General features: G+C 37.4%; 2 protein-coding genes across 4 annotated transcripts; both read left to right on the top strand.

Annotated features, from left to right (window-relative positions):
- Positions 1-3,036: 3,036 nt before the first annotated feature.
- LOC307001360 (E3 ubiquitin-protein ligase TRIM39-like) lies at positions 3,037-6,626 on the top strand. Its single transcript, XM_079617751.1, has 6 exons — positions 3,037-3,570; positions 3,709-3,804; positions 5,004-5,234; positions 5,360-5,382; positions 5,458-5,576; positions 5,749-6,626. The coding sequence occupies exons 1-6, from the start codon at positions 3,175-3,177 to the stop codon at positions 6,243-6,245; spliced, it is 1,362 nt and encodes a 453-aa protein (XP_079473877.1). The 5' UTR covers positions 3,037-3,174; the 3' UTR covers positions 6,246-6,626.
- An 18,408-nt stretch (positions 6,627-25,034) lies between these two features.
- On the top strand, positions 25,035-66,207 carry LOC307001186 (interferon-induced very large GTPase 1-like). Of its 3 annotated transcripts, XM_079617398.1 has the most exons (5): positions 25,035-25,150; positions 41,456-41,563; positions 41,689-42,311; positions 60,767-65,268; positions 65,477-66,207. In XM_079617398.1, exons 2-5 carry the CDS (start codon positions 41,560-41,562, stop codon positions 65,703-65,705), a joined length of 5,358 nt encoding a protein of 1,785 aa, XP_079473524.1. In that variant the 5' UTR covers positions 25,035-25,150; positions 41,456-41,559; the 3' UTR covers positions 65,706-66,207. The 3 variants fall into 3 exon arrangements, with proteins under 3 accessions (XP_079473524.1, XP_079473523.1, XP_079473522.1); XM_079617397.1 differs by lacking the exons at positions 41,689-42,311; positions 65,477-66,207 and having other exon boundaries at positions 60,767-65,425; XM_079617396.1 differs by lacking the exons at positions 41,456-41,563; positions 41,689-42,311; positions 65,477-66,207 and having other exon boundaries at positions 60,767-65,425.
- Positions 66,208-72,089: the final 5,882 nt, after the last annotated feature.

Raw genomic sequence — 72,089 nt, 5'->3', positions numbered from 1 at the left:
TGACTTTTTGCCCCTTTATTAAACATGTAAAATTTACACAAATTAATATGGAAAACATGTCGATTTTACTGGTTTTCTAAGGTCAAATTAGAATCTGGAATTGATATTTTCCCGCAGTGATGAATGAGAAGAGCCAATATTAAACTATTGTTTTCTAAGTCGGCTAAGATCTCCATCTTCGCGGTTAATGCGCTTTTAGAGAGAAATGCACCTTTCATACGGATTACTTAATCAGAACAAAATGTATTAGCTTTCGATTCGAATTTGTTCGTTTTAAAGTGGACATTTCAAGCTTTAGATAGGCTATATTTTGTTTCAGTTCTCGCGCTCCAGTTCACGGAGATCATGAAACTGATTGTTTTATTTTATTTTACAAAAGCACAACGTTTTCTTGTAGTTACAAATAATGTAGCCTATTATTATTTTCAGTATGACCAGAAATGATGCAGTATTTTAAATTGTTTCACTATTGATAGGAAAAAGTGTTCGCGCGCGCGCCTCCGTGCCATCCAGTGCGCGTTCCACACTCCGCTCCACAAACCCTTGGATATGCGTCAAAATCTTGTGTTTATTTGTGATAATCTTAGTCCTGTATTATTATTGTCTAACCCGTATTATGAATGTCATTTGACGAATTGCTTTGTTCCTTTTTTGGATAAAAGCGTCTTCTAAATATAGCCTAGTAATAATGATGATAATTATTATTATTTGCGGACACGGACCCCAAACACACCGCGTCTTCAGGTGACTGTAAATGCGCAAAAACTGTTTCCATTGCAGTTTTGCGAAATATTCCTTTTTCGAATTGCCTGAAAAACCACCTCATGCGAGCGTAAAAACTTTTTTTGCGATAAACGCGAGTTTTTGCGAAATTGACGTGTTTCCATTGGGCGTATTTTCAATTCGCAATTTCAATTTGCGCAATTTGAAGGGTAATGGAAACGCATTACTGAACCCAGTCCGTGCGCGCATGCCGGGCTTAACTCACAAAAATAAACACTGAAGTTTATAATTTCTATGTTGTTGTTTTTTTACAGGGTCATAATATATCATATCTTTAGTTTGTCAGTGCGTTTTGTGGTGTTAGGAATTGTTTTTCTGCGCATTTCAGCACTAACTCAAAACGTGCGTACATGTACACCACCTCCTGAGCTGGCGTAGGATTTGAGCGTGCCGTACGCCAACGTCCATATTGATAAATCGCAAAGTCACCGTGGTTTTGGGTGTACGCCAGGTGTACGCTGGAAATTTGGTGTACGCACTTTTGATAAATGAGGGCCATTGTATCCTTGAGTGGATAGGAGGTCCTCCTCCTGTCACGTACCAACACACTTTACCATTCCAATACAATTCCATATTAGAATAAGGTTTGTGTGTGCTCGTTTACTGTCATATGATGGTCACACACATCTTAAAGATACAATTTCTTCCACAATGTGTAAAAGGAACTTCTTACTAAGCAGGTAGTGTAAAAAATTGGCGAGTGTAACAGAAAATAGCTAGCAACTCTACATTCAAAAATGCATATTGTTTCTAAGCAGCTTAACAGAAAATGCACGTGTCTATATAGAGTGATCTGTCAAAAAACAGGACACAAGTTTAACTCGTTTGAACTGCTCGTACTAAATGTTATACTCTCAGATATAAGGGGGAAAAAAGCCCCACTATCTCTTGATTTGGCTACCATAGACCTCAATCTGTTGAGTTTTTAAGAGTTTGCTGATTTTCTCAGTCCTAAAAGGTCCTTCAACCCCTAACTGTCGAGGCTATGGAATATGACTTCGGGATTTTACGTTTTTTAATCATCTGTTTACCTAGGATGATGATGTTATCAATGTAAATTAGAAAGGTTTTCCATTTAAGTCCTCAAAGAACAACCTCTATTGCTCTTTGGAAATTACTATTTTCGCCACAACAAACAGATAAAGAAATACTATTTTTAAAAAGTCAAGAGTCCAACTAAAACAAACTCTGATCACCACAATGGTGACTTCAATCCAAACTATTATCTTCAATAAAACTTCAACATCTAAACCTCTGTTAATTCTCAAGACATTTTGTAGATGTTTGACAGAATCTGGTTAGTAATAAGTAAAGCTGGTAATGCTGTTTGCCGAGTTGTTTAAGCAGTCAGGAGAGTTTGTAGATTAACATGGGAGGATTTGAACTTGAGAAGCGGAGTGTACTGGCGTCTTTCCGCGGTTAAAACGACATTCCTTCTGATGTTCATGTTTATTTGATGCTATATATGAACTAGAAGGAAGAGATGATCGGTTCACGACCAGCTTTAACTGAGGCTCTACAGCGATCTGTCAGACACATTAAAGAGACACAAAACGGTATTTATTGTTTAAATTTCTTTTAAAAAATGACTAAATTTGAAAGGTGAGACTTTGTTTAATACGTTTAATATCAAAAGTAACCGAAAAGTAACCAGGTCTGTCCTGTTTGTCAGTGTGTTGTCAGTGTCCTCTCTGCTCCGCAATGTGTTTTTCACTGCGTGAGAACATGGTGTGGTGTGAGAGCGGTGTAGCTTGTCGGACATAGCGACGGTAACTAGGGGGGCGGATCTTTGCGAAAGGTCAGTTAATCACTTAATTATCTCCTTAACTCCAACACTGATTCAGTGTTACATTTAACACCCTGTAGTGTGCACACTGAGCAGTGTTCATATCATCTGGGCAAACCCATGTGGTGCCTACATGGAAACTGAGGACACAACTGGCTGGGCCCCAGTTAGATAGTTCAGGTCACATGGCTGTGCTGGCTGGGTTTCAGACCCTTGAGAAATTCTGTGAGCTTTAAATTCACTCACCAACAAATAAAGTGCAATACGTAAAACACTCACGATTAAAGTGTCTTGTGTCTTTTATTACTATTATTATTATCAGAACCTGAAGAAATCCTGATGTTACTGTCTGACCTGCTGAACAACATATCTAAAGATGATCAGAAACTGGTCCACCCTCTTAAAACATTTACCAGGAAGAGACTGACTCATTGTTTCACGCTGATGCCTTTTTCAATTCTAGACAATCAAAAAGAAAACAGCGATCAAAGAAGAACGAAGAGAAACACTTTCCAGTAGGATTTTTGAGAAGTTTGTTTCTGAACAGGCTGTTGTTATTCATTTTTGAAACCATCCTTCAGATTGCTGGAGCTCAAAGAGCAAAAATGGATTCAACAGCTGAATATGATTATTCTTGCCCTGTGTGTCGTGATATTTTCAGGGATCCTGTTTTTCTGTCATGTAGTCACAGTTTCTGTAAAGAGTGTCTTCAACAGTTCTGGAGAATCAAGAAAACTCAGGAGTGTCCTGTGTGTAGGAGAAGATCCTCAAGAGATGAGCCTCCATGTAATCTTGCATTAAATAACTTGTGTGAGTCGTTCCTGAAGGAGAAAAAAGAGAGGCGTTCATCAGGATCTGAGGAGATCTGCAGTTTACACAGTGAGAAACACAAACTCTTCTGTCTGGAGGACAAACAGCCTGTGTGTTTAGTGTGCAGAGATTCACAGACACACGTCAATCACACGTTCAGACCCATCGGTGAAGTTGTTTCATCAAATAAGGTAAGGGATATGCTTCTGAGGATTAAAGCTTATAAATATAGAAATGTATCTGTACCATTTTGCTCATACTATGCATTACACACATAAATATATTACAGAAATATCTGGTGTCTCATACATTTAAACTTTAAATTCTAGGAGGAGCTCAATACAGCACTGAAGTCCTTACAAGAGAAACTTCAACACAAAGAAAACATTGAAAGAGAGTTTGAGAAAACAGTTCGACACATCAAGGTGAGGGCTGATTCTACTGACATATTTTGAAATTTCATAAGAATTGTTGAATTGTTTTGTCTGACATAATTACATGCTCCTTTATTGACTGGAACACATGCTGGGTAGAAATCGTAAATGCATGTATATATTTAGATAGTATACAATAATTAGGCCTATGCAATAATTAGGACTGTGAACGAGCATTTCATTGGGTTGGACCTACTGAACGAAGTTGTTTTTGACTTTTGTAAGTTAAGGAGGGGGGGGGGGGGGGGGGGGGGGGGGGGGTTGATTATGATTAACTTTGGTTAGTGTGTAATGTTGCTGTTTGAGCATAAACAACATCTGCAAAGTTCAAAGCAAAGGGAGATATTTGCTTTTAAAGATTTTTTTTAAGGATTACAACAAACGGCTTGATAGGGACTACAAGACATTCCTCTCCTAAATGTCCTACAATTTACATAAACCCCGCCCCCTAAATGCCATTTATAGATTATCATGACAGAATATGCTAATCAATGACTAGAAGATATCTACACATTCATAAATTAATCAACTAACCATTCAGAAATGTTGTCTACATGTTGTCACTTCTTCTTGAGTCTCTCCATCTTTGTCTGACTCCGGTTTGAACATAAAAGGCTAAAAGTGTTTGAATTTTTTAGTGCATTGAAGCTCCGCCCTCTGTGCCGGGAGCAGCAGCTCATTTGCATTTAAAGGGACACACACAATTTTTTTTTGCTCACCCTCAAAAAAACATGCTATATAAAAATATCTGTGGGATTTTGAGCTAAAACTTAACATACACACTCTGGGGACATCAAACACTTATTTTACATCTTGTGAAAAGGCCATTATACCACCCCTTTAAGTAATGTTAATTTGGTGAGAGAATTTTACATTTAATTAATTCATATCTGTTATAAAACTGTCCTCATTATTATTAATCTTTTTTAATGACCAAATAATCAAATGACCAATAATCTCTCAAGAAAACCAGCAGCCCATAATTTTCTTAATATTCTATCAAAACTATATTTGATGACTGATGTTTTGTAAAAATATTTTTATTTGTATTATTATGAATTATAGAAATCAGTTACTACTTTGCTAACTATAATAAGCCCACATTTCCTCACTTCATGCTTCATCTTCATGCTGCTCTAGAACCAGTTGCGTCTTTGAGATGATTGAAGTGATTTGTGATGTGATTTCAGTCTCAAGCTGAGCGTACGGAGCGTCAGATTAAACAGCAGTTTGAGAAGCTTCATCAGTTCCTCAGAGATGAAGAAGAAACTGCAATCACTGAACTGAGGGAGGAAGAGGAGCAGAAGAAGCAGATGATGAAGGAGAAGCTGGAGGAGATGATCACACACATCTCAGATCTTTCACACACAATTCAAGTCATAGGGGAGATGATGACAGCCAATGACGTCTGCTTTCTGAAGGTCTGATTCCACAGCATTGATTGATTGATTGATTGATTGATTGATTGATTGATTGATTGATTGATTGATTGATTGATTGATTGATTGATTGAGTTGTTGATGATAATGGTGTGTTTGTTCTGCAGGAGTTTCCAGTCTCAATGGAAAGGTGAGTGATCTGCTGGTGTCTCTGGTCTCTCTGGTTCTGATCCACTGCAGTTCTGACTCCTGAATGTTCTTCCAGAGTCCAGATCTCACAGCCGGATCCACAGATGGCTTCTGGAGCTTTGATTCATGTGTCACGATACTTGGGCAACCTGACGTTCAGAGTCTGGAAGAAGATGCAGGACATCGTCCAAAACAGTGAGTCTGCAGAAGATCTGCTGTTACACACACACACACACTAGAAATTATGCATGGGGGAGATTGACAGATTTAAAGATCTCTGATGTGTTAATAATAATCTGTGCTCGGTTCACTCTTGATCATTATATGAAGATCAGAATAAAAGCATCTGTTGATTGTGTCTCATCAGCTCCTGTGATTCTGGATCCAAACACGGCTCATCCACGTTTCGTCCTGTCTGATGATCTGACCAGTGTGAGATGGAGCGAGATCTTTCAACCTCTTCCTGATAATCCAGAGAGATTTGGCTGTCATTACTGTGTTCTGGGTTCAGAGGGTTTTAACTCAGGAACACACTGCTGGCATGTGGAGGTTAAAAAGAGTCTATGCTGGAGTCTTGGAGTAACTACAGCATCAAACCAGAGGAATGGAGGTCTTTTCTATGGCACTGATGTCTGGAGTGTGCAGTATGATCGGTATGGACTGTATGAACGGCCTGGTTTTCATGTCAAACAGTATCTTGAGAGGGTTAGAGTTGATCTGGACTATGACAGAGGAACAGTGTCATTCTCTGATCCTGTAACTAACACACATCTACACACATTCACAACCACCTGCACTGACACGGTCTTTCCATTCTTTGATAGTTTTTCCCCTCTGAGGATCTTACAGTTCAATAGTCAGTAAACGCTGTAGGTCTGGATCGACCTGCTGTCATCTCTTATAGCAGTGTTCCCAACCTTTATTTATTATTTTATTTTTTAACATAAATAGTTTTTAATGATTTAACCCCCCCCCCCCCCCCCCCCCCCCAATCACATAAAACACACTAGCTGACACATTTCATTTAAACTCATTCAGTTAAGTTTTTAATATGCAACACAACAAATGAAGACAATTATGCAACTATACATAATTATGATTTTTTTTTTCCAACAACAGGTTCCAATTTTTTCTAAAACTGATGAACAAATAACAGGAGAAAATTATAATCTGTCAATGTAAACTATCAATTAATCAGAGAAATAACCTCATGTTATTAAACAAGTGTATCCATTTTATACCTTTAAAATGTGTTATTTTTCTTTGCAACAGCAGGCTCTACTTTTACTCTAAATTGATGAAAATACAACTGGAGCAAATTAAAATCTATTAATGTGAATGTCAAAAAATCGGATAATTAATGTATTAATGTCGTCAGGCCTAGCCCAACCAATCAGAAGCAAAATATATAACAAAAATATTAAAAATGCAAAACACAAATAAACACAACAATATCAAACAAACAACCCTTACAATTGCCTTTATGATATTAAAACTATATCAATAGACATGTGAGACTAAAACATTAAAGAACACGCCCATGTTACTGTAAAAATACAATGGAAGGTAACCGTATCATTTGGGAAACCGATTGCTTCAAACAGTTCAAGTTTAAAAACGAGTATTTATACTGATAGTACTGTGAACTTACTTTGAGTCCACTGAAAATGAATATCTCTTAATATAATACTGCAAACATCTAATGTGTAATCGTGAATGAATTAAAAACATGACATTAACTAGAATCTTTGCAATTCGCATTTAGCGAACAGTAGCACACATGTATGTGCTAAACTTTAGAGTTAAACCTCTGTTAATTCTCAACAAAAACTTTTGTAGACATCTGACAGAAGTAAAGTCAGTCTGGTTAGTAATAAGTGATGCTGGTAATGCTGTTTGTGGAGTTGTTTATTCCTCCTCTGCTGAGATCTTCACAGATTTAATGTCTTCTTTTCTCTTCAGTTGATTTAATCTAAGGCTGTGACTGAAATTACTCCATATTTAATATACACATATTTTTTGGCTACGATAAGGTCCAGTTCTGGTTTATTTATTTGCTCTTGGCAGACATGTGGCATTGCTATGCAGAGGTGTAAAGTCCAGGTTCAGAAAGTAAAAGTCCTCCTCAGTATTTTGTTCCAATCACCTGGATTTGCTAATTCAGACAGGAGAGAGAACTAATTAGTGAAATCAGCTGACTGAGTTTATGGGTGGAATAAACACATGGCAGGGTTTTTACTCTTTGGCCCCTGGATTACCCACCTCTGCTTATCGTAGCCAAAAAATATGTGTATATTAAATATGGAGTAATTTCAGTCACAGCCTTAGATGAAATCAACTGAAGAGAAAAGAAGACATTAAATCTGTGAAGATCTCAGCAGAGGAGAAATAAACATCTCCACAAACAGCATTACCAGCTTCACTTATTACTAACCAGACTGACTTTATTTCTGTCAGATGTCTACAAAAGTTTTTTTGAGAATTAACAGAGGTTTAACTCTAATGTGTTTAATTTAAAGTCACCATAGCAGGGATTAATGTTTCCATTTTTTGGGCTCTTAACTCTTATTAAATATTTTGTCACTTATGGCTGTTGCGACAGTGTGTATGTTAAACACATTTGCAGCAGCAAAGAAAGCTAAAGTGAAATGAGATCAGGTGATGTTGGTTAACTTATTATGGTTTTATAATCATAATGAAAGAGACTGAATCACTGGTGTATTTTAATCTAACAATTATGTTGTCAAATAAATATTATTTTTCACTCTGTATAATCATAATGAAAGAGACTGAATCACTGGTGTACTTTAATCTAACAATTATGTTGTCAAATAAATATTATTTTACACTCTGTATTACTGCAGCATAAGATGCAACAATATTGTAACAATAAATTAGAAGACTAACAAACATGAGCACGAAAAATCAGTTTTTGATGAAACACACAGACATCAACAATCAGCGTATGAATCTAAACAATGGTGACAATAAAAGTACTTTGCTGCAATGCATGCTGGGTACCAGCATAGTGCAAAACTCCCAGCATGCATTGCAACATGAATAAATATGCAGCTGAATTGTCCTATTATTTAGTTTAATTCTAAATATTTTATTTTATTTTTTGCTGTTGTTTTTGTTGTGAATTAGTAGCTTTTCAGTGATGTACTGAATCTGTTTATCTAAATTTTTGTGGTTGTCACCCTTGTTGAGATTCATACGCTGATTGTTTATATCTGTATGTGTTAGTGTAGGCTAACTTTTTTAATAAATGTTTGTCAAAAGATTTAAACCAATTGTCATATTGCTGGTTCTCATGCTACATTAATACAGGGTTTATGATGTGACTATATTAGTGGACCAACTTAATTGTTAAATTAAAAACCTCAGTAAATCAGGATGTTTCAAGTTGATTATAAAACCATCAACAGGTAATCGTCATCACCTGATCTCATTTCACTTTAGCTTTCTTTGTTGCTGCAAATGTGTTTGACAAACACACTGCCACAGCAAATAAAAAACACAAAATATATAATAACAGTTAAGACCCCAAATAATGGAAACACTAATCACTGTTAGGGTGACTTAAAATTAAACCCATTAATTCTCAAAATAACTTTTGTAGACGTGTGATTTTTGTAAAGTCAGTCTGGTTAGTAATACGTGAAGCTGGTAATGCTGTTTGTGGAGTTGTTTATTTCTCCTCTGCTGAGATCTTCACAGATTTAATGTCTTCTTTTCTCTTCAGTTGATTTAATCTAAGGCTGTGGCTGAAATTACTCCATATTTAATATACACATATTTTTTGGCTACGATAAGGTCCAGTTCTCGTTTATTTCTTTGCTCTTGGCAGACACGTGGCATTGCTATGCAGAGGTGTAAAGTCCAGGTTCAGAAAGTTAAAATCCTCCTCAGTATTTTGTTTCAAATTACCTGGATTTGCTAATTCAGACAGGAGAGAGAACTAATTAGTGATATCAGCTGACTGAGTTTATGGGTGGAATAAACATATGGCAGGGTTTTTACTCTTTGGCCCCTGGATTACCCACCTCTGACGATAAGGTCCAGTTCTGGTTTATTTCTTTGCTCTTGGCAGACATGTGGCATTGCTATGCAGAGGTGTAAAGTCCAGGTTCAGAAAGTAAAAGTCCTCCTCAGTATTTTGTTCCAATCACCTGGATTTGCTAATTCAGACAGGAGAGAGAACTAATTAGTGAAATCAGCTGACTGAGTTTATGGGTGGAATAAACACATGGCAGGGTTTTTACTCTTTGGCCCCTGGATTACCCACCTCTGCATATAACAGTAATGTCTTGAATCCTTAAATCACATGAGTGATGTAAGCCATTATAACTGCATGTGTTGTTCTGCTACAGTATATGGTAAACTGTGTAAGTCTGTCTTAAATACTTTTACTTAATTTATGCAAATCTACATGTCAGCCAATCAGAGGTGATCTGAAGGCTACTGCCTTCCAGCAAATCACATGATATTAAGGAAAGTTCATGTTATGAAACCTTGGCTGTGTTCCAGTCCACTTTTAGACACGCACTTGCAAACTTCCCTTCCCTACCGCTATTTTGAAGTGTGTAACCCATGTTAAAATATGACACAAATAAGAATAAATAGTTTAAAAGCTGCATAAACAATTTTGAGAGTTGAGTGATTAATTTAATTTAAGTTAATTCATTGGAGTTAATTAATAGTCCATAATTCATAAATGTTAATACAACAATTTAATGCAGGGGTGGGGAACGTCGGTCCTGGAGAGCATTCTGGATTACTGTGTAAAATGTGGTGTAGACAAGGGCACTCTTCTTCAGTGTATGTGGCAGTGTCCGGAACTGGAAGGACACAGAAAGACCAAAGATAAACCAATAGATTAAACTAATGTCTAGCAACCTGGCACTGGAGAAACTGACCTATGTTATATGTACACTCACAAAAATCACCATTCAGCCCCTGAAACACAATGTTTTTATGCTTTTTCCCAGCAAACACATGACGTCAATGTGACGTCAGAAAGACGTTGGACTCCAACTAATCCAACGTCAGTCAGACGTCATATTTTGGTTGAAAATGAAAATCAGGTTGACGTCTAAACCCAACGTTTGTTTGACGTCAAGCTCCAACGTCAGACAGATGTTGAATTGTGGTTGGAATAAGCACCGCAAAAAAATGTGACATGCATGGCAGCACATTAAATCTCTGAAGATCTCAGCAGAGGAGTCAACAACTCAAACAGCATTACCAGCTTCACTTATTACTAACCAGATTTACTTTATTTAATTCCCCTTTCAAAGAAATCAATAGTTGTATTTTAAAGTCACCATGATGGTGGTTAGCATTTGCTTTAGTTGGACTCTTGATCATTGACTTTTAAATATTTAATTTTCTCGGGCTGCCAAAACTGTGTTTAAACAGTACAGTTGTTGTGGCAAAAAAGCTTAGAGGATATAAAATCAGGTGATGTTTATTGGTAATAATGAAATCATCAACATGTAATTGCCTGAATCACTAAAATTGTGTCTAATTTTATAGGACTTGTGCTTTTAGTGTTTTTTTTCCATACAATAGAAGCCATTTAATTTTACAGCATGAGTGCAATATTGTTGAGCAAATAATATAAATTAACTTCTTTAAAACATTTAGTGCATTAATATTTTTACTCTACATTGTTACTTAGCTATCAAAAATATGTGTATGACTCTCAACAATGGTGACAATCAATTAAATGCTTCATGCTGCAGTGCATGCTGTGTACCACCAATCAAAACTCACCCATATCTCCCAGCATGCATTGCGGCATTAATAAATTATGCTGCTGGATTTTTTTGTAGCCATTGTTGAGATTCATATACTGTTTCTTGATGTCTGTGTGCATCTAAGTAATGCCATAGATTAAAAGTTTTTGTGCACTAAATAGTTTAAAAAAAGCAAGTACATTATTTGATAAACCACACTGCTAGATATGGTGTAGAATCAAATAAATTATATTATGAATAAAACAAAATTAAACCACAAGTCCTATATAATCTAAGTATTAGACACTTAAAGGAACACTCCGACTTTTTGGGACTTTAGCCTATTCCCCTTATCCCCCAGAGTTAGATAAGTCCATACATACTTTTTTTCATCTCCGTGCGTGTTATAAGTCTGTTTGACGCACCTCCCGCTAGCCTAGCTTAGCACAAAGACTGGATGTGAATGGTTGCAGCTAGCATACTAATCCAAATAAAGTGACAAAATAACGCAAACATTTTCCTATTTACATGTTGTGATTTGTATAGTCACAGAGTGTACAAAAAACAAAGTCACATGAGACACAGACATATTTTAACCGTATAAATACTGGGAACTATATTCTCTGAAGGCGAAGCACTGCTACTTGGGCGGAGTGATAACCGCAGCACCTGAGACGCGCCGAGGTGAGGAGCAGAGAGTTCGTTCAGAGTTTGGGTTACAGAGTCAGCAATTTATAAATAGTAAAAGCGTAGTTTACAATCATGGATTTTCGCTGTATTGTAAAGAGCTGTGACAATAAACAGGGAGACCAGGTAATACCATGATGTTTCATAGAATTCCAACTAAAAACGCTGACCGGATGAAGAAATGGCTACTTGCTCTGGATATTGATCAAAACACACCTAATGAGATTATCAAGGGACATTATGTTTGCTCGGTACATTTCACTGAGGACGACTATTTTCAAAAAAGGGAATTTGCCACAAGGAACGTGTGCTGAAGGATACGGCCATCCCATCGATATCACATACAGGACAAAGTGAGCGGCTGCGGTAAGTGTTCCGTTATATTTTTAAATGTTTAGCCTAACGTTACTGTAACAGTGCCATTAGCTAACTTAGATCTAATGTAACGTTAGTGAATAGGGTGGTAACTACTATTGCAGTTGTTTACGGGCTCCATGTATCCCCTGTAATGTTAGTATTGTTGCCTCGAACGCGCTCTGTCGTCTCAGTAACACTTGAGCGGAGCTAGAGCTCACGTATAGTCACGTTGGTTTTGTTGACAGAAGAAAAAACGGCGCGTCTCATGTGCTGCGGTTATCACTCCGCCCAAGTAGCAGTGCTTCGCCTTCAGAGAATATAGTTCCCAGTATTTATACGGTTAAAATATGTCTGTCTCATGTGACTTTGTTTTTTGTACACTCTGTGACTATACAAATCACAACATGTAAATAGGAAAATATTTGCGTTATTTTGTCACTTATTTGGATTAGTATGCTAGCTGCAACCATTCACATCCAGTCTTTGTGCTAAGCTAGGCTAGCGGGGGGTGCGTCAAACAGACTTATAGCACGCACGGAGATGAAAAAGGTATGTATGGACTTATCTAACTCTGGGGGATAAGTTGAATAGGATAAAGTCCCAAAAAGTCGGAGTGTTCCTTTAAAAAGACCAGGGATTTAGGCAATTACATGATGATATCGATGTCGTCATCATCACCTGATCTCATGGATTTTTTTATCTACAACAATTATGCTTTATAAACACACAGTTATAGCAGCCAGACAAAAAGTTATATCATAGAATCAAGGGTCAAGAGCACAACTAAAGCAAACGCTAACCACCATCATGGTGACTTTAAAATACAACATAATGATTTCATTAAAACGGAAATTAAATAAAGTAAATCTGGTTAGTTTTAAGTGAAGCTGGTAATAAGTGTACGGCCATGCTTTTCACCTTTTGGTTTGGTTTATTCCAAACAAAATTCAACAACTGTCTAACGTTGGAGCTTGACGTCAAACAAACATTGGATTTAGACGTCAACCCAACTTTCATTTTCAACCAAAATCTATATCCTGTGCCTGCTGGGTTCTCATTTTTTTTAAATTCCTCTTTTGCAATAATGCTAAAGTTATCAGTTACAGAAAAAGCAGTCTTTGCAAACCTCTGCAAATTCTCAATAAGATCTTCTGTAGATGTGACAGAAATAAAGTCAGTCTGGTTAGTAATAAGTGAAGCTGGTAATGCTGTTTGTGGAGTTGTTTAATCCTCCTCTGCTGAGATCTTGAAAGAGTTAATGTCTTCTTTTATCTTCAGTTGATTTCATCAAAGACTGTGGGCTGAGAAAATACAACTTCCTCTGGGGCTTTTTGATAATGGCTTTATGAAAGTCACATGACTTTGGGGAAACTGTAAATATAAAAGACAAGAACAGGAATGTGAAAAGGGGGTAGAGCCTGAGTCACTAATTTTGCCCCCTTCAGCTGAGGTGAAGATAATTTTATTTTATTTGCATGGTTCAATATGCATACACTTTAATCCACAGCTACAAAGTAATTTTTATGTTGTTGTTATTATTCATTTTATTATCTATGTGCTGGTTACATTCCTAGATAGCAACATTGTGTCGGCCCAGATCCGGCCCACATGGAAAGATGATCTGGTCCACATGCAGTGTGGTATGACGGCACTTGGGCAGACCGCTCCTGTTTGCCAGATATGGGCCTTAATCAGGCCATAGCAATGCCACATGTTAGCCAAGAGAAAATAAATAAACCATAACTGGACCTTATCTGAGCCACAAAAGCTGTGTATATTTAATATGGAGTCATTTCAGCCTATATCTTCCCTCACAGCACAAACTTCGATCCACTTTGAAAAGTATTTCACGAACACAAGGATGTACGCATTACCACTCGGCGTCCGATTCAAAGGGCCCACGAAGTCCACCCCTGTGTACTCCCAGGGAAACTGGGGACGGAGTGGAACCATGAAACCACCAGACTTTCTCTGGGATGGAACACACACACACACACACACAAACACACACGCACGCATATTGCAAGTATTATTACTAGTTGGACTTTATTTCTGTCATACATCTACACACAGACTTATTTAGATTCAACAGAAGTTTAGATGGTAATGATTTATGGAATGTTTTGTGATCACCATTATGGTGATCAGTGTTTGCTTTAGACCCTTTTCTTTTTAATATTATTTATTTTCTGACTGTTCCAACTCTGTGTATAAAGCACATTTGTTGTGGCAAGAGAAACTATGACATGGGCTGCGTTTCCTGAAAGCATTGTAAGACTATTTTGATCATAAAGAGCATTTATTGCAATAGTTCTACATTGTCCTGGATGTTCAGAGTTCAGTTTGTCACTAGTTTGTTTATTGTCACCATTGTTGAGATTCATACACTGCTTTTTAATGTCTGTGTGTCTAAACCAGTGGTTCTCAATTCCAGTCCTCGCGCCCCACTGCTCTGAACATTTTGTATGGCTCCCTTATTTAACACACCTGAATCAGATCATCAGCTTGTTGGAGAGACTCCATGCAGCAAAATCCCCAGAGTTAAATTAACTCTGCTCAGATAACATTTGGTCCCTCTCTACAGAGAGTTAAAATAACTCTGAATCAGAGTTAAAGTTAATGAGATACTTAAGTGATTAATTAAGTTATGATTGGGCATTAATGATGAACACCTGCTGTCAACAAGCAGAATCACTGAAGGAAAGAGAAACTCAAGAACTACAACTGACTTCCAGCCACAGCAAGATCTCAGCAGAGGAGGATTAAATAACTCCACAAACAGCATTACCAACCTCACTTATTACTAACCAGACTGACTTTATTTCTGTCATACGTCTACAGAAGGTCTTAGTGAGAATTAACAGAGGTATAGATGTTGAGGATTTATTGATTTTTTTTTGTTACCATTCTGGAGACCAGTGTTTCCTTTAGTTGGGCAGTTTTACTCTTTATTTTTTTGTGTGAGTGTGTGGTTTTTGTAACTGGTTTTAACAAAACATGTAAATTGTTACAAAGAATGCCAGGAACAAAGGAAAAAAGTTGTTAACTACAAAATGTAGAATAATGTGTTTATCTCATCACTGTCCAACAGTGGTTATTTGATGTTAATAGATTATATTCACTAACAGTTCTCCTTTACCACAGATCGGACAATCTGAATTTAGAGTTTTAAAATGCATTATGGGATTATTTTCTTTTTTTTAGACACAGACATCAAGAATCAGCATATAAATCTCAACAATGGTGGCATGTTTCATTCCGCAATGCATGCTGGGGAGCCACAATAGTATAAAACTCACGGCTCCCAGGATGCATTGCAGCATGAAACATGTCACCATTGTTGAGATTCATATGCTGATTCTTGACATCTGTGTCTTACAAGAAAAAAAAATTCCTAAAAAGGGTTTTAAAAAATTCTAAATTCAGATCATCTAATCTGTAGTGAGTTTCATTCTGAAAATAATCTACTAATATCCAAAAAACACTTTTGGACAGTGATGAGAGAAGTGCATAACTCTACTTTTTATAATTGAAAACTATATCACCTGATCATCTTTGTTTCTGGCTTTCTTTGTAACAATTTACATGTTTTGGTAAAACCAGTTACAAAAACCACAAACTCACACAAAAAAAAATAAAGAGTAAAACTGCCCAACTAAAGGAAACACTGGTCTCCAGAATGGCAACCAAAACATTTCAATAAATCCTCGACATCTACACCTCTGTTAATTCTCACTAAGACCTTCTGTAGACGTATGACAGAAATAAAGTCAGTCTGGTTAGTAATAAGTGAGGTTGGTAATGCTGTTTGTGGAGTTATTTAATCCTCCTCTGCTGAGATCTTGCTGTGGCTGGAAGTCAGTTGTAGTTCTTGAGTTTCTCTTTCCTTCAGTGATTCTGCTTGTTGACAGCAGGTGTTCATCATTAATGCCCAATCATCACTTAATTAATCACTTAAGTATCTCATTAACTTTAACTCTGATTCAGAGTTATTTTAACTCTCTGTAGAGAGGGACCAAATGTTATCTGAGCAGAGTTCATTTAACTCTGGGGATTTTGCTGCGTGGAGTCTCTCCAACGAGCTTCTGATCTGATTCAGGTGTGTTAAATAAGGGAGACATACAAAATGTTCAGAGCAGTGGGGCGCGAGGACTGGAATTGAGAACCACTGGTCTAAACACAACATCTTCTGTGCAGAAATTATTTTCTAAAATGTTCATATAGCTGTAGAACAGGGATAGACAACTCCGGTCCTGGAGGGCCACTGTCCTGCAGAGTTTAGCTTCAGCCCTGATAACAACTCACCTGCCTGTATCTACAGAGCAAAATCCCCAGTGTTAAATCAACACTGCTCAGTGTTTATATGAGTCCACACTTGGAGAGTGTTAAATGAACACTGAAGCAGTGTAAAAGTTAATGAGATAATTAAATGATTAATTGAGTTATGATTGAGCATTATTGAAGACACCTGATGTTGAAAAGCAGAATCACTGAAGGAGAAAATTAATGTAAAATGGTCACCATTATCGAGATCAGTGTTTAGTTTAGTTGGGCTCCTGACCCTTACTTTTTTAACTTTAGTTATTTTTTGGCTGCTGTAATTCAATTATAACAGCCAGATGAACAAAGAGAAAAGGTCATCTGATGGTGTTGGTTGTATTTTAACATAATCAATAGTTGGCCTGAAGCACTGAACTCATTGAGAGCATCATTTCTGAGTTAAGTTTACTTTATGAATTATACCAGCACTGTCCTTACAGAGTATGCCTTTTTAAGCCTTTTCAATTAAACTCAAAATGATCAATAAAAAAATAAAAAAACTTGTTAAAATTATTTCAGGTAGGCACACACAGATATCAAAAATTAGCGTATGTGTCTCAACAATGGTGACAAACAGATCACCTCTGAACATAAGCTCATTATTTATTCATGCAGCAATGCATGATGGGAGCCATGAATGATATTTGATTGGTGGAATCCAGAATGCTCTGCATAATGTTTTATAATTGTCACCATTGTTGAGATTCACAGGCTGATTCTTGATGTCTGTGTTTTAAAACCAAAACATTTTTTTATGTGATTAAGTTTTAAGAAAGTGTTTGGATTACATCGTAAAATTACAAATATTATGGTTTTCAAGGCCAGTGCTGCTATACTCAATAAAGTAAAAGTAGCTCAGTAATTGAGCTCTATACGAGTTCAGTGATTCAGGTCAAATTATTGTGAAACAATGATGATGTTAAAACACAATCAACACCATCATATCACCTTTTCTCTTTGTTCATCTGGCTGTTAAAAAACTCATGTACAGCAGCCAAACATAATCTAAAGTTAATGGTTTAAGGGTCGAGAGCCCAACTAAAACGCACACTGATCTCCTAAATGGTGACATACCAATTACAATTTTCCCCTTCAGTGATTCTGCTTGTTAACATCAGGTGTCTTCAATAATGCTCAATCATCATTCAATTAATCACTTAATTATCTCATTAACTTTAACACTGCTTCAGTGTTCATTTAACACTCTCTGATTGTGGACTCATATAAACACTGAGCAGTGTTAATTTAACACTGGGGATTTTGCTGTGTATCTAGCAATCCTGAAAACATTGATTGCCTTGTTCAGGTGTGTTTAATTAGGGTTGGAGCTAAACTCTGCAGTACAGTGGCCCTCCAGGACCGGAGTTGCCTATCCCTGCTGTAGAATCTCAGGGCTACAATCACCAATACCAAAATCAGACATCAAGCTTATAGTAAAATATTTAGACCGAAGTGATATTAGTGACTAAGGTCACAACATTATGATAATTTAAACTAGGGCTGGGTGATATATCGCATGACATTGTTAGGCGCATCTCGTCAGTAAAGCCGGTTCCTTGATTAGTAGTAAATCACCATCACCTGCTTTCAGATGTAGCGGCATTTACTACACCAGGAGTCCTCAACTCTGGACCGAGAGATCCACTTTCCTGCAGAGTTTAGCTCCAACCCTGATCAAACACACCTGAACATGCTAATCAAGCCCTTAATGATTAATACAACGTTACAGGTACACAACAAAATCCCGAGTGTTAAATCAACATTGCTCAAGTACATATTGTCCCAATCTATAGAGTGTTAAAGTTAATGAGATAATTACATGATTAATTAAGTGATGTTTGAGCGATAGTGATGACCCAGATAGCAACACTGTTTCGGCCCAGATCCGGCCCACATCTGGCACTTGTGGAATGCGGATCTGGCCCACATGCCGCGTGTAATGACGGCCCTTGGATGGGCTGTTCCTGTTTGCCAGATCTGGGCCACAAGCAGACCATAGCAATGCCACATATCAGCCAAGAGCAAATAAATAAACCAGAACTGGACCTTATCTGAACCACAAAACCTGCGTATATTAAAGGGCACCTATTATGGAATTTTGAAATTTACCTTTCATGTAGTGTGTAACATAGATCTAAGTGAACAAAAACATCCTGCAAAGTTTGAAATATGAAAGTGTACCGTATATAAAGTTATTGTCTTTCAAAAGTGAGAGTCGACTCTGAGTCATTTTTATGAATCGTTAGAAGACCGAAGCTTTTTCTCTGACTAGATGACGTCAACTTGTCAAGTTATTTGAATACGATACGCCCACTTATTGCTCTCCAAGGCCAGGGAAAATATAATGGCGACGAGACGCTGTGTTCTGAAGTGCGATCTGCCCAAGGAGGAGCATTTGAAGACTAAGTGGCTACAATTCATATAACTATACCACAGAAGTAGGCCTATAGTCCGAGCCTTGTGCTTTGCTCGCGCCATTTTCAAGACGATTGCTTTACCAACTTAAATGCACTCAAACTGGGATTCGCGAGCCGGCTGATATTGAAGGAAGGTTCAGTTCCAAGTGTATTTGCATCAGCTTCCTCCTCCGTATCACAACCTGTAAGTGTATACTTAATAATTGTTGCTTTTATGTTTTATGTAGCATGCTTAATAATTATTTTGTTTGTTGTGTAGGCTAAGCACCGTTTAGCTTCTAGGTCTTCAATGGCAATTGTATTGAGATATGTGAAGTGTTTGTCGTTGTTTTCGGAGTTGTCTTAAAGAATAGAGTAATACCTCGTAGTAACGTAACTACATTTTATTTTTTTTATTTTTGTAAAAACGTTATGTTTATGCATCGGGCTAACGCAAACAAAGACTGATTGTGCTTTTACAATATGAACTCTGGGCTATGCTCGCTAACATAACATTAAATTCTTCATCTTATTTTTAGTTTTTTACTACAAACTACAAAGCAGTGGACTATAATAATTATTATAACACAATTTAATTGATAAAAGCATCATTGTACTCCGTGTTAAACAATAAGTATTATCTATGTAAACACTGCTGGGTCATCTGACCAATCAACGCAGATTACCGTCGCGCAAAGGAGGGGTTTGAAAAATGAGTCGTTGAACGATTCATTTGGGAGTCGGTGAGCAAATCAGGTAAAAATAAATGCATATTATACGAAAACAAAAGTGTTTTTTGTCATTGCATGCATGTAAAACTGTTGTTGGGGACTCCCTAAACAACATTAGGAACATTTTAAATGTCATAATAGGTGGCCTTTAAATATGGAGTCATCTCAGCCTTAATAAGCCTGTTAACAAGCAGAATCGCTGAAGGAAAGAAAAGAATAGAAAAAGAGACGAGCAGAAACACAAGAACTACAACTGACCTCAGCCACAGCCTTAGATGAAATCAAGATAAAAGAAGACATTAAATCTGTGAAGATCTCAGCAGAGGAGGATTAACCAACTCCACAAACAGCATTACCAGCTTCACTTATTACTAACCAGACTGACTTTATTTATGTCAGATGTCTACAGAAGTTCTTATTGAGAATTAACAGAGGTTTAACTCTGTTTAATTTGAAGTCACCATAACAGTGATTAGTGTTTCCATTAGTTGACCTCTTAACTCTTAATTGAACTCTTATATTTAATTGTTACTATGTCCGTGTGTTGGTCACACACATTTGCAGCAGCAAAGAAAGATAAAGTGAAATGAGATCAGGTGATGACGGTTACCTGATGATGGCTCCATAATCATCATGAAATTACCTGATTTTATGATGTCTTTTGATTATAATTTTATATTTTATTGCACTATAAAAACGTGTATGATACAATTCATGTATTGCAGCAATAAGATTGTGACAACTATGAGCACAATAATTTAGTATATTGTGAAACACACAGACATCAACAATCAACGTATGAATCTCAACAATGGTGACAATTGAAAGTGCCATGCAGCAATTCATGCTGGGTAGCAGCATTGTACAAAACTCCCAGCATGCACTGCAGCATGAATAAATCATGCAGCTGAATTGTCCTATTGTCCAATATTTTTTTTAACCCTAAATATTTGCTGTTGTTTTTGTTTGACATTTAGTAGCTTTTTTGTGATGTCCAGAGTTTATCTGATTATCTGAATATTTTGTTGATTGTCACCATTGTTGAGATTCATACGCTGATTGTTGATGTCTGTGTGTTTCACTATATACTAATTTGTTGTGCTCACAGTTGTCAAAATCTTATTGATGCAGAACTGCTGGAATACAGAAATTTAATCATGAATGTATTTATAGATCATTAAAATTGTTTGGTTTGATTAGATTGAATAATCATCAAAAATCAGTTTAAGAAATAATGATTATAAAGCCTTCATCAGGTAACCATTATTACCTGAGCTCGTTTCACTTTAGCTTCCTTTGCTGCTGCAAATGTGTTTGACAAACACACTGTCACAACAGCCAAAAAGGGCTAAGAAGAGTTAAGACCCCAACTAATGGAAACACTAATCACTGTTATGGTGACTTCAAATGAAACACATTAGAATTAAACCTCTGTTAATTCTCAATAAAACTTCTGTAGACGTCTGACAGAAATAAAGTCAGTCTGGTTAGTAATAAGTGAAGCTGGTAATGCTGTTTGTGGAGTTGGTTAATCCTCCTCTGCTGAGATCTTCACAGATTTAATGTCTTCTTTTCTCTTCAGTTGATTTCATCTAAGGCTGTGGCTGAAGTCAGTTGTAGTTCTTGTGTTTCTGCTCATCTCTTTTTCTGTTCTCTTCTTTCCTTCAGTGATTCTGCTTGTTAACAGCAGGTGTTCATCACGAATGCGCAGCAATCACTTACATATTCACTTAATTATCTCACTGCAACACTGCGTCAATGTTACTTTTACTCTTGGTGGATTTTCATGTGGGGTTGAAAGGGTTAACAATGTAAGATAAAAAGACACACCCACGAAATGTATTTTATCAGTAATAAACTGTAAGTTATAAAACAGGTTCAGACTGGCAACACTGTAGTTTACTGTAAAATGTTGTGTTTTGGGTCACCATTGTGCTGAAGAGTAGAGCCTGTGCTTCAGTCCAGCAGAAGATCTTCAAACATTGATGATACGCTGCATGTTGCTTTATTTATCAGGCGTTGACTGTGTAGTTGCTGGTCCAGTGGAAATCTCTTTATTTACAAAAGTGTTTTTGTGGTTTCAAATGAAATAAGTTCACAGTAATGCTTTGATCATGTTATTAGTGCATTATAAATTTTAGTTAATACATTTAAAAAACAGTCAATTTAAGGCAGTCGGTTTCTGCAACTGAAATTAATGCATTTTTACAGTAACAAACTATAGATTACAGTAAAGAACTATACAATTAAAAAAACCTGGTAAGGTCTAACAGTGTGTATCATGTGACCTACCAGCGTCAGTTGCGTTGCGTCACTCCATTCACAAATCCTCTCCCGTGGCCTCATGGGATAGTAAAGTGTCCATCCTATGCACACTTCAGAATCTCGCCGGAAGTAGAAGGTCATCCGAGTACATTTCGCCTACTATGAGTACTGAGTACTGTGAATTCAGACATACTTCTTTTGACACATACTATTTTTTGTCTACTATATAGTAGGAAAGTAAGATTTCAATTGCAGCCAAGGTCTTCAGACTTACTAGACTTACTTTTTTTAAGCTAAACGTTGCATGACGTTGGCCCTCCAGGAGCAGGATTGGACATCACTGCCCATGGGACAGTGAATATATTATTTGACAAGTGTGACTATACATTTACACGACAACAGTGTACTAAAAACGGAAAGGACAATGTTCTCTAAACGATCCCACTTCACACGGATCTGCAAACATTATTACACATGCTGTATTATGCATGCCAGGCCAGTAGTCAATTTTACTGTAAAGAAACACTACAAACCTGTGCAAAAACCTACCCAGTCAACACGGTGATCTCACAGTGATCTCATCATGTGGTCAAAACGTGAGCAATGTGAGTTCACAGTGAGCTAAAAGTGTAACCTCACAGCGCACTCACTGTGTGCTCATGGCCGCAATATTGAGAGTGGATTTAATTTTGTGGATTTAATATTGTTTTATTCATAATAAATAAATAAAACATTAAAAATGCAAGTCCTATATAATCAAAACATTAGACACTGAATAAGATCAGGGATTCAGACAATTACGTGATGATGACGAAAAATCACCTGAGTCCATGTCTGGAGCTTGACGCAAAACAAACGTTGGGTTTAGACGTCATCCTGACTTTCATTTTTCAACCAAAATATGACATTTGACTGTGTCGCTGACGTCACATTGACGTACTGTGTTTGCTGGGAAAACTCCATCAGTGACAGAATGGAGCAAAAACCTTGGGCGAAACCAGGCTCAGTCGGGGGCCAGTTCTCCTCTTGTGCATAGATTTGTAGTGTTTCTTTACAAAGTAACATTGACTACTGGCCTGGCATGCATAATACAGCATGTGTAATATTTTTTTGCGGATCCGTGTGAAGTGGGATCGTTTACAGCTATTGAGAACATTGTCAGCTATATGTGAAACTTTTCAAAAACGCAAAGGAAAAACCTTTCCGTTTTTTGTACACTGTTGTTTTGTAAATGTATAGTCACCAAATCGCATGGGCAGTGATGTCCAATCCTGGTCCTGGAGGGCCAACGTCATGCAACGTTTAGCTTAAAAAAGTGCCTTATTACGAATCGAGAAACGAGAAAGAGCTATCAATCTGTCAATCCTTTCCGAAAAAAAGTCAAAAGAAGTATGTCTGAATTCACAGTACTCAGTACTCATAGGTAAATGTACCCGGATGACCTTCTACTTCCGGCGAGATTCTGAAGTGTGCATACGATTTGTGAATGGAGTGACGCAATGCAACTGACTCTGGTAGGTCACATGATACAGGCAACATGGCGAATATCTATGTCCAGATTATATTCAAACTACACACATTCATACTATACAACAAAATTTTTTTAGTGGTCGTGAAGCAATACTGTAAGTTTTACGGGGGGAGCAGTGGCTCAGTGGTTCATGTGGGTTGTCTACAGACCGGAAGGTAGGTGGTTCAATCCCCGGTTCCACCTGACCAAGTGTTGAGGTGTCCATGAGCAAGACACCTAACCCCAGCTGCTCCCGACGAGCTGGAGGGTGCCTTGCATGCAGAGGTGGAAAGTCCAGGGGTCAGAAAGTAAAAGTCCTGCCATATGTTTATTCCACCCATGAACTCAGTCAGCTGATTTCACTAATTAGTTCTATCTCCTGGCTAAAAAAACTGCACTCAAAAAAAAAATTTGTCTAAACATAAGATTTATGTATTTGAATCACATTCAGTTTATTAATACAATTACATAAATCTTATCTGGTTATTTATATATGACTTAAAAATATGAATCACATTCAGATTATTAATTTGTTTATGTTAAAACTATGTAATCCAAATGGATGGAAATTTGTTATGCAATTCAAATACATAAATCTTATGTTTAGACATTTTTTTTTTTTCGAGTGCAGTTTTTCAGCCAGGAGATAGAACTAATTAGTGAAATCAGCTGACTGAGTTCATGGGTGGAATAAACATATGGCAGGACTTTTACTTTCTGACCCCTGGACTTTCCACCTCTGCTTAAAGGTTTGTTTTTAAAGGTCAATGTTATCATTTTTCATTGATAATTATTTAAATCAATATAAACTGAACACTTTAAGACAGGGCTATTTAATTTGCTTCATTTGAAGGCCAGTTTCAAATTGAAAATGTAAGGTGGGGTTGAAGGTTTGTCCTGATCTCTTTCTTGGGGGCCCACAGAATGAAAAATTAAAAGACAGAAATTGCTAACAAGTATATTATTGTATATCACAAAACCAGTACACTAAAAAAAAGTATGTCGAATCATAATATTGATGTATTTGAATTGCATATAAAATTTCCATCCATTTCAATTACATAGCTTTCAGAGGTGTACTATAGTCCAGGGGTCAGTGAGTAGAAGTCCTGCCATATGTTTATTTCACCCTTGAACTAAGTCAGCTGATTTCTATCTCCTGCTGAAAAACTGCTAATTAGCAAATCCAGGGGCTTGGAACAAAATACTGAGGAGGACTTTTACTCACTGACCCCTGGACTATACACCTCTGCTTCTAACCAGATTTACTTTATTTCTGTCAGACTTCTATAGCAGTTGAGAACTAATATAAGGTTTAGATGAATGATTGTTTCATTTGAAGTTACCATCATGGTTATCAGCATTTACTTTAGTTGAGCTCTTGACCCTTGACAATTTTGTTAAGATTTTTATTTTCAAAAAACCTTTAGGCTGTTATGACAACTTGTCTGCTTTAAATATTTGTTACAATTTTCACATTGTTTTGAAGAATAAACAAGTTTCAGTTCTCAAATCTTAAGACAGTATTTCCTTAATGTCATGTGATTTACCAGAAGGCAGTAGCCTACACATCACCTCTGATTGGCTGACATGTAGATTTGCATAAATTAAGTAAGTATTTAAGACAGACTTACACAGTTCACCATATACTGTAGCAGAATAACACATGCAGTTATTATGGCTTACATCACTCTTGTCATTACTGTTGTATGATATTCAGCAGAGAACTTCGTTTGCGGTTTGGAATCCAGATTCACTTCAGGTTAGTCCGATTTGACTTCATCACAATTAAGTGTTAGCTAGTTAAAAATGTGATAAATGAGTGAAATGGGCTGTTTACACCTGGCCACTTCATGCATTTTCTCAGATCAGATAGATATCTGATTTATCAAAACGATTCCATTTACACCTGGTCACATAATTGTGTTTTCGCAAAACGGATATAAATCTGATCTTCAATTCCCGCGCTATATACAGATTTAATTGAGTTCACGTCACCGAAAGCAACAGATATGAGCTGCATTTTATTGATCATTAGCTAATTTCAAAATCAAAGACCAATAAGAGAGCGCGGCAACAGCACTGGTAAGATCACTTTGTTTCTTTACTTTTAATGAAGATGATTGGGAGTTAAGCGTCTGTGACTTACTTTCACTTTGATTTGCGATAGTTTGCACGTTGGCTTGATGAATAGATGATCAGCTGCTCATTTGCGGTGATGCTAGTTGCGGTAGCGCCGTCATATCTGACTATATCATGACATATAGGGCTGGGCGATATATCGCATGACATTGTTAGGCGCATCTAATCAGTAAAGCCGGTTCCTTGATTAGTAGAAAATCATCATATCCTGCTTTCAGATGTAGCGGCATTTACTACACCAGGGGTCCTCAACTCTGGACCGCGAGATCCACTTTCCTGCAGAGTTTAGCTCCAACCCTAATCAAACACACTTGAACAAGCTGATCAAGCTCTTAATGATTAATAGGCCCTATGCACAGAATCAGACACACCTGGATTAATCAGTTTGGCCAATCCTGGCAGACAGGAAACAAAGGAGCCTGCTTAAGTTCAGGAAGTAGCGCAGCTGTGCATAGGGCCTACACAACGTTACAGGTACACAACAAAATCCCCAGTGTTAAAGGTATAGCGGAGGATCTTTCCTAATTTTAGAAAAGACCCGCCCTCTCCAATTTAAAAAAAAAAATGCACATGCGCAACACTCTATTTGCTCCCGAGAGGGAACGCCTACTAGCAGTGATTTAAAATAGATTTCTCCAAATAGCATGACAAACTTTACCTGTAGTAGAATCTTCGCGACTGCGGCATCAGTGGGAAGCCCAACCTGTGCTTTTAGCGCACGCCAGTGTGTGAACGGCCTTACGTAAACATATCACCAGAATGATTGACACTTAGGTGGACCAATAGTATAGGCTACCCACCCGGAAAAAGAAAATCCTCCGCTATACCTTTAAATCAACATTGCTCAGAGTACATATTTTCCCAATCTATAGAGTGTTAAAGTTAATGAGATAATTATATGATTCATTTAGTGATGTTTGAGCATTAGTGATGAACACCTGCTGTTAACAAGCAGAATCACTGAAGAAAAGAGGAACACAAGAAATACAACTGACTTCAGCCACACCCTTAGTTGAAATCAAATGAAGAAAACATTAAATCTGTGAAGATCTCAGCAGAGGAGGAATAAACAACTCCACAAACAGCATTACCAGCTTCACTTATTAGTTATTACTTACCAGACTGACTTTATTTTTGTCATCAAGAATTGATTGTTGAGAGTTGATGATGCTTAAGTGATCAAAAAAGTATGCTACCATTATGGTGGTCAATGTTTGCTTTAGTTGGTCTCGTGAGTGACCCATTTAATTTCCATAACAAGATTATTTAAGCATTTGCAAAAGTGTTTCATAATTAACACTTGAGCTATGCTGAATAAAAAGTTCAAAATACAAATATGCGTTTTTGCGTGCAAGACACTTAAATGAAACTTAAATATTCTAGGAATATTGATTCCGTACCATACTGATTGCTACTACTCATATATTATATTATAATGATATTATATCGTTTTAACTCTTTTTTAAAATTAGGGTATTTTAACTTTATGTTTGGCAGCCATAGCTGCCAGTGACAGATTCATTTTTATTTTATTTTTTTACAGTGTAGTAAAGCGGAAGAGATTATCAATTCATCACTTGAACTGAGATGCTACAGCGATCTTGCACCCTGCAATAAAGAGCATGTTTGAGCACGTCGCTGTAATAAAATGTCATGTTTGAATTTCATGATAAAATCAACAGAATTTGAAAATTGAGACTTCTTTTAATTTTAAAAGTAACAAAGCACAAAGCGTTTTGCAATTACTGGATGTCAGGCACACTAGTAACAAATGTTTAAATAAGCTTTGTTCATACATCAATAGGTCATCCAGATACTTTTCACCTACTGTTGTATGAATACTAAATATTCATATATACTGTACTTTTGGCATACTTTTTTTATTTTACATACTATATTAGTAGCAGTGGTGGCTCATCAGGAGAGGCAAGGGGGGCACATCCAAGATTTTGATGAAAATGGGAGAAGAAGCATTTAATGTTTAATGTGTAGTCCGTCTTTGTAATTTCACCATTGTAACTATAAAATATTACGGAGCCACCGCGGCTCTTCCCCAAACATACCTCACAGAGCCTGGTCCTGTTGACGAACCACCCCTGCTGCTAATCCTATGATGGACCTGTATACACCGTGAGAGAAATCATGGACTCCCGATGCCACAGACGCTGACTAGAATAGCTCATTGACTGAGATGAACACGGACCCGGGGAAAGATCATGGGTCCCCCATCTCAGACCAAACTCTCCTTACTGTCTTCCACGAGTCTCAGCCTCAATCAGGGTTGCTGCACATTTTTAAGACCTGAAATAATAGAAATACTCTACATTAGGGGCATTCAATATTGACAAAAATTATATTAGTATATTTTCAAAGATTTTGTTGATAACATAATTAGATGATATTTTACTATGTGTGTTTTTGTGCTGGCATCATGGCTGGTTTAGGCCTGTTGTTGACAGCTGACTCACTAAGACTTTCATATTATTCATATTCTATGCGGTGGTAAGTTCACAGCAGTGACAGAAATTAACTTTTTTAGTTGGGGCAAACTTTTCCACATTAAATTGATATCAAGGGGATTTTGACCTATTTAAGGGCACTTATTAGATGCATGCATCACCTTCGTGTCAAATACTAACATTCAAATTAAATTAAATTAGAAATGACACGGAACATGCCACTAATCAAATAAAATCATCAACAAAATCCATATTTGCATTGCAGAAGTGACACAGAAGCGGCATCTAATGTGGCATTAATATATTTACACTGCATTTAATATGAATATTCATATTTAATATTCATATTTAAATATGAAATTTTTACTTTTTAAATAAAAGGTACTTTAAATATTAAACTAAAACCGCCAGAAGGTGGCGTCAAGTCACTGTCTTAATGAGTGAGTCATTCACTCAACCGATTCATTCAAATGGCTAATTCATTCGGGAACAAAGCAAGTGACCAACTTAGTTTAATAATGATTCAATGACCTATTCAATAGATTAGTTCAAAATGCGGAATGGAACGAATCAATTCTCTCTCTCTCTCTCTCTCTCTCTCTCTCTCTCTGTCTCTCTCTCTCTCTCTCTCTCTCTCTCTCTCTCTCTCTCTCTCTCTCAATTTCAATTTCAATTTCAAATGAGCTTTATTAGCATGACTGTGTAACACAATGTTGCCAAAGCATCAACATATTATATATAAATAATACAACAAACAAATAAACCAAACATGTATGTATACAGTAGATCATGTCATATGTAGCATAGTAAATATATATAAATAAACACAATCCATCTTAATAAATAGATATATACAGTGGGTCACTCTAGAGCAGGGGTCGGCAAGTAACTTTGGCCGCGGGCCAATATTTTTTTTATCCAGTAGATGGCGGGCCAGCTACATGGAATAGGCCTATTCGTTACGGTGAAATCACAAAATATAATGCACACAAACGTGTCCCTACTACTTATATACAACCACTGATGAGCATAATAGGTTTTGATGAAGAAAAAAATATATACAAGTGCAGATTAGAACCCAGAACCTTTTACACACTTGACGAAAGCTCTACCACTGGACCATTTAAGCACACGAGAAAATGCCGCGGATACATCTTATTAACGATAAATTAAACTCCATGTACTATTTGTTGGACATGTTATTTTATATATATCTGATTTAGCATTGTATTACCAATGGACTGTACAACTTTTGAACTTTATTCCTTTTTTAAATTATTATTTATTCGGGACACAAGAGGTCTGCGCGGGACTGTTTTTTTCCGTCCCGCTCCCACAAGGTTCAATTCAGCAACCGCTTAAAATACTTAAAAGTAAAAGCTTAAAAGTGTTCACCTGCTTTAAAAAGATCTCGTTTTCAGAATCTCAAATCTCAAAAACAAGTCGTTTTTCATTTTTTATTTTTGGTTTTAATTTGGGGGGAAAAAAACGATTGAACGAATGATACACAGCAGTGATGCGCGGGTCAATGTATAAGTTAAACAACCCGCACCCGACCGACGTTTTCAACCCGCCCGCAACTCGGACCGCAAACAAAAGAAAGAAAATATTGTACCCGACCCGCTTCCTGGCCCGCATATTGGGCCATAGACGTAGGAACTAGGTGCGCATTTTTCTGAATGCTGTGTTTTGTAATAAAGGCTTGATATTCATTTATTTCGTTTCATTTTCTTAACAATTAAGATGCTGCATGTGTTTATCCAGTCTAATCGAAGTGTGCGTCTCTCCTCCGAATTTCCCAACAAAAGCCCCTCGCCCCCTCTCAGAAAATACATAAAACTCGCATTACTGAGCTATATGCGTTTAAAAGTAGCCTATTAAAATGGCACAATGGCATTGCTCAGTTAAACGTTTTGGGAAATCGGGCATTTTGTCCCGCTTCAGCTCTTATTCAAAAGTTAATAACGCGCTCAACATTCAGGTAAATAAGGATGTCCCACTTTCATCTCTGCAGACTGAGCTCGTGCATCATCCTCGCGCAGTTATTCAGCCAATAAAGTGTAGACCTATGTATTTCATAGAACATTATTGTGTCTAGTAGCTACTATATAAATTACAAAGGTTTAATTGGCATCTTTATTTCAAACGACCCGACCGACTGCGACCCGAATATCATTTAAAAAATTTTTTGGATGACTCGTAACCGCGGGTGACCGCAGGTATTCGTCACTCATTTTGGATCATCCCGCGCATCACTGATTCACGGGGCCTATTTGTAAACCGTTATAGTTATATAAAAAAAATAAAAAAATAAAAAACGGACTTCCAAAATAATCCGGCGGGCCAGAAAATATTGCTGGCGGGCCAGTTTTGGCCCGCGGGCCGCCAGTTGCCGACCCCTGCTCTAGAGTTTGCCGTCTCTGGCGTTGTGAATAGCTAACACATATTTAGCCGCTAGTGCAGCTGTACTATCATCTTCTCCGAGTAAGAAGGACATTTGTTCAGTGTCACTCAGTTCAGAGAATGATGGGATCAAGGTTTTAAATCTGGGTCTCGATGTAAATCTGGATCTCGATGTTCAGCGGGTACAGGCCTAGCTCAGCCCTGCAGGCGGCACTGGATGTGTTCCTGTGAATATTTTTGCAATTTTTTTATTTTACAATTTCCAATTGTAGTTTTTCTACTGGTGTTTTATCCCAATTTTTAAAATTTAGCAGTGGACCCCAAATTTCACATCCGTATAAAATAATTGGTTTTATTATTGAATTATATAGTTTTATCCAGGTTTTAATGGGTAATTTTAAGTGACCGCATCGTGACTTTATAGCATAAAAAGCCCTCCGAGCCTTTTCACTGAGTGTTTTAACAGCCAGACCGAAGCGTCCCGAAGCGCTGATGTCGATGCCCAGATAGCTATAGCTACACTCAAAAAAATAAATTGTTGAATGAACATGATTTAATCGTATCACCCATTATGCATCTAAGCAAGATTTGAATATTTTATTTGAACACAATATTGGTTTGTAAATTGAACATGATTGTAATATGTCAATGCAACTTCTTTGCAACTAATTGAATCAACATGTTTGTATTGTGTTAGACTAATCAAATGTATTCTCATTCACTCAAAGCACAGGAAAGCAGAATCACCAAAGGAGAAAATCTAATTTTTAAGTTACCATTATGGAGATCAGTGTGTGTTTTAGTTGGGCTCTTCACCCTTCAATTATTAACTTTAAGTTTTGTTTGGCTGCTGTACATAAGTTATAACAGCCAGATGAACAAATAGGAACGGTGATCTGATGGTGTTGGTTGTGTATTAACATAACCATTATTTCACAATCATTTAACGTGAATCACTGAACTCATATAGAGTCCAATTTATGAGTTAGGTTTAATTTATTAATTTTAGCTGCATAATAGTTTTAGCCTTTTCAATGAAATTAAAATGATCAAATCAATAAAAATAAATATATACATAAACACATTTCTCTTTTAGGCACACACAGACATCAAGAATCAGTGTATGAATCTCAACTATGGTGACATTTATAAAGCATGTTGCAGTGCATTCTGTGTTGCACCAATCAAAACTCATTCATAGCTCCCATCATGCATTGCTGCATGAATAAATAATGAGCTTAGAGGTGATTTGTTTCTCACCATTGCTGAGATTCATACGTTAAATCTTGATGTCTGTGTGTGCCGAAAAAAGAAATGTGTATATATTTTTTATTTTTATTGATTTGATCATTTAATTTCATTAAAAAGGCTAAACATATTATGCAGCTCAAATTAATAAAATAAACCTAAATCATAAATTGGACTCTATATGAGTTCAGTGATTCAGGTTAAATGATTGTGAAATAATGGTTATGTTAATACACAACCAACACCATCAGATCACCGTTCCTATTTGTTCATCTGGCTGTTATAACTTATGTACAGCAGCCAAACAAAGCTTAAAGTTAATAATTTAAGGGTGAAGAGCCCAACTAAAACACACACTGATCTCCATAATGGTGACTTTAGATAAAAAATTAGATTTTCTCCTTTGGTGATTCTGCTTTCCTGTGCTTTGAGTGAATGAGAATACATTTGATTAGTCTAACACAATACAAACATGTTGATTCAATTAGTTGCAAAGAAGTTGCATTGACATATTACAATCATGTTCAATTTACAAACCAATATTGTGTTCAAATAAAATATTCAAATCTTGCTTAGATGCATAATGGGTGATACGATTAAATCATGTTCATTCAACAATTTATTTTTTTGAGTGTAGTGCTGTGCTGCAGGACCTGGCCTTTATACAGGAACTGGTGTTTGTGTGCCTGAGATCTGGCCTTCTTCTGGAACACCATGACTCTGGTTTTGTTCAGATTGACTGTCAGGGCCCAGTCGTGACAGTATTGTTCCAGCAGGGACAGGCTCTGCTGAAGGCCCTCAGGTGTGCGGGACAGCAGGACCAGATCATCCGCGTACAGCAGACATCTGACCTCTGACCCCTGACCTGTGTGTGGTGTAGAGTGAGGCCGGGCACAGTAGAGCTCTCCAGCGCTGATGCCAGATCGTTGATGTAAATGTTGAATAGAGTCGGGCTCAGACTGCAGCCCTGCCTCACTCCACGTCTCTGCTGGAAGAATGCGGTTCTGTGGTCACTGATTTTCACCGCACTTTTGCTGTGGGTGTATAGCGATTTAATTATATCAAACGTTTTTCCGCCAATGCCAATTTTTAGGAGTTTGTACAGTAGACCATCATGCCAAATTGAATCGAATGCTTTTTTAAAGTCTACAAAACATGCAAAAATCTTCCTCTGTTTGTCTTTGATGTTTTTGTGGATTAGAGTGTGGAGAGAATAGATGTGGTGGGATGTGCGCTGTTTTAATAAAAAGCCAATTTGTGCTTTATTTAAGATGTTGTGTGATGAGATGTGTGTGACGATGCGTGTGTTTAAGATACTGCAGAACAGTTTTCCCAAAGCACTGCCCACACTGATGCCGCGATAACTACTGGGGTCGAAGCGGTCACCTTTCTTGAATATAGGGGTGACGAGTCCTTCAGACCAGATCTCAGGGATGTTTCCGGACCATAAAACCAGATTAAATAATTTGGCTATAGAGTTTTAATCATGCTAGGACTGCTGAGTTTAAGCATTTCATTATTAATTTGATCTTGTCCACATGCTTTTTTTAATTTGAGATTTTTTATATGTTCTGATATTTCAAATAGTGTTATAGGTTTATCTAATGGATTTTGATAGTTTTTAATTGTTTTCTCCAGGTCTTCTATCGTTTTCTTTATTTTATTCTGAGGTTGGTTAAGGTCAGATGATTCAATTTTTTTATACAGATTTTCAAAGTAAGATTTGCAAATTGTGCCATTCTGGAGTGACATCTCTAATTTGGGTTTTTCAAGTTTTTTATATAGGTTCCAGAAAGTGTTTTGATCTACCGAATTATCAATTTCATCAATTTTGGTTTTTAAATATTTTTCTCTTTTGTTCCACAAAAGTCTTTTGTAATTTTGCTGACATTCTGAATAAGAAAGCCGTGATGTCTGGCTGGACGGGTCTTTGTGCTTCTTGTTAGAGAGTCTCCTCAGTTGTTTTCTGAGACCTGCACATTCATCATCGAACCAGACATCCTTTCTTATTTTCTGTTGATTTGTTTTATGTTTGCTTTGCTGTTTAATGTTAGATAGAGTTATCAATGTTTTGAATATGTAATTTAAGTTTTTTGTTGCTAAATTTATTCCATTAATATCTAAAGTGAAATCGGTGGACAAAAATTCATCCAGCATTTTTAATATAGTAGGATTGTTCATGTTTTCTTTGAATATATCTGAGCTGGATTGATTCCATTTGAGTTTAGGTTTCAGAGGAAACAGTTTCTCAGATTCAAGTGGAGCAGTTTTGGTCACTTTACACGGGGGTTTCAGATAAAGCACAGTTTGGCAGTGATCGGAGATCGGGAGCTGAGGTCTGACTGTGAAGGCATTAATAAAGCTTGGATCAATATCCGTTATTGAATAGTCAACCACACTGGTTCCTAATCTGGAGCAGTAAGTGAATCTACCTAATGTATCTCCTCGAGTTCTGCCATTAAGGATGTATAGTCCTAAACCTTTACAGAGTTTTAGCATTTGTTTTCCACTAATGTTCACTGAATTATCATAGCTGTTTCTCTGTGTGATATTCGATGAGGGATGAAACGTGGTGTCATTGAGGATGTGCTCATTATCTACAATATTTACATAATCAAGTTCTCGGCCTGTTCTGGCGTTTAAGTCTCCGCAGATGAGGAAATTTCCTTTGGACTGGAAGTGTAAGATGTCAGTCTGTAATGTTGGAAAGCTTTGCTCTTCATAATAGGGAGAGTCATGAGGTGGAATGTAGATCGCACAGAGGTAAAGCTTACACTGTGATGTGACGGATTTCACTTCAAGCCAAATAAATGATTTTCCAATTTTAGCAATCTTAATCGCATGTTTTAAAGCGTCTTTGTGCCATACAAGTATTCCACCTGAGTCTCGGCCACATTTTATTTTAGAATTTTTTAATGAAGGAACTATAATTTCCTTGTATCCTATTGGACAATGTAAAGTTTCATTACTACGACACCACGTCTCATGAAAGATACAGATGTCCATATCTCTTACACTGCTGAGTAAGTCTTGGTCTGCAGTCTTATTACCAAAAGTAGAAGAGTGCAGACCTTGTATATTCCAACAACTGATTTTAAAAGAGTTCATGTATAGTTTCTTCTGTAGTGTGTGTGTGTGTGTGTGTGTGTTTGTGTAGGTTACGTCCTCAGTCTGGAGCAGATGATGTTCAGCAGATGTCTGATCTGGTTGAGTTCAGCGGCTGCAGGGTTGTGTGGTTGTTGCGCGGCCGCTGCGTAGCTCTTGTGTTGTGATGGAGGTCCGGTGGACGGTCTGGGCTCTGCTGGAGGACAAGGGCTTCTTGGTGGCTGAGGGCTTCTCCTGTTGTCGAAGTGTCTGCTGTTTCTTGCACAGCAAAAACTCCAGTGTTCACAGAAAACACTCCAGTGTTAAATTAACACTCCTGGGAGTTTATATGAGTCCACACTCAAGAGTGTAAAGTGTTAAAATATGAGTGTTAAATGAACACTCAAGAGTGTTAAAGTTAATGAGATAATTAAGTTATTAATAGAGTGATGATTGAGCATTAGTGATGAACACCTGATGTTAACAAGCAGAATCACAGAAGGAGAAAATCTCAAAGTGTAAGTCACCATTATGGAGATCAGTGCTTGCTTTAGTTGGGCTCTTGACCCTTATATTATTTACTTAAAATGTTGTGTGCCTGCTGTTATTAATTTATAACAGACAGATAAAGAAAGAAAAAAAAGTGATCTCTTGATTATGTTGTGACAATCATAATTTGAGCTTGATCACTGAACCCTTATTTCTGACTTAAATATAAGTTGTTAATTACAGCATAACTGTGATTCTACATAAATATCCAGAATTTTTGATAAATAAATACAGAATAATTTATTTTTAAGTTTTTTTGAAAAAAAAAAAATCTTCATTTTAGGCACACACAGACATGAAGATTCAGTCTATGCATCTCAACAATGGTGATGAGCAAAATATTCAATTAGGAAAAGGAAATTACTTAAAATACAATTCAGATCATAATTTATTAATTCTGCAATGCATGATGGGAGCATTAATGAGTTGATTGGTGGCAGCCACTGCAACATGCTTTATTATTGTCACCATTGTTGAGATTCACAGGCTGATTATTGATGTCTGTGTTTCTAAATAAAGTGATTTAAAAGTCTTTTGATCAGAACATTTTAATATTTTGGTCATTATATTTTGGATTATATTAAAAATACTGAAAATCATATGCTTTAAAAGCAGAGAGCTGCTGTATTAGGGTAAGCGTACCTATTAAGCCCACCAAAATCTAAGTCTAGGTTTTTTTCATAGATATTGACATGGTTTATAAGAAAAATAATTTGTTAAAATGCAAGATTAATCTCACATTTGAAAATGTATTTATTAGTTGATGTACATTTTAGAATATAAAATGAAGATATTTGATTAATAAAGTCAGAAGTCTGGCATGGGCTTAATTGGTACTTTGGCACCATTTAAGCCTGCATGTGTTCCAAATAAGCCCACATCATGATTGATTTATACAATATTATTAAAAAAAAAAAATTTAAATTATATTTTATAATTACTAGTGGTCCTCCTATGTCCTAAGTATGGAGCCTTGAGTCGGCTTGGTTCCACATGAAGTCAAAATTCCACATGAAGTATCCAATTAATAGGCCATTAAACAATTTCTCTCACAAAGTTGATTAAACTTTGTAATTTGAGGGATTCCTCATTGAAACACATAAGGTGGGCTTAAATGGTTCCACAGTCAGTAAAGGTGAAAAAAAAGACAGTTTTCGTTTAAAAAATATAATATATGTTTACACAGACATGCAAGGAGCTTAAATATACTGTGGACAAAGCATCATAGTAATTTCCATTGTGCCCACATTGAGAAATGTCATGTTTTTTTCCTTCAAGGTTAGCTTGTGTTGACTCTAGTTTGCATGCGTTTTATGGCGCTGTACCATTTAAGCCCATCTTTAAAAAAAGTTAATTTATGAAAATAATCTTCCCAACAAAACAATTTATGATGTATTTATTTGTAAATTAATGTAAAATAAATCACAAAATATTTAGTGTTTGTAGTTCACATGCTTAATTCTTCAGCAGTCTATCTTCCAGTAAGGCTAATGGTTTGACCTTGAGATTAGCTTTGAGCGCAAACTAATAAAATTCATCTTTCCATTTAAAGGAAAATTATATAAAATTATGAATTATTATTTGTTCATACACAAAAAAAAATACATTTATCTCTTATACATTTATCTCTTATTATTGACATAATATCAATGTAGTTACCAAAAGAATGGCTGAAAATTGCAGAAATGTGTTGATTTCTGAAGGGTCCAGAAACACCAAAGTTTTTGGGTGTCTTTGTTTGAGGTCCCCTGAGACCGCATGCACATGAGTGGGGCTAACTTAACATGCCAAATGTGTTTAACATGCAATAAAAAATGTCAGGTAAGTTACAAATCACTGGATTGGTTAAAATAAGGAGCAGCAAAAAATATGATTTTCTCTTTTTTAAATTAGACTTCAAAGTTGAAAGTGGGCTTAAAGGGTACATGGGCTTAATAGGTACACTTACCCTAACAAGTTACACAAAACTATCTATATAAGTTTTGTTTATTTCAGATCACAATATGATTATGTCAAAACATAACCGACACCATCAGATTACAACTTCTCTTTGTCCATCTGACTGTTACTAATCAGTAACTGCAGACAAGCAAAATCTAAAGTTAATAACATAAGGGTCAAGAGCCCAACTAAAGCAAGCACTGATCTCCATAATGGTGGCTTACAATTAGGATTCTCTCCTTCAGTGATTCTGCTTGTTAACATCAGGTGTTCATCACTAATGCTCAATCATCACTCAATTATTAAGTTAATTATCTCATTAACTTTAACACTCTTGAGTGTTCATTTAACACTCATATTTTAACACTTTACACTCTTGAGTCTGGACTCATATAAACTCCCACGAGTGTTAATTTAACACTGGAGTTTTTGCTGTGTGCTGTGTTTTCAAGGGCTGTGCTTTTCAGCACTCTGGCGAAGACTTTCACTCCTTGTTTATTGAGATGTACGTGGTCGTACATATGATGAGGCTGTATGTCTTTGTGATGGGCAAGATGAACATTGGGGATAAGTGCGCAACTTCTGAAGAGTTCCACATTATTTGCGTGGATCACGTGGAACGGCACGTCGACGCGTGGCAGCAGTGTGGACAGAGTTACTCTAGCCTTTGGAAACCGTTGTGTGGCTCGGATCGCCACCTCTCTCAGCACAGGAGCCACACTCATGGCCCTTAGATCATTTGTCCCTGTGTGGATTATGATGTGCTTGTAGTTTTCATGTTTACTCTCAGACAGGATCTGAATAGCACTTCTTGTGTTTGGGCACCAGATTTTCTTTACTCTCATGTTTGGTAGTAGAAGTTTCTCACTGACATATTTCCCATTAGAGTCGATCAGGATAAGAGCGTGTGTTTCTCCCGGGTCCTGTGCAGCGGAGCTGTGGATCTGGGATTCTGGATCAGTCGAGTAGTGAGGCTCTTCTTCCACTGGGAGCTGTTCAGGATGAGGATTTTCCATGAGCGTCTCTGGACGAATCAAGGGTTTAGCAGACGAGTCTTTAGGTGCAGAAACAGAGTCGAGTCTTTCTTTTAGATTTGTTATGAGTTCATCTTTGGTGCGAAGAACTGACTTCATGGCAGAGAACTCCTCCTGCATTTCTTTTCTGACGTCTGTTAGTTGTTTTCCTAAAGTTGATTTTATTTCCCTCAGTTCATCTTTAGTTTGCATAAGTTCTGTTGACATTTCTTCTCTGTGTCTCTGCAGATATTCAACTTCTTTTTTTAAGTTCTTTATGTCGATTGTCAGTTGTTCTATGTTGTTGTCCTTCAGATGGGACAGTATTAATTCTTTTATCTCCACTACTTCTACTTCCAGAAGTGAAAAATTGACTTTCATTCTTGAGATTGGCGATTGGATCGCAGTAGCTGAAGTCACTGTCATCTTTTGGACAGATTTTCCAGGGGAGGCATCAGTGTTCAAATTTTTGTCAACCTCATCAGACAGTGCCAGCGTTTTTATTAGTTCAAAATCCTCAATGAAGACTTTGAGAGCAGATTCTGATCCCTGGACCATGACAGTGCCATTTTGATATAAGTTCAGGGTCAAGAATCGTGTTTCTTCATTTTTTTCAGCATCTTCAAATGCTAAGATCTGTCTGCCTTTACAGATGCCTCTTTTCTTAGTGAAGGTGAGGTGTTGACAAAAGGCAGTGTGCCATAAAGGGCTGTGTTCTGTGTAAAAGAGCAGGTTGCTCATGGCAGTGTGCTTTTGTAGTTCAGCAAACAGTGTGTCTGGGCTCTCCTTCATCTGCTTGTGTCTGAGCATCAGCCTGGAGTGCTCAGAGCTCCTCTGAGGGTAGATGAAGGGGCGGGGCCATGATGATGCGCTGGCCATCATTGGTTTGGAATGTAAACACTCAACTGAAAAAACTGCCACTGTTTTGATTTGTTTTGTTTATCATCTCTCAGTGAATATATAAAATTGGTAAAAATGAGTTGAATCCATTATTTTCTTTCGCTTGTTGGCAAAAAATTATATATATTTTTGCAATTTATCTGGAGCTCAAGTCAAGTGTGACCTTTCTCGTGAAACTCTCTCTCTCTCTCAATTCAATTCAATTCAATTCAAATGAGCTTTATTGGCATGAATGTGTAAAGTATCACAATATTGCCAAAGCAATAGACATGTACAAACATATGTGTAGATATATAAAAGTGGGGGAAAAAAAACACACAAAAAATAATAAAATAAAATAGAATAACAGAAAAAAGTACAAAGAGCAGTTTAAGGGAAAAGAGGGTTCAGCCCTTCTCCCTCATATGATGGCAGGAAGACACATACATACACATACACATCCAGGTGAACACACTCTTGTTTCTCTCCCAAAATATAACACAGTTTGTTTATGGGGCTCGCTTGTTGGAATTGAGGTAAAATCTGTGCTATCTGTGTGAAATAAGTGTCTCTGATGTGTTTGTACTTGCTGCACTCGGTGAGGAAGTGCAGCTCATCCTCTACGACTCCATCAGGGCAGTGTGAGCACAGTCTGAGCTCACTGGCTCTCCAGCTCGGCCTGTGTCGGCCCGTCTCCACACACAGACTGTGGTCACTAATGCGATACCTGGTCAGGAGCTTTCTCTGACCATAGTTACTAATAGTGGTCAGGTATGGTGCCAATCTATAATCAGACTTTATTTTGTGGAAGTATTTTAATTTATTTAATTGTGTGGACAATTTACATGTTTTGGTAAAACCAGTTACAAATACCACAAACTCACACACAAAAAAATAAAGAGTAAAACTGCCCAACTAAAGGAAACACTGGTCTCCAGAATGGCAACCAAAAAATTTCAATAAATCCTCAACATCTATACCTCTGTTAATTCTCACTAAGACCTTCTGTAGACGTATGACAGAAATAAAGTCAGTCTGGTTAGTAATAAGTGAGGTTAGTAATGCTGTTTGTGGAGTTGTTTAATCCTCCTCTGCTGAGATCTTGCTGTGGCTGAAGTCAGTTGTAGTTCTTGAGTTTCTCTTTCCTTCAGTGATTCTGCTTGTTGACAGCAGGTGTTCATCATTAATGCCCAATCATCACTTAATTAATCACTTAAGTATCTCACTAACTTTAACTCTGATTCAGAGTTATTTTAACTCTCTGTAGAGAGGGACCAAATGTTATCTGAGCAGAGTTCATTTAACTCTGGGGATTTTGTTGCGTGGAGTCTCTCCAACGAGCTTCTGATCTGATTCAGGTGTGTTAAATAAGGGAGACATACAAAATGTTCAGAGCAGTGGGGCGTGAATCACTGAATTATATAATTAACTTCAATACTGCTTTAGTGTTACTCCAACACCCTGTAGTGTGGACACACAAGTGTTCATTTAAAACTGAAGATTTTGCAGTGGGGTTTAAAGGGTTAAATGTGTCAATTAAAAAAAAACAGATTGAAGTGTAATTTAACGGTAATCACCTGTAAATTAATTTACGGCATAAAACGACCCAGCTGCCAGTATATTACCGTAAAATCAAGGAAAAACAGCAATATTCTGTAAAATTTAACAGTCAGATTTACTATACAAGAGAAGTTAATTTCACTGAAATATTAGTAAAAGTTCATAGTAAAAAGTTATGCGAAGTCAATAACTGATAAAGAGAGTAAATATTAAACTGAAGTGTTTTATGTGTTTTGCACAAAATGATACAGGAGAGATCTGATAGTTTAATTAATTCGTTTTGTGGGTCACCATTGTAGAGCCTGTGCTTCAGTCAAAGATGAGCAGAGTAACACTGATGTTATGCTGCCTGTTGCTTTATTTAAACGCAGGAACTGTGTTGCTGATGCAGTGACAATCTTGTTGCTAAATACTTTACACATTTAGACATACACATTAGATGTTTGCTGTACTATATTAAGAGATATTAATTTTCAGTGGACTCAAAGTAAGTTCACAGTACTATCAGTATAAATACTCGTTTTTAAACTTGAACTGTTTGAAGCAATCGGTTTCCCAAATGATATGTTACCTTCCATTGTATTTTTACAGTAACATACTGTAAAAAAGGAGAGCTGTATAATAACGGTAGAGGGCTGTAAATTAACAGTACTTTGCTGGCAACCACAGCTGCCAGTAGATTACTGTTATTTTACAGCGCAATTTTTTACAGTGACATTGTCTTTATCTGCTGCATGTCAAATAAAATAAAATATGTTAAAAAAAAATTAACATTTGTTTATTTAAAAGGAGGGCAAATGGCTTGGGAATAAAGTGGGGGAAAGGAGAAGAAACCCTGACACGGGTGCTTATGGGAAGATCTGTGTCATCCAGGCAGATTAAAATCAAGCAACATGGGTAAGAAATGTAAATTATAAATGGATAACATCAATATCCTATACACATTAGTGAGCATAATTGAAGGTGTTTGTATTTCTGTGATGACGACATTTCATGAAGACAATTCTACTTTAATATTGCAGTGACAGGAGAAGAAGCAGGAGAACAAAGGGCAACTCTACAATCACCACTAACAGTAATAATAGCACTGACAGTTGCCACAGTTGCAGTAGTAGGTAATTCAGTAACATCAACAATAGTTGCAGCAGTAGTAGGGGCAACAGCAGGAGCAGCAGCTGGAGTAAGCATTTTACAATCACTATGGGAAGCAGAAGCTAGACAAAGAACAGCAGCTATAGCAGTAGCAGTAGCAGGATGCCTAGCAGGAACAGCAACAGCAATATTGCACTTATTGTTAGGAACACAATCACTGACAGGATCAGCAGTAACTGGAGCGCTGGCAGGAGCTGCAATGGTTGCAGCAGGAAGATCACAATTACAGTCGGCAATAAATAAAATAGAGTGGCTGATAGATAACTTACAATGGGCGGTAGACATGGTAAAAAGAGTAAAAGCAGCATTACCTGTGGAAACATTAATTGGAGGATTAAAAATAGCAGCAGCAACAATATTTAAAAAAGTATCACAGGCAAGAGCACCAGCATCAGAATCACTTGCACCAGGAGGTGGACTTGCAGCAGGAGTTGGAACAGGAAATAATGGATCACAACATGATGGAAAATCACAGACACAATCAGCTGTGAAGGTAATAGTGCAGATTGGTGTTGCATCCTGTGCAATTTATGCCTGTGCTTTCAATGTGAGTTATGTTTCATAACTGGTACATTACTCCCAGTCTAGGGTTTAGGAGCAAGTAACAAAAGAAGAAAATGTATAACAAAATGAAACAAACAAACAAACAAACAAACAAAAAGTAAATAAAAAATACACTGTTAAAAAAAACTGTGAAATTTACGGTAAAATACAGGCAGCTGTGGTTTGCAGTATTTTACCGTAAAAGATATGGTGGCAGCCTTTTATGTTTTACAGGACTTAAATTTACTTGCAAAAAAAAAAAAAACACAATGTAAAGAAAACCTGTGAAATTTACGGTAACAAAACGTCAATTTATATGCCAGTATTTTACCGTAAAAATTATGGTAGCAACCTTACTTTGGACTTAAATTTACAGAAAGAAATAAATAAACAAAACATCAGCTGTGGTTCCCAGTAATTTACCATTAAAATACAGTAGCAACCTTTTAGTTTTTACGGGACAACCCTTATGTTTCATTAGCGATAAATATTATTATTCATGACATTTTCACTAAAGTATTCAAATCAGCTTTATATCTTTGTAATATACTGATAACCAACATAATACCAGCCATAAAAACACATTATGATTCAAAGTTCACCATTAGTTTTCCTCAAGCTGAGGCACATATTAATATAAAGTGCACAGTCCCATACACATAAATACAAAACACCATCATGGTGACACAACAATTACTCCAAATAATACCATAAACATTCATTAAACAATATATAATGTAATATAAAGCCCAAATGTGCATAACTGATAACAAAAACTAAGAAGAACCATAATTGTTTAAATTAAATAACATCAAATGTGAAGTGTCACGCAGGGAATTCTGGGAATGTCAATATAGATAAACAACAAGAACTGCAACTGACTTCTGCCACATCCCTAGATGAAATCCACTGAAGAGAAAAGACATTAAATATCTGAAGATATCATCAGAAGAGGATTAAACAACTCCACAAACAGCATTACCAGCTTCACTTATTTCTAACCAGACTGACTTTGTTAATTCTCAAACAGACCTGTAAACGTCTGACAGAAATAGAGGTTTAGATGTTGATGATTTAATGTTTCATTTGAAGTTACCATGATGGTGATCAGTATTTGCTTTATTGGGGTCTTGACCCTTGACTATCTATCATTAGTTTTTATCTGTTAGCTGAAACTCTTGAGTTTATAAAACACATTGATTATGGCAAGAAAATCAGAGAGACAATGAGTAAGGTGATGTTGACTGTGTATTGGTGATAACATAGTCATCATGTAGTTGCCTTATTCATTGAGTTCATTTAGAGCAGGGATAGGCAACTCCGATCCTGGAGGGCCACTGTACTGCAGAATTTAGCACCAACCCTAATTAAACACACCTGAACAAGGCAATCAATGTTTTCAGGATTGCTAGATACACAGCAAAATCCCCAGTGTTAAATTAACACTGCTCAGTGTTTATATGAGTCCACAATCAGAGAGTGTTAAATGAACACTGAAGCAGTGTTAAAGTTAATGAGATAATTAAGTGATTAATCGAATGATGATTGAGCATTATTGAAGACACCTGATGTTAACAAGCAGAATCACTGAAGGGGAAAATTGTAATTGGTATGTCACCATTGTGGAGATCAGTGTGTGTTTTAGTTGGGCTCTCGACCCTTAAACCATTAACTTTCATCAACATCATCATTGTTTCACAATAATTTGACCTGAATCACTGAACTCATATAGAGCTCAATTACTGAGCTACTTTGACTTTATTGAGTATAGCAGCACTGGCCTTGAAAACCATAATATTGGTAATTTTACAAAGTAATCCAAATACTTTCTTAAAACTTAATAACATAAAAAAAATTTGGGTTTTAAAATACAGAGATCAAGAATCAGCCTGTGAATCTCAAAAATGGTGACAATTATAAAGCATTATGCAGAGCATTCTGGATGCCACCAATCAAATATCATTCATGGCTCCCATCATGCATTGCTGCATGAATAAATAATGAGCTTATGTTCAGAGGTGATCTGTTTGTCACCATTGTTGAGACACATACGCTAATTTTTGATATCTGTGTGTGCCTACCTGAAATATTATCAACAAGTTTTTTTTTGTTTTTTTTTTTAATCATTTTGAGTTTGATTGAAATGGCTAAAAAAGGCATACTCTGTAAAGACAGTGCTGCTATAATTCATAAAGTAAACTTAACTCAGAAATGATGCTCTCAATGAGTTCAGTGCTTCAGGCCAACTAATGATTATGTTAAAATACAACCAACACCATCAGATGACCTTTTCTCTTTGTTCATCTGGCTGTTATAATTGTATTACAGCAGCCAAACAATAACTAAACTTAAAAAAAGTAAGGGTCAGGAGCCCAACTAAACTAAACACTGATCTCCATAATGGTGACCATTTTACATTCATTTTCTCCTTCAGTGATTCTGCTTGTCAACATCAGATGTCTTCAATAATGCTCAATCATAACTCAATTAATCATTTAATTATCTCATTAACTTTTACACTGCTTCAGTGTTCATTTAACACTCTCCAAGTGTGGACTCATATAAACACTGAGCAGTGTTGATTTAACACTGGGGATTTTGCTCTGTAGATACAGGCAGGTGAGTTGTTATCAGGGCTGAAGCTAAACTCTGCAGGACAGTGGCCCTCCAGGACCGGAGTTGTCTATCCCTGATTTAGAGTATTATTTACATTTACATTTAGTCATTTAGCAGACGCTTTTATCCAAAGCGACTTACAACTGAGGACTACAGCAAGCAAGTCATCGTGAAGAGGCAAAAATAGCGCAAGTGCTCAAAATACAAAGTTTGGGCATCGCTCAGAGAAGCATAAGCCAAACAAGGGAGGATTAAAGGAAAAATTTTTTTTTTTTTTTTTTTTTTTTTCTTTATGTCAAGTGCTCACGGAAGAGATGAGTTTTCAGTTGTCTTTTGAATGTAGTTAGGGATTCTGCATTCCGGACGAGGGTAGGGAGATCATTCCACCAGCATGGAATCGTGAATGAGAACGTTCTGGAGAGTGATTTTGTGGCTCTCTGTGATGGTACCACAAGACCGACCTTGATGGATGATTAAAGTTGAATCTAGCTGGACAGTGAAGTCGTGCTGTAGAGACGGATTGGCAGGGAGGACGAGAAGCTCAGTCTTTGCCAGGTTGAGGTGCAGGTGATGTTCCTTCATCAATGCCGAGATGTCCGCCAGGCAGCTTGAGATACGTGCAGCTACTGTGGGATCATCAGGTTGAAATGAGAGGTAGAGCTGGGTGTCATCAGCATAGCAATGGTAAGAGAAGCCATGTGCCTGTATGATGGGTCCCAGTGATGTGGTGTAAATGGAGAAGAGGAGCGGTCCAAGAACGGAACCCTGAGGAACCCCTGTAGTCAGTTGATGTGCTTTGGATACCTCGCCACTCCATGCGACCCTAAAGGGCCTACCTGTGAGATAGGACTCAAACCAGTGGAGAGGAGTTCCTGTGATGCCCAGTGATGAGAGGGTGGACAGGAGGATCTGATGATTCACAGTGTCGAAGGCAGCAGACAGATCCAGGAGAATGAGAACTGATGATTTGGAGGCAGCTTTTGCGATCCGTAGGGCTTCTGTGACTGACAGCAATGCAGTCTCGGTTGAATGCCCTTTCTTGAAGCCAGATTGGTTTACATCTAGTTGGTTTGTCAGAGTGAGGAAAGATGATACTTGGTTGAAGGCAACTCGTTCAAGTGTTTTCGCAATGAATGGTAGGAGAGAGACAGGTCTGTAATTCTCTAAGAGTGATGTGTTTAATGTCGGTTTCTTAAGCAGTGGAGTTACCCGAGCCTGCTTGAATGCTGTAGGAAAAGTGCCAGTGTGGAGGGATGAGTTGATGATGTGTGTGAGTGCTGGTAGAAGTGTGGGAGATATGGCCTGTAGTAGAAGGTGTGAGGGGATGGGATCTAGAGGGCCGGTGGTGGGATGACTGGAGAGGAGAAGTTTAGATACTTCTTCCTCGGTTAGTGGAGAGAAGGTTTTTGGGAGTGGGATGGGTTGGACTGGGTTCCTGTGTGTGTGGAGCTGAGAACTGACTGCTGATAGTTGTTGTTTTGTTGGTGAAGAAGTTATCAAAATCATCAGCAGTTAAAGAGGAGGTGGGTGGTGGTGGAGGTGGACAGAGGAGAGAGTTGAATGTCTTGAAAAGTGTTCGTGTGTTAGCGGTGCTTTTGATCTTGTTGTGCAAAAAGATTTTGCAGCATGAACATCAACAGAAAAGGAAGAGAGCAGAGATTGATACATACTAAGGTCAGTTGTGTCTTTTGATTTGCGCCATTTCCTCTCTGTTGCCCTGAGTTTGGTCCGGTGTTCACGAAGAACCTCAGATAACCAGGGGTTAGAGGGAGTAGTGCGTGCTGGCCTGGAGGAGATAGGGCAGATATTGTCTAAAGAAGAAGTTAAAGTGGAGCATAAAGTATCTGTTGCGGTATTAACATCCAGAGATGAGAATTGTGAGGGTGAGGCAAGAGAAGATGACACAGCAGAGGAAAGATGGGAGGGAGAGAGTGAGCGCAGGTTTCGTCTGAAAGTAACTGGTAGGGGGGTTGATGGAGCATGGGTAGAGAGTTGTAGATTGAAGGTAATGAGGAAATTATCAGAAACGTGGAAAGGTTTCACCAAAATGTTGTCTGTGATGCAGTTGCGTGTGTAAACCAGGTCCAGTTGGTTGCCTGATTTGTGAGTACCTGTGGTGATGAGCCGTTTGAGATCGAATGAGGCTAGGAGAGAGATGAAGTCTGTTGCATTCGGCTTCTCTAGATGAATGTTGAAATCACCAAAGACTACAACCCAGCTAACAGACTTTTGTTATAAGAACGTTCTCCAAACATTCAGTGTTGGTTCCGGGAATGTTAAAATGTCCAGTTTTCTTGACGTTAGAGGAACGTGTTTTAAAAGGTACACAGAAAAAACTCCAGTGTTAAATGGACTTTGGACTCCATGGATTGGAGTTTATTTGGCTCCAGCCTCAAGAGTGTAAAGTGTTAAAATATGAGTGTTAAATTAACACTCAAGAGTGTAAAAGTTAATGAGATAATTATGTGATTAATTGAGTGATGATTGAGGATTATTGAAGACACCTGATGTTAACAAGCAGAATCACTGAAGGAGAAAATCAATCGAATTTTAAGTTACCATTATGGATATCAGTGTTTACTTTAGTTGGCCAGTTGACCCTTACATGTTAAACTTTAGATTTTGTTATGCTGTTGTAACTGAGTTGTGACAGACAGATGGACAAAAAAAAGGTGATCAAGTGATGGTGGTTGTGTCTTAACATAATAATCATTTGACCTCATTTAGAGCCTAATCTCTGATTTAGATTAATATTATTGATTATAGCATCACAGTGAATCTACATCATAAGATCCATTGACGATATACATTTATTCAAAAGCTTTGTTATAAAAAATATTCTGATAAATAAATAAAAAATCTTTCTCTTAGGCTCACACAGACATCAATAATCAGTGTATGTATCTCAACAATGGTGACAAAAATAATATTAAATTAGGAAATGGAAATTACTAAGACAATTCAGATCATAATTTATTCATACAGCAATGCATGATGGGAGCCAATGGATGAGTTTTGATTGGTGGTACCCAGAATGCACATGCTTTATTATTGTCACCATTGTTGAGATTCATATGCTGATTATTGATGTCAAGTGTGTTTAAACAAATAAACTGGTTCAAAGTCTGTTTTTTATTTATTTATCAGAACAACTATTAGTTAACATTATTTTTGATTGTACAGAAAAGCTGAAAACCATATGATGTAGATTTAGAGGGCTGCTTTAATCAACAATGTAACTATAGGTTTAGTGACTCAGGTCAAATGATGAAAATTTTCCATCCAACATCACCTGATCACATTATCTCTTTGTTTATCCAGCTGTCATAACTCATACAGCAGCCAAACAAAATTTAAAGTTAGTAGTTTAAGGGTCAAGAGCCCAACTAAAGCAAACACTGATCTCCATAATGGTGACTTAACAATTATATTTTCTCCTTTTGGTGATTCTGCTTGTTAACATCAGGTGTCTTCAATAATGCTCATTCATCACTCAATTAATCACTTGATTATCTCATTAACTTTAATACTCTTCAGTGTTAATTTAACACTCATATTTTAACACCTTACACTCTTGAGGCTGGAGCCAAATAAACTCCAATCCATGGAGTCCAAAGTCCATTTAACACTGGAGTTTTTTCTGTGTACCTTTTAAAACACGTTCCTCTAACGTCAAGAAAACTGGACATTTTCACATTCCCGGAACCAACACTGAACGTTTGGAGAACGTTCTTATAACAAAAGTCTGTTAGCTGGGAAGTGGGGTGCCATCCTCAGGGAAAGAAGACAGCAGCACATCCAGCTCCTCTACAAAGCTTCCCAGTTGACCTGGGGGGCGATATATGACTACAATATGTATCTTAATGGGAGTTGTAAGTGTAATAGCATGATATTCAAACGAGTAGTTATTGCATAGAGATGAGAGGGTTGAGTATTTCAAATTGTTAGAAATGAGAAGACCTGTGCCCCCACCCCTCCCAGACTGGCGAGGAGTGTGAGAGAAAGAGAAGTTGTTTGAGAGAGCAGCAGGGGTTGCAGAGTCTTCTGGACGAATCCAGGTCTCAGTCAAGCCTAAAATATTAATAGTAGAATGAGATGCAAAGGCTGGAATGAAATCAGCTTTGTTGACTGCCGACTGACAATTCCATAGACCCACAGAAAGAGAGAGAGGTAAGGCTGAGTACAGAGTCTCGATACTTTTTAGGTACCGACCGAATTGCCTCGATACTATAGAGCAGTGGTTTTCAATCCCAGTCCTCGCGACCCACTGCTCTGAACATTTTGTATGTCTCCCTTATTTAACACACCTGAATCAGATCATCAGCTCGTTGGAGAGACTCCACACAGCAAAATCCCCAGAGTTAAATTAACTCTGCTCAGAGAACATTTGGTCCCTCTCTACAGAGAGTTAAAATAACTCTGAATCAGAGTTAAAGTTAATGAGATACTTAAGTGATTAATTAAGTGATGATTGGGCATTAATGATGAACACCTGCTGTCAACAAGCAGAATCACTGAAGGAAAGAGAAACTCAAGAACTACAACTGACTTCCAGCCACAGCAAGATCTGAGCAGAGGAGGATTAAATAACTCCACAAACAGCATTACCAACCTCACTTATTACTAACCAGACTGACTTTATTTCTGTCAGACGTCTACAGAAGGTCTTAGTGAGAATGAACAGAGGTGTAGATGTTGAGGATTTATTGACATTTTTTGGTTACCATTCTGGAGACCAGTGTTTCCTTTAGTTGGGCAGTTTTACTCTTTATTTTTTTTGTGTGAGTTTGAGGTTTTTGTAACTAGTTTTACCAAAACATGTAAATTGTTAAAAAGAAAGCCAGAAACAAAGATGATCAGGTGATATAGTTTGTAAAAAGTAGAGTAATGCACTTCTCTCATCACTGTCCAAAAGTGGTTATTGGATATTAGTAGATTATAGACTCGCTACAGATTGGACGATCTGAATTTAAAATTTTTAAAAAACTTTATAGGGATTTTTTTTCTTTTAAGACACAGATGTCAAGAATTAGCATATGAATCTCAACAATGGTGACATGTGTCATGCCGCAATGCATCCTGGGTTTTGCATCCAGTTTTATACTATTGTGGCTCCCAGCATGCATTGAGGCATGAAACATGCCACCATTGTTGAAATTCATATGCTGATTCTTGATGTCTGTGTCTAAAAAAAAAAAAAAATCCCATTATGCATTTTAAAAATCTAAATTCAGATTGTCCGATCTGTGGCAAGGGAGTATTGTTAGTGAATATAATCTATTAATATCAAATAACCACTGTTGGACAGTGATGAGATAAAAGCATTAATCTACTTTTTGTTGTTGAAAACTTTTTGCCTTTGTTCCTTGCATTCTTTGTAACAATTTACATGTTTTGGTAAAACCAGTTACAAAAACCACAAACTCACAAAAAAAAAATGAGTAAAACTGCCCAACTAAAGGAAACACTGGTCTCCAGAATGGTAACCAAAAAATATCAATAAATCCTCAACATCTAAACCTCTGTTCATTCTCACTAAGACCTTCTGTAGACGTCTGACAGAAATAAAGTCAGTCTGGTTAGTAATAAGTGAGGTTGGTAATGCTGTTTGTGGAGTTGTTTAATCCTCCTCTGCTGAGATCTTGCTGTGGCTGGAAGTCAGTTGTAGTTCTTGAGTTTCTCTTTCCTTCAGTGAGTCTGCTTGTTGACAGCAGGTGTTCATCATTAATGCCCAATCATCACTTAATTAATCACTTAAGTATCTCATTAACTTTAACTCTGATTCAGAGTTATTTTAACTCTCTGTAGAGAGGGACCAAATGTTCTCTGAGCAGAGTTAATTTAACTCTGGGGATTTTGCTGCGTGGAGTCTCTCCAACGAGCTGATGATCTGATTCAGGTGTGTTAAATAAGGGAGACATACAAAATGTTCAGAGCAGTGGGTCGCGAGGACTGGATTTGAAAACCACTGCTATAGAGTATCGAAAAATGACATGTTGTTCGGTTCCAGATTTCGATACCTAAGGAGTTAACTCGTCAACGACAGTGCTCAAACAAATACATATGAAATGCACAACGACACACAAAGTCGCTCACGCACATACACGCAAACTCTACACACACGAGACATGAGACGCGCACGCACAAACTCTCGCCGCGCATACTTATATGAGACGCAAGCACACACACACACAAACTCTCCGCGCACATATTCATATGAGACGCGACCACACACACATAATACCTTAAAGATGTGGAATAGTCGATCAAAAGTGTGGGTAGATTTCTCCAGGCTCGATGCCAACAGCGCGCGATGCAGTATTTGTGGTAAAATAATTGCTGCAAAGACCGGTCCCACGACAAATATTTTCTGAGGTAAGAAAAGTTAAAAAGTTTTTCTGAGGTAATGTGTTATGAAATCTTGTTAAAATGTATTTCATAAAATTGGTATCGAAAAAGTATTGTTAGGAACCGGTATCGAAACTGAGGTATCGATATTGGCACCGGATCTAAAGATTTTGAACAATACCCAGCCCTAGAGAGAGGTGTGTGTGAGGATGAGAGAATGTGACGCAGATTAGCAGTATTGCGCTGCCTTCTGTGTGTGATGAGAGAGCGTTGTCGAGAGACAACAGGAATGTATTGAAAGCACATATTTAGTAAGGGAAATACTATACCAGTGTGAAAGGAAGGGGGAGAAGAGGATACTTAAGTGCCTTTTAGGTGTCCTTGCTCGGTGGAGTCGCGCAGGTAGAGTCGATGGTCTTTACCTGAGTCGCTCTTCACACGAGGAGAGCTGAACGCTACCACTACAGAAATATAGTGCTTTCAAACGCCTGAGTGAGGACAGCTGTCTCTCCAAGCAATTAACACAGCAAAAGCAAATAATCCGAAAATGGGAGAAATCGAAACTGCCTGATGGACAGCGCTACACTTAAGTGCTATAAAATTTAAACTGCAATACTTTTCTGATACCTGCCTGTATCTATCTAGTAATCCTGAAAACATTGATTGCCTTGTTCAGGTGTTTTTAACTAGGGTTGGAGCTAAACTCTGCAGGAGAGTGGCCCTCCATGACCCGAGTTGCGTATCCCTGGTCTAGAGCATGCAGTTTAAGTTTAAAACCTTTTTTTACATCATGTGGTTTTTAAAGTTCTTCAGATTGTCTGTTTGTCGCTGCTAGCTTGCATGTATAGTGCCACAGAACTATTATACTCAAAAACGTGAAATATATTGGTATTTAACATTCCTCATATAATGAAAAATAAGATTCTGTTTGAGTTCAGTGAACTAGGCCACCATATGATGATTTTGACACCATCAATAAATGGCCAACAAAACCTGATCACATTTTCTCTCTGATTTTCATACCATAACAAATGTGTTTATTAACCCTTTCACACGTAAGTTTAAAATATTCTAACTGACCCCCCAGCGTGAGTTTTTCAAGGCGACCGTTATTTAGAACCTGTCACTTTATCGTTTCCATGGTGACGCGTCATTGCTTGTCACGTGACACAGCGCAAACACAACACAGCGCTGAATGAATGATGATCTGCTTTTATGTAATTTTCTCTTTTTGATTCAAAATATTAAAAAATATGTTAGATATAGCATGAAACACAGATATTCCGATTGTCAAATATGTGCATGTGGATGTGTTTGGTTGTTTAAACACCTTTATAACTATCGCGTTAGTTGAGCTGTATGCGCCATGGGCGGCGCCATGTTAGTTTGTGCCACAGGTCTGTTGGATTTACAACACGTCAATTCATCCACTTCTCACGAAATACATGAAAGTAAGTGGCAGGTAAGGGGGAGAAGAATAGGGTAAAATGTAAAGCTACTTACACGTTGTGTATCTGATATGAATAAAACGTGTCGTCTTATTATAATGGAAAGGATTATTATTGCCGCTTCCATAGACATCTGTGTGTATTTTACAAACTCAAATTCATTGGTTTGCTAGTACTTATGTGATTTTAAATGCCTGAAACCTAAAATAAACATTATGTGGTTGAAAACACTGAATAGTTGTGATATATGACAAGCGCGAGCACGTCCATCTCTGGCTCAGCACCAGCCAACGCGCGAAAGCACATTTGAATTTAGCAGTTGATCACGTGATGCGCTGACCGTTCTAATCACACCGGTGTGATCGTACGCTCCAGGGACCAGCCAAGACTGATCACACCAGTGTGATCGTACGTGCGAAAGAGTTAAACTCACAGTAAACAAACAGAAATGCAAACTTTAAAAATTCAAGGGTCAAGAGCGAAGAGCCCAACTAAAGCAAACACTCATCTCCACAATGGTGACTTCAAACTTTATTATTTTCAATAAAACATCAACATCTAAACCTCTGGTAATTCTCAATAACTTTTATGACAAATTGTACATTTTGTTGTTTACATTTTGTTTACATTTTGTTGTACATTTTGTTGTACATTTTGTTGTTTTTTTACCATAAACTGAAGTTCAATGACATAAAACCTAAAATATTACTACCATATTTTTTACGGTAAAAAACTTGCAACCAGCTGCCAGTTTTTTACCATAAACTTTAGCTCAGTGCCGTAAAGACTAAAATATTTCTACCATATTTTTTACGGTAAAGTACTGGCAACCACAGCTGCCAGTTTTTTACCGTAATATTTAGATCCCTGCCGTAAATCCTAAAATATTACTACCATATTTTTTATGGTAAATCGCTTTCAACCAGCTGGCATTTTTTTACATAAAACTTTAGTTCAATGCCGTAAACATACATATTTCTACCGTATTTTTTAACGTTAAAGGACTGTCAACCACAGCTAGCAGTTTTTTACCGTAAATTTTAGTTCAGTGATGTAAAACATAAAAATTGCTACCCTATTTTTTATGGCAAGTTATGGTAAATATAACGGTAAGGTATACTTCCAAAAACCGTATATTTAACAGTATTTTACTGTAAAACTACATGAAATGTCCGTGAGAGCCATTACAGTTTTTCACGTTATACAATAAGGGTACATACTGTTAAGCAATTAACATGTCTTTTCCGTTGCTTTTTTACAGTATTTTACCATTCAAATTTCAATTTTTTTTTACAGTGTATGGAAAAGAACAGGATGCTGCTCAGTAAACATGTGAAATCATGTGATGATCACAGTGACATCACATCATCTTCAAATGGTGATACTCACAATGCGAGTAAATGAAGTCATTGTTAATTCAAAATGTTGAGCAGGTTGAGAGAAGGCGGTTCAAATATCGGTCATTGTGGAAGATTCTACTTCCTGTTTCTCAACACTATCATACTGACGTCACACTGTTCTCACATGGTGATCACACAGTATGATTGCACACCCAGATAACAGATTTTTGTTATAAGAATGTCCTCCAAACATACAACTGACATCCAAACATTATTTGATCCATTATGATTATGTGACCCAACTGAAGGTCTAATTGCAATGGATTTTGACATGCACTTCTGTAACAGAGAGAGGGGTGAAAGAGAGCATAATAACTTGTTTGGGACAGGTCTGAGAGGACAGCTCTTTAATGTTTTAATTGTGCCTGGCAGGCTCAAAGAGGGAGATAAACCCATGAATGTCATATTACCGTAAAAACCGGATTTATTTTCCCAAATCGCCAAACTGCATCGGCTTGTATTTGAGACAGGTGTCTATATGAGACAGGCCTTTAATTTAGTGTTGAGATGTTGTTCATTGAGAGTAGGCCTAGAGATAACGATCCAAATAGCATAGGCTGATAGAAGGAAAGCATGACAGGAGGTTACCAATTCTGTGCTTGTGTTTAACAAATCAGTAAGAATTAGCCTACTATATTACCGAATGTCTAAAGAGGGTCGCACACCGAACGAGAAGCGTTGCGTCGCACAGCGCCACATCTTTAAAATTTGAACACATTATTCTTGGTGTGTGTATGAGGATGTATGTACACACACCGGTGGCACCATTAGTCTGTCCGTGGCGCCCAGTAACGGCTCAGGACCTTTTTCAAAATCCTGCCACGCCACAGAGCCATTTACATAGTTTTATATTAAATTTACATTTATTTGTCACAAATCGCTGTTAATACTGACTTCACCCTGTGCTGCCATATACATTCAGTTTTACAGAAATCAGCTGCTTGAATGAAAATTGCCGATGTTATCGGATTTTCAGGTGATATTCTCAATTCATTCAATTAAATGGACGCTTTGAGGTAAAGTGAATTCAGACAGCAGACAAAGCAATTGTATTTAATTGTACAGTACAAACTGGCGTAGTACAGACATGATCTTAATTCCATATCCTTAAACATAACAATATTGCTCGCCATAAACTGACAAAGTGAGCATCCGATGTGTGATACTTCGAGTTGTCATAGACGCGACGCTGCGCTTGCACTCATCTGGACTCTATCAATAATCCTCCACCAACCTGTTGCTGGTCTGTACCAGTATACAGTCGCCGAGCTCCTCTGGATTTGCCATCTACCTGGATCTCGATCGGCTCCACCACATCCCGATATGAACAGCGTTCATCCTTTCCGCCGGAGATACATCCACAGCGGGTCACGTAGGAACTTTCACTATGGAAACTCCACTGCAATTAAATCCCTCTGGTCCACTTCTCGCCGTCGTCATCACAGGAATTCCAGCCGGGCAGCTGATCATTCCTCGCTGGCCAGCCTAGCCAGGTCGGCTAATACCACGTATGGATGTGGCAACACTACCGTCAAGTTCGGCTTCCTCAATATCCGCTCTCTCACTGGAAAGGGTCATTTCATCCACAATCTCATTAATGATCGTGACCTTGATTTTATGTGTTTATCTGAAACCTGGCAACAGCCAAATGACTTTTCCCAAATTAATGACGCTACTCCTCCGGGGTTTGTTTACCTTTGCAAACCACGCGGTTCTCGAAATGGAAAGTCTTGCCGGTGTCTGTTCCTGATTTTAATTCATTTGAGTTTTTGGTTTTTAAATTACAAGGACCAACCCCAACGATCATCACATCAGCTTACCGTCCCCCTAAGCCACACAAGGATTTTTTGCTTGAATTTTCGACTTTGCTCACTCACTTATCTACACTTTCATCTAATGTAATAGTGCTTGGGGACTTTAACATACATTTGGACAATAGCAATCTTCTTCTCACCAAAGACTTCTCATCTTGTCTGGACAGCTTTGGATTTAGTCAATACATTAACTGTGCAACTAATTCCAAAGGTCACTGCCTGGATTTACTGTGCTGCTCTGGACTTACTCCTCTTAACTGTGCAGTTGACAATCTCCTTATCACCGATCACATCTTTATTTCTTTTAGTGTTACACTTCAGCTCTCCTCTACCAAACCAACCCGGTCTATCTCCTTCAGAAATATCAAGGACATTAATCCTGATACTCTCTCCTCCTGCATTGATAATATTCCCCTGGTGGTCAATAACTCCTTACCGGATGACCTGGTTACTCACTATAATGATCAATTAGCTCTTATTTTAAACTCCCTTGCTCCAGTTAAAACTCATTCTGTTTCTTTCACTCAGTCAGCCCCCTGGTTCACCCCTCAACTCCGGACTCTGAAAACTAAATCCAGACTGCTTGAGCGCCTTTATAGGAAAACTGGTCTTACTATCCATAAAGAAATGCATAAAGCTCATATATCTCATTACAAGGACTCAATCGCACAAACCAAATTGCATTATTACTCTGGTCTAATTAACTCCAATAGAGGCAACACTAAGTCACTGTATTCCATACTTAATAAGATTCACCAGCCACCTGATTCTCTTCCTTCGCACATGTACTCTACTGCCACTTGTAATGACCTCCTGATGTTTTTTAATGATAAGATTCATAACATTCATCGTCATATTGATCCAAACATCCTTCCTTTTCCCTCATACGATCCTCCCCAACCATTACAATTATTATCCATTTTTCAACTTCCCAGTCTCTTTGAGATCGCTGAAACAATTCGTAAGTCAAAGCCTTCTACCTGTCTGTTAGATCCCCTTCCCACTAATTTGGTTAAATCTTGCCTCCCCTCCCTGCTCCCCCTTATCTCCATCATTATACATGCATCTCTTACCACCGATATTGTTCCTTCACTCTTCAAAACTGCTGCAGTCACTCCGATACTTAAAAAGCCTGGTTCAGATCCAAATATTTTCAATAACTTTCGTCCCATTTCTAATTTACCCTTCATTTCTAAAATTTTGGAAAAAATTGTTGCTGCTTAACTCCACACTCACCTCACCCACAACTCCCGAACCTTTTCAGTCTGGATTCCGTCCACTACATAGCACAGAAACTGCACTCCTCAAAATAACTAATGATCTTCTCATTGCAGCTGATTCTGGTCTGGTTCTCCTTGATCTGAGTGCCGCCTTTGACACAATTTCTCATTCCATCCTCCTCCATAGGTTATCCTCCATTGGCATTGTTAACACTCCTTTACATTGGTTTCAGTCCTATACTATCTGGCCGCACTCAGTTCATCACTATCAAATCCTTCAGTTCCCAGCCATCTCCAGTCACCTCAGGAGTGCCACAGGGCTCTGTCCTGGGGCCCCTCCTCTTCATCACATACATTTTACCACTTGGCAATATTTTCCGTAGATTTAATATTCAATTTGTTCCTGTTCCTCTGTTCCTTCTGTCCGCCTCAGTACCATGGGGAGCAGAGCCTTCTGCTGCTCTGCACCCAAACTGTGGAACTCTCTTCCACCTCACATTAGGAACAAACTCACTCACAGAATTTAAATCCATACTCAAGACTCACCTGTTAAAAATATCGTATTTACTGTGAAACATCCATTGTCCTGTTTACTTGTATTTGTGCTATGTTTTATTTTTATTCTCTTGATTAATTTTACATATTGTTGTGTTTTTACTTTGTACAGCAACATTGAGTGTCCAGAAAGGCACTTTTAAATAAAATACATTATTATTATTATTATTATTATTATTATTATTATTATTAAATACAACCCGAAACTAAACTAAAAAAACAGACCAGGGGGCTGTTCCATAAAACAAGATTAGAATACAAGCCAGACTTATTTTGGTTAGTCAGACGTATTGTCAGTTGATTCTGTTTCATAAAGCAAACTTAAAACAGTTCAAACTCAGTTACCCTGGCAACTTATGCTGGGAAACTAGCCTGGTCCAGGGCAGGCTAACTGTCAGGCTAAGCCTCAGTTGTTGCACAGATCCTCTAACACTGACTGGAACACAATTACTGACAATCTCTCACACCATTATTTGACTTTATTAACCACTATAAGTCCAAAAATAAATATACAGTAAAGAAAATCAACTTAAATAAGGCTACAATGATAAATTAGACAATATAGACCTACAAACAGGGGTTTATATACATATATATATATACATATATATCCTACAGGTTTTCTTTTCTTACTGGCTGAATGTTTTGTGATTTAATTAGATAGTTTTAAAAATTTATGAAACAGAACATTTAAAATAAATAATTACAAAAGCACAGTATACATTTAAACTGGTAAGATGAATCTGAGCTTAGTAATTGCTATATTAACCTACACTTGATTTACCCCATTACAATAGTCCCTTTACAGTTATTTATATCATAAAAATACACTAAATTGTAGGTTTAAAATTCTAAATAAGGCACATATAATGTCCAACAACCAATATTTTAGCATATATATTTTATGTACTTTATTATGTCTTTCAATTCAAATACTTTTTACAATTATACAAATGGACAGTTCCTTTAAAGACATAATATTTTCCCCCAATAAATCTTATTTTTCCTTCTACTTTTTTATTTTGTGATAATACCCACCAACACATAAAAACAATTAGAACAACAACCATTAAGTACATAGTTAGACACTTTTACATATGAAAAAAAATGGAAAAAATCAAACATTCACATATTTATATCAAACTCTTATAATGACACATAATTCATAATAAGTTATTAAAGTAATATTATTTAAATATCAAATATTAAATAAATAAATAAATAAAATAACAAATAACTAGAATGAAGAGAGCGAAGGTTATTTAGTGGCTAATGTATTCCTTTATTTTATGGAATATTCTTTGATTTTAGAGTTGCACATATCTTTTCAAAATGCATACTTTTGCTCTTAATTTCATGTTATCCTCTCCATAATGCACTGTATAAAATGAATCTAACCAAACCTTCTTGCTTTCTCCACAAAAAAAAGTTTGCTTTAAAAGCTGTAATTCCATTCTAATTAAATAAGTATAAGTCATCTTTTTTAAGTAGCTTAGGTCCTAAACCCAAAACTATATTTTGTATCTTTATTATATTTGGTTTCTTAAATAAAAAAATTCCCTGAATTAGGCCTACTTCTGTTCAATTGTTTTATTATAAATAAAAGCGGGCGGCAGTGGCTCAGTGGTTCATGTAGATTGTCTACAAACCGGAAGGTTGGTGGTTCAATCCCTGGTTCCACTTAACCAAGTGTCGAGGTGTCCATGAGCAAGACTGACATGGCTGACACTTGCATGGCTGACACCGCCGTCGGTGTATGAATGGGTGAATGTGAGGCTAAATGTAAAGCGCTTTGGTGGCCATTGGGTCTGTGAAAGCGCTATATAAATGCAGTCCATTAACCATTTACCATTATAAGTATAAAATGAGTGTAATGAGATATAAGTTCACTGCAACTGATCCAACATCCTAAAGATAAATTATTATAATCAGAAGATATTTCTGGTGTTATAAAATATCGCATAGCCTATTAATTTTCCAAGCAAAATGTATAGGCTATTAGTCAGAATTTTTTCTCCTATTTGGCGCGCATGCGCGCAGCAGCGCTCGTTCAATGTGAAGTTTACAGCAAAATTGAACTATTTGCACGACTTTCTAAGATTTTCAGATGGAGAATATTCCTGTGAAATATATGCAGTTTGATGGTGGATCGATTTGATCTATGATCGACCTCCAGGGCTGCTTAAGAAACGCATGCACACGCAGTTATCTAGACTAGATAAACCTGGATCAAATTAGTGGGATTGCGTGAACTTGAATTACCTTTTATGAAACCGCTTTAGCCCCAACTTATTTGTTGGGTTCATTCAAGTCGGGTTTTGGAGTTTAATCCCCGCTTTTCTTAGCATCTTTTATGGAACAGCCCCCAGGCCTCTATTTGAGACCAGCGTTTATTTATCCAAACATGTAGCCACACCAGGTGTGTAAAAGAGACATTTTTGGGACTCGGCTATTATTTGATGTTTTACGGTAATTGTACTGAACAATAAACTTGGTTTAATAAAATGTGTTTTACTTTTTAATCTTAATAATGTTTTATTACTGTAACAAAGTTTGGGAGGAGCACGTTCAGATAATTAATCCTAATTAAACACACGTGGAGCACATTCAGATAATAAACCATTAGACATGAGTGGAGCACACCCTGTTAATCAATGCAATCAACGAGTTAGGAGGTGTGTATAGTAAACTTACGTCTGTTCATTGACAGTTTAACAGCATCCCTCCACCACCCCATCTCCTCACTTCTAGTCCTAAATACTCTTACAACAACAGGGGGAGTACTCTGGGTTCGGCCAAAAATGTTGTGCTCAGCGTGCAATACGCATAATTGTTTCTCTGTTTAATTGATGCAAGTCTGAACTTGTCACCTTTAAGTTTAAAATAACTTTTAAAAGTATAGACACTATCACACCATGGCCTTTCACATTATCAATACTGAATATGATGGCATGTAAATGATATCAAATTAAATACATCTATTATTATTGTGTCTCTTAAACAGAGAGAGAACGTCAGTTCAGATCAAGACCTTCTGCAGGAAAAGACTGAAAGTGAAGAAATACAGCACCTGTTTCACAGACTTCGTCTTCACAGGAACAATAAACTGAGAGCTGTAGATGTTCTTCAGATAACTGCACATTCATTACAGTCACACGAGTCCTGTGCTGAAGAGGAAATGATTCAAACTTTCCTACAAAAACTACTGATGATGGACTACAGAGCAAGATACATTCATGTTAATAAGGCCAATGAACATGATAAAACACAACAAAGAGACACTGACACATCTGAAGACATTGGTGATATATTCCAAGCAGTGTCATTGCATAACAAGGGAAAAAGTCAATCTGATCGCATTCACCCGATGGATGTTCAGATGGCCGTGTTTCACTGTGCTGATGATTTCCTGAAGCAGCTGATGGTCACTAAACTGTCCCAGTGCCAATATGCTCTGCCTTTGCTTGTTCCTGATCCATTCACACAACAGATTGAGTTTCCTCTCTGGACATTCAGACAAATTAACAAGAGCTGGAAGATGAGAAACACCAACAATGAAATCATTAGTCAAACCCAGACGGTCTACAAGGCAGAAACTCCAATGGTGTCTTTCTTCAGGTTTGGCTCTGTGTCCTCATCGAAGTCTCATCTGATGAACAGTCTGATCAATGAGAAACACAACACGTTCTTCCACAGGAACTGCCCAGGCAGCAGCAGAACCAGAGTCCTGATGGACGGAGTGGTGGAGATCGCCTGGTTCTGCCCCTCTGGATCATATGATGATAAATTCACTGACTGTGTTGCGTTCTGTAATCTACACGGTGATGCAGGAGACCATGAGAAACAGCTGCAGATCCTCACTGAAATGGCCTCAGTCAATGTTGTTCTTCTACCAGGACTTCAGAAAAATGACAGAAGTGCAGAAAAGATCCAGAACCTGATAACAATAACAACGCCGCTTATTTGTCTTTTTACGGAGGATGAATCTACTGTAATGAAGATAAAGAAAGGGAAATTTAAGATTGGTCTGAAGGACAGAAATCTGTCAGATGTATCTGAAGAACTCAGAAGAGCCATAAATGATTGTCTCTCAGAATCATCGTCCACTTTTAAACTTGAAGATGTGTCCAAACACTCAGACATCAGAGTAGATGAGGAAGATGATGAAGACTGCAGGAGAGGAAGAGAAGCAGCACAGCAGATGATGAGTTTACTGGAGAAGAAAGATCTTACAGAAATAAAAAAATCATTTCTGCCTCATCAGGGGAAACTGTGGCATCAGTGGTGTCAGAAGAACAAAGAACTACATCGACCTCAAGGAGAAAAGATAGAAATGGAAAAAAGCGTGAAAAAGAACGAAATGAAGACAATCCGAGAACAACAGCATGAATGTGATATCAGTGAGTTTATGATGCACTTTAATAAAAAAATGAACTCAAAAACTGAACATGAAAAGATGTTTTTTCTTAAATGGCTCAGAATCCTTTTGGATAAACACACATCTGCTGACCTTTCTGCTCTTCATCACAAGTATGATGAAAAGTGGTCAGCAGTTTTAAAACTGAAAGAGAACAACGAAAAACCTGAACAATTCAAAACTGAACAAACTGAACTTGAGAGGATATCTGAGGATCTTCAAGCTGCAACCTTTGGTTTGGAGCACATCATGAGAGAGATCAGTCAGATCTATGAATCATGTTCATCTGTGAAGAAGAACAAGAAAGATCTGCAGTTTCACTTCTCTTCTCTCCCGAGTCTTGCAGCAGAGATGATGATCTCTGGATTTCCACTGGAGCTGATGGATGGAAATGCTGCTCATGTTCCTCTGGTCTGGATCTCTGCTGTTCTAGATGCACTCATCCAGAAACTGGGAGACCAGAGAGTCTTTGTGCTGTCGGTTATAGGGATTCAGAGCTCTGGGAAATCCACAATGCTGAACGCCATGTTTGGACTCCAGTTTGCCGTTGGTGCTGGCAGGTGCACCAGAGGAGCTTTCATGCAGCTGGTCAAAGTCTCAGATGAGATGAAAACACAGATGAACTTTGACTATATTCTGGTTGTTGATACTGAGGGTTTTCATGCTCTAGAACTGGCTGGAAGATCAACAAGACATCATGACAATGAATTGGCCACATTTGTTGTTGGTCTTGGTAATCTGACCTTGATTAACATCTTTGGAGAAAACCCATCTGAGATGCAGGATGTTCTTCAGATTGTTGTTCAGGCCTTCCTAAGGATGAAGAAGGTAAATCTGTCTCCCAGGTGTGTGTTTGTGCATCAGAACGTGTCAGACCTCACCAGTGGAGAGAAAAACATGGAGGGAAAGAGACGACTGCTGGAGACACTGGATGAGATGACAAAACTCGCTGCTAAAGATGAAGTCTATGATGCAGAATGTTTCAGTGATGTCATTAGATTTGATATAAAGAATGATGTGAAGTATATTCCTCAGCTCTGGGAAGGAAGCCCACCCATGGCACCACCAAACCCAAACTACTGCGAGAACATTCAAGAGCTAAAGAAAACTATTACTTTCCATGCCTCAAATTCACATGGGATGATACTGACACACTTAAAAGATCGTATTAAAGATCTCTGGGAGGCTTTACTGAATGAACAGTTTGTCTTCAGCTTCAGAAATTCTCAGGAGATTTCAGCCTACAGGAAACTGGAGACCAAATACAGCGAATGGATCTGGAGTCTTCGCAGTACCATGAAGGAAACTGAGAACAAACTGCACAACCAAATAGAAAATGAAGCAATTCATGAAGTTGAGGAAACTGATCTGCAAAGAGCACTGAAGAAGACAAGTGAAGATGTGAAAAAATCAATGTCTGATTTCTTTGAGAAAGACAAAGATAAAGATATACTGATTCAGTGGAAAACATCGTTTGAAATCAAAATCATTGAGCTTCAGGAAAACATTGTGAAAGAAACCATGAGGAAATTAAAGGAGGTTCTTCAGCAACGTGAGAAAAAGATTGATGATCAGAGGACACATCATGAAAACACTCTATTTGAAAAGAGCAAAGAATTTGCCTTAAAACTTAAAGACATAGCAAATGATGAAGAAACACTGAAGAAAGAGTTTGATTTGTTTTGGGAACAGTGTGTGAAGGAGATCAAGTCAGATACTCCTCCAATCAAAGACATTGACATAATGAAAGATGTGAAAGAGATCCTCAGTGACATCTATGGATTTGTTTCTGTAGACCACAGGATGAAGAGCAGATATATTTTCTCTGTGGCCAGTTATTCAGATTATGTTAAGGTAAAAAAATCAAGTAATGATTTAACAAATGCCTTCAGATCAGCTGAGAATTTTGTTTGCGGTTCTCTATCTAAAGAGGATGAAGTTCAAATAAGAGCATTAGTCACAGATGTTGATCAGCATACAGACAAAGTGATTCACTCATTTAACATTTCAAAGAAGGGCTACAACAAGTGCTGCATTCAAGAACTCACAGGTTACATCAAGGCAAGCATAGTACAACATGAGGAAGGACCCGTGAAATATGAGTTCAAGATTGAATTCTTCAGGGATTTGGTTATTTCCATCTGTAAGAAAGCAAACAAGAGGATCACTGACCAACACAAAATGTTCTGGGAAGACAATGATCCAGAAACAAATATTAAGAAGAGAGAAAAGTACTATAGTATTTTCCAGAAATACTGTCATGGAGCAACATCAGCTGCCATTTTTGGTGAGATCATCTGTCAGAAACTTAAAGAGCCTATTGAGCAGAGTGTCTACAAGAAGACTGCCAGATATTTGGCTGATGAAATGACAACAAACTGTGAATCACTGAATGGAAACAGATCAAAACTGGAGAAACACATCCTGAAGACACTGGCAGAAGATAAAGTTTTTGAAAAATACATGAACTACATTAAAAAACCCAGAGATCACTTCAAGAGTTTCATCAGAGATGAAGTCAGTCGGTACATCACTGATAAGTTCAGTGTCAGTGTTTTACCGAAGATGAAGGAGAACATTAAACTCCTGCAGCAGAAGATCATGAAAGCAGCTCATGTATCTACTGAACATGTTCAAGTGAAGAATGGAGATGTTGGTTTGTGGTTGAAGAGTTTCACTCAGCATCTCTCAGGTGAGCTGATCTTCTCTGAAAAAGACCTCAGTGGAGTCAAACATGATGACGTTGATGTGAAACTCCTAGAAGATGTGATAAGACAAGAGCTTCCTGCTATAATATTTGACATCATCAGTGGATTCACAAAGACTTTCCCAGTAAAGCTGGACTATAAAGAAAGACCAGATGAGCTTCTGATTGATCACTTCTGCCAGTGCTGTTGGGTTCAGTGTCCGTTCTGTGGAGCAGTCTGCACCAACACCATAGAAAACCATTCTGGAGATCACAGTGTTAAATTCCACAGAGTGGATGGAATTAATGGATGGCATTGGATTAACACAAAGGATCTCTGCGCTGCTTTTTGCACAACTGTAGTAACAAGTGATCAAAGCTTTATTGCAGTTGTCTCAAACCGGTTCCACGGAGGGCCTAGTGTATGCAGGTTTTCTCTTTTACCTTGAACCAAACTGATTGAGTAGGTCACTAATTGGTTAAGATCTCCCCTCACCTGGTAGTCTAGGTCTTAATTGGGCACTAATTGAAGGGAAAGACCAAAAACCTCCATACACTAGGCCCTCCGTGGAACCGGTTTGAGAACTCTGCTTTATTGTGTCTGGTGTGAGCTTTCCATATAAAGAATACAGAAGTGCAGGAGGAGTTTATGCAGACTGGAGCATCACCCCTGATCACTCTGAACTGTCCTACTGGAAATGGTTTGTGTGCCAATTCCAGAAAGATCTGGAAAATTATTATAATAAAAAATTCCAGGGTCGTGGTGAGATTCCAGATGAATGGAAAGAGCACAAACAACAAGATGCTATTCAGAGTTTGGATAATTTATGCGTTGTATAAGGAATCTCAATAGCAACCTCTGTGTTGTCTTATTTTCTTTGTTTTTGATATTAATTTAATTTTTAATCATTAGTCATTTATGTAGTTGTCATTTGATTTATCGTTTAATCATTATTCATATTATTTGATTTACTTAATTGTATAATTTATTCATTTTATTCATATTATTATCATTTGATTTACATCATTTAATAATTTTATTATTAATTTCTATAATTGTATGTTTTTATATTACATATTTTCTTGCTCTTGCAATGGTTGCTATTGTCGTTTAATTTTATAATTGTGTGCTTTCAAGGGATGTTTGTCTTCATGATTAAGAGATAAGAGAATGTCTCCATTGCAAGGTTTTTACATCAAAGGACGATGTTGTGAAGCAGTAATTTTACATTGCTGTTGCTTGGCTATAATAACTCTATTGTTTTGATGTCTGTCTAGTACAAATCCAACTAAAGTGTGAGCACAGAACATATGCAACTAAGATTATTCAATAAACCAACTTTGCTCAATTTTTGCCTGGCTTTCTCAAACTCTCAGGCTGATAGAAGATAATAAGTTGTGGGTGCAGGGCTGGACAAATCCAGCCCATGGATTCACCCTTGAATGTTTTGCTGTGATAAATAGAATAATAAATGAAATAGGACAAATATTATTTAAATTATTTAAAACTTAAAGGGTAACTAAACCCCGGGTCAGAGCCTGACTCCACCCACTGGCAATATTTGAAAAATGCTGGAAAAGTGGGCAGACCCCAGCGGAGATACAGGGGACGAACCGAGGGCGGGGCGTGCACCTGAGACCCGCAGTGACGGAGTGATTGACAGCTGCTGTCAGACTCGCTAAAATGGAGAGTGACTGGAGTGACGCAAGTTGCTTTGCGGTCATTTGAAGTCAAGGACTTTTCTTCCCCACCTTCACCTGAAGTGGATGAATTGTCTGTGAACACAGGCCCAGAGCCATATCAATTCGAGCCGCTGGCTCAAACTGCGGTCTTAACTCCCGCATCGCGATCGGTATCTGACGATGCTAGCGAAGCAGCCGCACAAGAGAAGAATGGGGCCAGTATCTGGGTGGATTATTATTACTATTAACCTACGTTAAGTATATTTTGCCGCTATGTGAAAAAAATATCCAACAAAACGCGCCGGCACGTTTGTCGACACCAAATATAGGCCTATAGACAGTATGCAGCTTATGCCATCAAATATGGCGTCTCCGGGGAGGTCCAGTGAATTTAATTGGCCTGTGGGAACTATGTATGCCTATCTGACTGAATAGTTTGTTTATTAATTAGAGAAAATAAATAGTTTGCTGTGGCCCGAGTGCGGTTGATCACAGCACCCCCTGCAGAGTTGGTCTGGTTTCACACTCAACTTGATTCTATCAAACGGAGTTGTTCACTCAGCTGTGCATAATAGCACTGAATTAATAAAAAACACAATATTGGCCCGCGTTCTAAATTTCCACAGCCTGAAAATCACATTATCTGCAATATTTGGACATTAATATAATGAAAAGTATTATTCATCGTAGGCAGCCCAAACTTTGTAGGGTGGAAGACAAACATGTCAATGACTGATCCATTACAAGTTTGTACGGCATGCCCTAGATTTGGAAACAAGTGCGAAAAGACTGACATTAAGGGTAGCATAAACTTAGCACAATCTAAGAGGGTGCAGCAACTGTTTTCCTGGATTTTGTCTGATTTGACACAGAATGACCCAGCTGCATGTCATTTGGCTCAAATCCTCCCACTCTGTGCTAGACAGTGATACATTTTGAAAAATAAAACCTGTTTTGCTTAAATATCTGATCCTTCTGCTATTACAAAACACAATTTTGGCTGTTTATAGCATTATCTCTTTTAATGTGATAAAAACACTAAATAATAATGTTGACTATGTATTGGTATGTAATTTACGGTGGTGTAAGGTGCTGGAAAAAGCTTTAAAATGGACATTGAAAGTGCTTGAACGGACCGGACCCAATCAGTTCACTGAACAGTACTCCCTGAAATTTCCTCTTTCACTTCAATTCAATGTGCATGTATCACACACATGAGAATATATAATTTACCCTTTACAAAATCACAATTTGAAAACAAAATGTATTTCATTCATCAATGACAATCAAAGAAAATAAACAAAGAATCAACATAGCCTACACTCAAGTCTGAGTGCAATGCAATCGATTCAGTTCATCTTGTGTGAATGGACTCAGTTCAGTTCGTTTGAATGCGAATGCCTACTACACTCTTTGCAGGAATGACTAACGAAAAACAAATATTTTTCTTTTTTTTCATTGTGAAGGCAGTCACCACCAGATTACGCAATTCATTCAGCAACAGTGGAATCCAGCGCGGTTCTCCCTCACTGCGCGAATCACGATCACCAAGCATTGAGACAACTAATGCAATAATCAGACATCCATTTATAAAAGTATTGACAAGGATTAGATTAACAATAGCCACACATGTGGCTCACATCTCTCTCTTCAATGAGCTGGCGCGCATGTGACGTTAGCATCCATCACGAAATAGTCATAACTTTTAAACATTATTCCCATTACATCAATGTGCAAACACGTATACTACTAAAGGCTTTACATGTGTTCTATTGCACATTTTATACTTGATTACAAGCATTAACCATCCACATTTTCTTGTACAAACATGAAAAATATCAAACAATTGCCACTTACCTAATGCAATAAAACAATTCAGACATCCATTTAGAAAAATATTGACAACGATGGATTAGATTAACGATAGCCACACGTGGCTCACGTCTCTCTTCAATTAGCTGGCGCGCATGTGACGTCAGCACCCATCGACGCAATTTTTTCGTCCCTCAGCAAAAACAAAATAAATAAAATAAAATTATAATAAAACATATGTCTGAACATTTCATGCATTAGGCAAGGATATATACATATATACATATTTTTTCTGTTTTCTTAAACTACTGTAGCCTACATTTATATGTAATTTATGTAAAATGACAAAAATTATGGCGGTAATAAAAATGTCACAATAAAAAAAAAATGGTCAAACGACTGGCTGCCAAACAAAAAACGTGAAATTAAATAAAAATATCCAAATTTTTAAAAAGTGTAGCCTACGTTTACAAAAATTTTGATTAGATTCTATACAGAAAAAACCCTGTTATTTTACAGCTATTTCCTGAATTATTAAAATCAAACACCTTGGTTTCATAATTTTAAACATTAAAGTGAGTTTTCGTTGGCTATTATATAAAACATAGTATAGAAGAGTGTATAGAAGTCATAGTATAATGGAGTAAAATGAATAAATATAAAACTGAATGAATGTAAAGAATGTTTTTATCAAAATAGATTTAGATGAAAAAACTGGGAAAACACTTGCAATAAAACATTAGAATTGTTAAAGGATAATTCCGGTATTTAACACCTTGAGCCTATATTGTAGTTTGTTTTGGATGAACAAGAGTGGTGGACAACATTTTTTTGACAATGGTTCCTCTCTCGAGTTTTTGACTATAAAAGAATTGGCCATGGACCCATTTAACATTGGAGTCAATGGTCATGTCCGAAAATGTCATTAAAACAGCCAATAATGTTCGTTTACAAAACTGTGCAACTCACCGAGTGATTAGTGATGTTAGTTGATGTTCCAGAAACAAAAAGTGTTGCGAAATACAGTTTCTGTCGTGTTTTATTCGTCATTTTGTAAAATCCCATTGAATTCTGTTGAAGGACTGAGTGCTCGTTAATATAAATGCGCTACCGGAAACGGAAAGGGGGCTGTTTACATTTGGTCGATGTAGTCTTTTTGCTCGCTTCCGTTTCTCATAAGGCTAGCGACCAGAGCAACTGTGCTCCGGGAGAGTAAGCGAAATAAACAAACAAAACCTTCATTAATTGTAACATGGATTATGAAGTTGAACTCGACTGTGACCGTGAGTGTCCCGCGAGACATAAACATCGGTTATCGCCATCAAGTGGTCGGGAGCGTGCTAACGCTTCAGATTCAAATATTGAGCGGAAGTTACACAGTTGTGAAGTGTCTGAAAAAATAGTTCCACTATAGCAAAATAAACGGATTGGAATCATATATTGCGACGATATATTGTTTATAATCATCAACGAACACCACTAACCACTCGGTGAGTTTAACAGTTTTGTAAACGAACATTATTGGCTGTTTTAATTACATTTTCGGACATGCCCATTGACTCCAATGTTAAATGGGTCCATGGCCAATTCTATTATAGTCAAAAACTCGAGAGAGGAACCATTGTCAAAAAAATGTTGTCCACCACTCTTGTTCATCCAAAACAAACTACAATATAGACTCAAGGTGTTAAATACCGGAATTATCCTTTAATCTGTAAAATTGTGTGGATGGTGAATAGAGAGCGATTTTTGTCTTATTTGACATAATAGGGATAACATGAAAATGTTGTTACTGTTTGTCTGATTTCACTCACAAATATCTCAGAGACGTTGACCAGTCTGAAAGACTGTAAAAGACTAGTAGAGTAAAGCTCTTCTCATCTGTCATTAGTTTGTAACTTAATAGTCATGTGTCATTTGATCAGTGAAGATCGAGGACCGCAGTTTTCTGCTCAGTTGTTTTTATTAGCGGTTATTAATGTCATTAACAGTGATCTTTGTCCTTATTGGCTGTGATGTGTCATGATTCTGCCATCATATCTTTGTTTTTCCTGGTCTTGTGGCAGGATCATGGCAGACCCATGTTTTGTGTACAAGCGCATGGCCAATTGTTTGGGCCATGTGCTTGTGTTGTCTCGTCATCCAGCCCCGCCCTCCTTGTTATCCTCGTTTAGTCATTATTGCTTTACCTGTCACCTGTTTTGTTATCATTAGTCTCCCTATTTAATCCCCTTGTGTTTGCTGTCCTGTGTCGGTTCATTGTTAATCTTACCGGTGAGTACCTTGTGAAAGTTTTGTTATTGTGAGTGTTAATTAGAAGTAGTGTTTGTTTATTGTTCATTTTTTGGCATAAGAAATACGACCCTCTGATTACTGTGATTAGATTAGAAGCAGACTGGTGTATAGCAATCAAAGTGGAGCATAATGAAAAGGTCTTTGTAATTTTGAACGTGTATGCTCCATATGAATGTAGCCAAAATGAAGATGAATATATGAATATGCTTGCTTTTATAAGTGCTTTTATAAATGAAAATGTATGTACTAGTATATTTATATTGGGGGATATGAATGCTGACATATCTGATAATAATTCTTTGTTTGGCCAACAGCTAATTAGGTTTTGCCTGGATAGCAAGTTGTTTTTTTCCAGCCAAACATTATTACCAGCAGAAAGCTTTACATATATAAGTGAGGCATGGAATACAACATCCTGGCTGGATCACTGTATATGTACAGCAGATGCACATGATTCCCTAGATAAACTTGAAATATTATATAACTTAGCTACAACAGACCACATACCAATTGCAATTATGCTAAATGTTGAAAGTTTACCTGAGTTGACTAAATGTGAACATTCCGAACGAAAAAGTAAATTAGACTGGGCAAGACTCACAGCAAATGATCTTTGGAGATATAAATTATTGACAGAGAAGAGGTTGAGTAATATAGAAGTCCCAAATGAGACTATTGTGTGTGATAATGCTGGTTGTAAGAATCCTAAGCACAAGTACAATCTATGTAAGATGTATGATGAAATAGTGGGTTGCTTAGATGATGCCAGTAGATCTTTTTGCCAAAAAAGGGTTAAAAAATATAATTTTAAGGCCGGATGGAATGATTATGTCTCTGAACTGCATTTGCAGGCCAGAGTTGCATTCAAACACTGGGTCTTAAAAGGTAAAGCTAGGTATGGCCCAGAATTTGAGGATAAGAAAGTGGCAAATGCTAAATTTAAATACGCTCTGCGATATATAAAAAGGAACGAGCTGTCCATGAGAGCAAACTCATTGGCCAAGAACCTTCAGCAAAATAATGTTTATGAATTTTGGAAAGAAGTTAAGGCTATAAATAACAGGAAAATACCTATGCCGAATAGCATGGATGGGGCAGTTGGGGCTGAGGATATTGTCAACTTGTGGAGGAAATATTATGAAGGTCTTTTTAATTGTGTTGAGAGGAAGGAATTTAAAGTTGGTCATGTATCAAATGATGTAGGTATGATTATTACACCTGATGAGGTGAAGTACGCAATCGAGAAATTGGCCGATAATAAAGCTGGTGGTCCAGACCGAATAACAGCTGAACATTTGAAACACGCTAGCTCTAGGATCTCAGTGTTACTTGCTTTGTGTTTTACAGGTTTTTTATTTCATGGAGTGTTACCTGATTCCATGATAACAGTCTTACTAGTGCCTGTTATTAAAGATAAAACAGGTAAAATAACCG

This window comes from Phoxinus phoxinus, assembly GCF_949152265.1.
Source record: "Phoxinus phoxinus genome assembly, chromosome: 1".
Lineage (NCBI taxonomy): Eukaryota > Metazoa > Chordata > Actinopteri > Cypriniformes > Leuciscidae > Phoxinus > Phoxinus phoxinus.
Note: the sequence above shows the minus strand (reverse complement) of the source record. Positions and strands in the feature narration are given on the sequence as shown.

What these genes read in the sequence shown, in the direction of transcription:
- LOC307001360 (XM_079617751.1), top strand. Translation starts at nt 3,175, where the DNA reads ATGGATTCAACAGCTGAATATGATTATTCTTGCCCTGTGTGTCGTGAT. An exon ending in AAGTTGTTTCATCAAATAAG is followed by an intron (nt 3,571 to 3,708) that starts GTAAGGGATATG and finishes TTTAAATTCTAG; the next exon opens with GAGGAGCTCAATACAGCACT. An exon ending in ATGACGTCTGCTTTCTGAAG is followed by an intron (nt 5,235 to 5,359) that starts GTCTGATTCCAC and finishes TTTGTTCTGCAG; the next exon opens with GAGTTTCCAGTCTCAATGGA.
- LOC307001186 (XM_079617398.1), top strand. An exon ending in AGACACAATCAGCTGTGAAG is followed by an intron (nt 42,312 to 60,766) that starts GTAATAGTGCAG and finishes TCTCTTAAACAG; the next exon opens with AGAGAGAACGTCAGTTCAGA. An exon ending in ATTGCAGTTGTCTCAAACCG is followed by an intron (nt 65,269 to 65,476) that starts GTTCCACGGAGG and finishes GTCTGGTGTGAG; the next exon opens with CTTTCCATATAAAGAATACA.